This window comes from Schistocerca cancellata, chromosome 6 (assembly GCF_023864275.1).
Source record: "Schistocerca cancellata isolate TAMUIC-IGC-003103 chromosome 6, iqSchCanc2.1, whole genome shotgun sequence".
Lineage (NCBI taxonomy): Eukaryota > Metazoa > Arthropoda > Insecta > Orthoptera > Acrididae > Schistocerca > Schistocerca cancellata.
This window is the reverse complement of record NC_064631.1, coordinates 267545248-267617336: the sequence shown is the minus strand read 5'-3', so window position 1 is coordinate 267617336 and position 72089 is coordinate 267545248. Positions and strand designations below refer to the sequence as shown.

General features: G+C 42.2%; 1 protein-coding gene across 1 annotated transcript; it reads right to left on the bottom strand.

The window, feature by feature from the left end:
• Positions 1 to 22031: 22031 nt before the first annotated feature.
• LOC126191539 (ejaculatory bulb-specific protein 3-like) lies at positions 22032 to 54222 on the bottom strand. The gene is made up of 3 exons (XM_049932444.1): positions 54064 to 54222; positions 39114 to 39249; positions 22032 to 22388 (listed from the first exon to the last, which is right to left on the bottom strand). The coding sequence occupies exons 1-3, from the start codon at positions 54133 to 54135 to the stop codon at positions 22213 to 22215; spliced, it is 384 nt and encodes a 127-aa protein (XP_049788401.1). The 5' UTR covers positions 54136 to 54222; the 3' UTR covers positions 22032 to 22212.
• Between the last annotated feature and the right edge of the window lie 17867 nt (positions 54223 to 72089).

Below are 72089 nucleotides of genomic sequence, written 5' to 3'. Positions count from 1 at the left end.
TCCATGCTGCTGCAAAGGTCGTCGAACTGTTCATGCAGATGATTGATGTCTTGCAACAGTCCCAATCTGTTGACTCAGGGATCGAGACGCGGCTGCACGATCCGTTACAGCCATGCGGATAAGATGCCTGTCATCTCGACTGATAGTGATACGAGGCCGTTGGTATCCAGCACGGCGTTCCGTATTACCCTCTGAACCCATCGACTCCATATTCTGCTAACAGTCATTGGATCTCGACCAACGCGAGCAGCAATGTCGCGATACGATTAACCGCAATCGCGATAGGCTACAATCCGACCTTTATCAAAGTCGGAACGTGATGGTTCGCATTTCTCCTCCTTACACGAGGCATCACAGCATCGTTTCACCAGGCAACGCCGGTCAACTGCTCTTTGTGTATGAGAAGTCAGTTGGAAACTTTCATCATGTCAGCACGTTGTAGGTGTCGCCACCTTCGTCAACCTTTTGTGAATGCTCTGAAAAGCTAATCATTTGCATAGCACAGCATCGTCTTCCTGTCGGTTAAATGTCGCGTCTGTCGCACGTCATCTTCGTGGTGTAGCAATTTTAATGGCCAGTAGTGTATTTTTTGACGTTTGCTTTCTCTGAATCAGTGCTCCCGATGATCATTTCTATTTCCACGTCTTTCCTACAGACTTTTCACCTTGGCTGCCGGGCAATTGCTGTTTGTTTCATTCATATGGGATTCACATTGCTGTATTCCTGTCTTTCCCTGAACATATTTGTACTTTCTTTCTTCGCCGATCATTTTTAGTATCCCACCAGTTATTCTAAGTTCCTTGTACCTGTATTTGCCTGTTCAACATCTGTAATTGCCGTTTTTAGAAAAGTCCACTCGTCTTCTGCCTACTCTAGTTTTCGTTATTGTAGTACCCACATCCTTAATGAACTTTAAACGCATCTCGTCAGTTTTTCGATATTTCAGTATCACACTTCCTTCCACATTGATTCTTTCGGACGATTCTCTTGCAAGTAGACTCTACATCATTACTAAATTGTTATCTGAGTCTATACATGCACTTGGGTACGCCTTACGACCAAATATCTAAATTTGGAATCTCCATCTGAACATGATGTAATCCAGGTGGAATCTCCTGGTGTCTCCCGGCCTTTTCCATGTGTATCTCCTTCATTTATTCGTTATCACCATCCGAAATTTATTGCAGAACTAATTAGCATTTCTCTTCTCTCGTTCCTACTGCCAATCTCGTATTCTCCCACATGCCTCTCTTCTATTCTTCCACCTACAACCGCGTTCCAATCCTCAATGACTGTTAGATTATCATCTTCCTTTAATACTGAATTATCCATTCACTATCCTCATGTACTTTTTCTACCTCTTAATCTCCTGATTATGATGTTGGCCTGCTTCTGATTTGACATGTCGGTGTTGCTTTGCTGTCGAGTCTGTTGAAAACAACCATATTACTGGACTGATCACAGCAGCTCACTCTGTTCTACCTTTCTATTCATAACGATTCCTACCCTTGTTGTACCATTTTCTGCTGTTTTGTAATTTATGATACATGAATTTACTGCACTGCCACTGAAGTGCTCGATTTTACTGCACGACTATTTGCTACCCTTGAGGTCGTAAAATAACTTGCAGTAATTTTCTTCTGTAATATATCGTTACTGGCACACATGTGATCATTTCTGCCTCTGATTCAGGGTTAAGGGTCGAAAAATAGTTGTGCAGTAATAATCTTCTATAGTATATCTTTACTGCACACATATAATCATTTCTGTCTTTGTTTCAGCAGTCAGTGGGGATAGATAAACTGTAGCAGAGATTCTAAAATCAGAGCAATGTTTGAGCCAACCGAAGATCAGATGAACATCAGTTTTTGTGAACAAAGATCATTTATAAAACACCAACTTTATGAGGTTTATGATGCTCCTCGATGATACACTGTTCGTCCAAAACGTTCTCGGACTGATACGGTGTATAAGCGACATTAGCGCAGTAACAACGATGATCGTGGAAAAATTTTCGAGGTTTTAGCCACATTGCTTTGTGGCAATAAGTGTAAGGGTGCTGATGACCTCGCCATTGAGCGCCCAAACGCTCCAAACGCACACACTGAACTAACAACTGTTAACAACAGATGTGCATTCGAGCAGTCAGTTGTGACCAGGCAGCGTGTACTGGGTGTGCAGCCGTAGTGTGCCAGAGTTGATTTGTCACAGACCGCAGTGGAGAAACATCTCTAAATCAAGTGTGCAACACATTCTGCAGAATGTTTCGATGAAGAAAAAAAGTGTGTGCGAAATTTATTCGGCACTCCTTGACTTCTGAACAAAAGCGACCTGTAGACACCTGCCGCGCATTGATTGAAATGCAAAACGAGGACAATTCCAGTCTGGTGAAAATCAGCACGGATGATGAAAGTTGGTGTTACCACTACGAAGCTACCAGAAAACGACCAAGTGCAGAGTGGATCTGTGATGAATCGTCAAGACATAACAAAGTGCGAATGTGAAACACGATTTGAACAACACCCTAAGAAGGACAGTTTCATATGGTTCTGTGAACGCTCTTTTAGTTGTATTGTTATACATTCGGGTGACAAAAGTTGTGGCATAGCGAAACGCTCATATACAGATGGCGCTAGTATCGAGTACGCGAGGTGTAAAAGGACGGTGCAAATGCGGAGCTGTCGTCTGTACTCGGGTAATTCATGTGAAAGGCTTTCCAACGTGATTATGGGCACACGAAAGGATTTAACAGCCTTTTAGGATATTACATTTCGGAAACCGTTAGTGAATTCAATATTCCAAGATCCATTGTGTCAAGAGTGTGTCGAGAATACCAAATTTCAGGCATTACCTCTCACCATAGACAAAGCAGTGACCGACGGCCTTCGCGTAACGAGCGAGAGCAGCGGCGTTTGCGTACAGTTGTCACCACTAACAGAAAAGTATCACTGCGTGACATGGTCGCAGAAATAAACAAGGGATATACGACTGACGTATCCGTTAGGACAGTGCGGTGAATTTGGCGTCAACGGGTTACGGGCAGAAGAGGGCTGGCGCGAGTACCTTTGTTAATAGCGTGATGTCGCCAGCAGTGCCTCTTCTGGGCTCGTAACCAGACCGGTTTGATCTTGGATGGCCGGAACACCATGGCCTGGTTAGAAGAATACCCATTTTAGCTGGCAGGAGCTAATGGTAGGATTCGAGTGTGGTGCAGACCCGGTGAAGCAATGGACCTAAGTTGTCAACAAGGCCATTTTCGAGGTTGTGCATATGTGAGCATACCTGTGTCCTCATCGATAGAAATAAAGAGCATATGACGAGGTAATCCTACAGGTTGGCTAAACAGTAGAGTCAAATATCTGTGGTACAAGCGTAATCTCATATCGTGTGTGAGATGACCGGAATCATCCCCAGAAGACATTTAGCTTTTGGATTGAAGTGGCACATGTCACATTCATTGAAACGGAATGTAAACTATAATGCTGAATTCTAGCAGACGCTGTAAATTCGTATGCAGCTTTTCTTCACACTTAAGTTACGATTCGTAAGTCATATCAAATGTCAGAGAACGGGTTCCGTTTGAGGTCCCGTTGAAAGTAGAGTGGTGTATGGCAACAGTGTTAACATGTGATCCCTAGACGCAGCACCACCATAACATAAACGTGATTTTACGTGATAATACCTGAAGGTTTTTATTCACCTGCAAAGCTAGGCTTTGGAGGATTGTGATAACGACAAAACTATCGCAGGTTCTAGAATCTGTAAGCCCAGTGGCTTCTGGTGTTCGCTTTTGGTACAGATATTTGAGTCGTTTTGTAGGAAGTGCAGTGTTTGGCTCCAGACGCCACGTACAGATATCTATAGGTACCTCCTCTGTACTGTACAAATCGCCTATACCTCATCACAGCTTGTAGTCATCAATCGGTTGCAGCAGACAATCGAGTCTCTACTTATTAAATTGAACCAACTCACAAAATGCCTTAGAATTTTATACTAGGTATGAAGAGAAGGAAAACGTTTTACACTTCATGTGGCACACAGCGCAGAGTTGATTTGTACATAACATAGGTCGCAAACACGTAAAATGAAAACAGTTATTTCACTCACGTAAAGAGATTCATCCAGTACGAAGTTCATCCCAATTTTAGTCGGTAAATATGTATGAAGTCTGAGTGTGGTAGGGAAACTGTAAAATCTGAAAAGTAAAATGCAAAGGTTCAAACTAGATATCAGCGACGTGAAATGTAAAGAAGATAAGAATTTCTGGTCAGATATTAGCAGAAAATGTTAGAACGGAAACAGAATTCGGGACGAACTGGAAGGTATGGCTGAGAATCAGCTACTGTGAATAGTAGAGCGTTATTATCAGAAACCACAGCAAACCAGTTCCAACAATAATACTTCAATACACGTCCCGATGTCGGAACGAGAAGATGAAGTGAAGGTATATGAGGATACTTAACAGGTAATTAATTATGTAAAAGGAAGATGATAATCTAAGAATCATGGGGCACTGAGTTCTGAAAGGCTGTAAACACTGAGATAACGAATATCATAGTAAGAAATTCATTTGAAACCGAGTGAACAACTGAAAAAATGGAAATGACATAAATAGGACAGACAACCACAGTCACAAGGGAGGTAACTGCGAAGGAACCGTGCGTAACAGAAGAAATACTTCAGACGAGTGACAAAAGATGTGTCATAACGTTTTGGGGAAGACAGGAATTCAACAATATACATCACTTAAGAATAAAATAAATAGGAATGTAGGAAAGCCACAATGAAATGGCTGCAGGGTAAATGTGAAGAAAAAGAAGTGGTCCTTGGAAAAACTGCTTTAGCATAAAAGAAAAGTCAGAGCAAAGTTCGGAGAAAGAAGGAAGGGCCTGAGCATTCGGAGTGCAGCTGTTATTTCAACGCTAATGTAGAGGAGAAATCAAACAGGTACAAACAGTAAATTAAATTCCTGTACGAGGCAGTGGACTTGTTTGATTACATGACAGAAGAAGAAACGAGAGTCTATACGGTAGAAATAGAGGATCCTGTAACAGCGCCAGAATTAACAAGGTTTTGGAAGACTAGCCGAGATGTGTAACATTACAGCAACAGTTAACCTGTCGAAGAGATATCGGCCTAATTACTTGGAGGCAAAATGTCGACTGCTTCATTCTCAGGTACTTAGCTGCGATCATTGATGCAATCTCAATATAATGAACTCTGATGTAACGTAAACAGTTTTGGTAGAGAGGACTCTTAATGCTCGTACACCTGGCTGTAGACGGCAGAAGCAGAAGGCCTAGGGAACTATCTCTATACCTAATAGATCAGTTTAGTAATAGTCGAACAGTGTTTTCCCTGTGACGGCATCGTACCAGTACACGGACATGCGCTTGGTTGCTGCAAATTAGTTTTGTGTGAAATTATGAATTGCTGCACCATGGAAACGCATTTAGCGAGGACCTTTATTCGGATGTCTCTGTGAAGAGCTTGCGGAGCAATACTAGAACCCAAAGTGGAACAATACAAGTACTCCTCGGACTATAAGCGAAAAGCAGACATACTGATGCCAACGACATTCCTAACTTGTGACCTTTCTATTCTGAAACGTTACAATACTCTGTGTAACCACTGTATTAAGGAGATTGATAATTAAAGTATATATTAATACGAAACACGCTTTTTGATTTTATACAGAAGTTTTCACGCAAAATGTACGTCGTACACCAGAACTGCACGCATATAGTTTTTTTTTAAAAAGGCTCTCAGTCTCATCATATTCCAGTCTTGAGAAATTTTCTGGAATTTTCAACATATATTTAGAAACAGAATATTGCAACAGTAAATACTGAAGTGCTGGCAACCAGGACTTTCGAAGTTGCAGGTCAGCAGTGTCTAGGCTTGTTGCTTTACAGTTCTCAGATTTTCTTGTCACTATTTCCTGATTTTATATCGTAATATTATCGCGACGATATGGACTGAGTAAACGAGGCCTATATATTTATACATAAGAGTTTCTGATTCTGTCAGTTACATCCCAGCAATACAGCTTCACTCGTCATAGCTCTGCCGAATTCAGTACTTCTGTACTTTCTTACGCTATGCACTGTCTGTCATGAAAGTCATTCTCAGTCCCAGTGACATCTACATCTACATCATACTCCGAAAGCCACCTAATGGTGTGTGACGGAGAGTACTTACGGTACCACTACCTGATTCCTCCGACTCTGTTCCACTCGCAAGTAGTGTTTGGGGAGAACGATTGTCGGTAAGCCTCTGTATTGGCTCTAATTTCTCGAACTTTCTCCTCGGGGTCAATATGCGAGACGTATGTGAGGGGGGAAATAATATGTTGTCCGACTCCTCCTGAAAAGTGATGTGCCAAAATTTCAATAGCAAATATTTCCATGATGCGCAACACCTCTCTTGTAATGTCTGCTAGTGTAGATTGTTTAGCATCTCCGTAACGCCCTTTCGCCAGCTAAACGATACCGTGAAGCAACGTGCCCCTATTCGTGGGATTTTATCTATCTCCTCTATCAGTCCCATATGAAAGGGATCCCAGATAGACTAACAGCTCTCACGAATCGGGCGAACAAGCGCCTTATAACGCACTTCTTTCGTGGATGAGTAACATTTCCTTAAGATTCCTCCGATTAATCTAAGTTTAGTGTCTGCTCTCCCACTATCATTCCACTTAAGGTCGCTCTCGACAGTTTCGCCTAGATATTTTACAACATGCACTGTCTCCGTCTGTTTGTCATCAATAATGTAGCTGTACAGTAGTGGATTTCTTTTCCTATGTATGCGCAATACGTCACATTTATTTACGTTCAGGGTCAACTGCCAGTGCCTGGACGATTCATCAGTTCCCTGCAGATCGTTCTGCAAATTCTTGCTGTCGTCTGGCGTTGTTACTTTGGTATAGGCAACTGCATCATCTGCAAAAAGCCTTAAAAAGCATCCGACGCTTTCTACTAGATCATTTACATACACAACAAAAAAAGTTTTGCATCACCTGGTTCCCAGAACCCCTGAAGATAGACGTTGATTGTGAGTATTGTATCACAGACAGTCCCTTTGACTGTTCAGAGATGTCACTAAACCCACCCAAAGGTGTAAACAACCATGCATGAGCAGCGCCTATTAAACGGTGGGGTTCCGACAGCCGATCAGTTCCAGCCATTCCACCAGGAAGGAGGTACATGGATCGTGTTGTCTACAGTTCAACCATGCCTAGACGGTTAATACCGCCGTTTTATCGCGTGCGCATCGTTACTTTGTGCCAGGAAGGGCTCTCAGTAACGGAAGTGTCCAGGCGTCTCAGAGTGAACCAAAGCGACGTTGTTCGGACATGCAGGATATACAGAGAGAGAGGAACTGTCGACGACATGCCTCACTCAGGCCGCCCAAGGGCTACTGCTACAGTGGATGACCACTACCTACGAATCCTCGGAGGAACCCTGAAAGCAACGTCACCATGTTGAATAATGCTTCTCGTACAGTCACAGGACGTCGTGTTACGGCTCACACTGTGCGCAATAGGCTGCATGATGCGCAACTACACTCCTGACGTCCATGGCGAGGTCCATATTTGCAAGCACGACACCATGCAGCTCGGTACAGATGGGCCTAAAAACATGACGAATGGACCGCTCAGGACTGGCATCACGTTTTCTTCACCGATGAGTGTGGCATATGCCTTCAACCAGACAATCGTCGGAGACGTGTTTGTAGCAACCCGGCCAGGCTCAACGACTTAGACACACTGTTCAGCAAATGCAGCAAGATAGAGGTTCCCTGCTATTTTGTGGTGGCATTATGTGGAGCCGACGTACGCCGCTGGTGGTCATGGAAGGCGCCGTAACGGCTGGACGATACGTGAATGTCATCCTCCGACCGATAGTGTAACCATATCGGCAGCATATTGGCGTCGCATTCGTCTTCATGGACGACAATTCACGTCCAAATCGTGCACATCTTGTGAATGACTTCCTTCAGGATGACGACATCGCTCGACTAGAGTGGCCAGCATGTTCTCCAGACATGAACCCTATCGAACATGCCTGGTATAGGTTGGACGACGTGACTCATCAACCATCTGAGGCATCTACGCCCAATCGCCGTTGAGGAGTGGGACAATCTAGACCAACAGTGCGTTGATGAACTAGCGGATAGTATACCACGACGAACACAGGCATGCATCAATGCAAGAGGGCATGCTACTGGGTATTAGAGGTACCGGTGTGTACAGCAGTCTTCACCACCAACTCTGAAGGTCTTGCTGTATGGTGGTACAACATGCAATGTGTGGTTGCCATGAGCAATAAAAAGGGCGGAAATGATGTTTATGTTGACCTCTATTCCAATTTTCTGTAGAGGTTTCGGAGCTCTCGGAACCGAGATGATGCAAAACTTTTTTTGATGTGTGTATATTGTAAACAGCATCGGTCCTATCACACTTCCCTGTGGCACTCCGGATATTAACTTTTCATCTGTCGATTTTGTTCCCTTAAGAACGACTAATCTCTGCATGCATTCGTCATTGTTTCATTTGTCTTTCTTTTGCAAGGGTCCCTATTATACACGGAGTTATTAAATGTTTTCTTGTTAGCCAATTGTTGAGCATACACTGTCTGTATAAAGTATCGGGCCACCATTTTGTGGAAACTAATGTGGGATGTGTCCATTGTTCGCCTTTGTGACGGCTTGAAATCTGCTAGGCAGAAACTCAGTGAGGTACCTGAATGCCTCTCCATGGATAGCAGCCATTCTTCCTCAAAAACCGAAACCAGAGATTGCAGTAACGTTGCACGCTGAGGTCTGGAGCGAGGTTGACATTCTGACTCATTCTAAAGCTGTTGAATCGGGTCTGAACTCTGGACGGTCCAGTCTATTTTAGGAACGTTATTCTCCACCAACCATTGTCTCAAATATAATACTTTATGGCTGGGTGCATTGGCATTTTGGTACAACCATCGTCTAACTACTCATCTACTCTGCACAACACAATGCTCTAAAATCTGTTCATATCCCCAGGCAATTAGCATTTTCTTAAGTGCAAAAAGGAGATAACCCCCGAATCACGAAAAATACACCCAGACGGTAACACCACATATTTTGCACTTCACTATTCGCTTTACACACGAGAGCACGCAACGTCCTCCAGGCATTCGAGAAATTCCTTCCATCTTCTTACCACAAGGTATGACGTGATTCATTATTCCGAATCACTCATATCTAATCAATCTATATCCACTGGCGTCGCCCTTTACACACTGTCAAGCGTCGATAAGTGAAGCTACAGATATCTGTGACTTACGAGAAGCTGCTCGACCATTGGACTCCAACCGCCCCTACACGCAGTCACCGCACTAGCCGGACTCCTGGTAGCACTCTGAAACTCACGATTCCTCCCGCTGATTTCATGCAATGTTTTATAACCACCTTTCGCAATTCTCGACGCCCCCTGTCCGTTAGTAAATGAAGTCCGCTCGGTATGGTTGTTCCGTCCGATTTCCACTTCACGATCAAATGACCAACAATCGACTTGGAAAGTTTTAGGACGATATATACTACTGGTCATTAAAATTGGTATACCAATAAGAAATGCAGATGATAAACGGGTATTCATTGGACAAATATGTTATACTAGAACTGACATGTGATTACATTTTCACGCAATTTGACTGCATAGATCCTGAGAAATCAGTACCCAGAACAACCACCTGTGGCCGTAATAACGGCCTTGATACGCTTGGGCATTGAGTCAAACAGAGCTTGGATGGCGTGTACAGGTACAGTTGCACATGCAGCTTCAACACGATACCACAGTTCATCAAGAGTAGTGACTGATGTATTGTGGCGAGTCAGTTGCTCGGCCACCATTGACCAGACGTTTTCAATTGGTGAGAGATCTGGAGAATATGCTGGCCAGGGCAGCAGTCGAACATTTTCTGTATCCAGAAAGGCCCGTACAGGACCTGGAACATGCGGACGTGCATTATCCTGCTGAAATGTAGGGTTTCACGGGGATCGAATGAAGGGTACAGCGAAGGGTCGAAACACACCTGAAATGTAATTTCCACTGTTCAAAGTGCCGTCAATGCGAACAAGAGGTGACCGAGACGGGTAACCAATGGCACCCCATACCGTGACGACGGGTGATACGCCAGTACGGCGATGACGAATACACGTTTCCAATGTGCGTTCACCGCGGTGTCACCAAACACGGAAGCGACCATCATGATGCTGTAAACAGAACCTGCATTCATCCGAAAAAATGACGCTTTGCCATTGGTGAAACCAGGTTCGTCGTTGAGTACACCATCGCAGGTATTCCTGTCTGTGATGCAGCGTTAAGGATAACCGCAGCCATGGTCTACGAGCTGATAGTCCATGCTGCTACAAACGTCGTCGAACTGTTCGTGCAGATGGTTGTTGTTTTGCAAACGTCCCCATCTGTTGACTCAGGGATCGAGACGTGGCTGCACGATCCGTTACAGCCATGCGGATAAGATGCCTGTCATCTCGACTGCTAATGATACGAGGCCGTTGGGATCCAGCACGGCCTTCCGTATTACCCTCCTGAAACCACCGATTCCATATTCTGCCAACAGTCATTGGATCTCGACCAACGCGAGCAGCAGTGTCGCGATACGATAAACCGCAATAGCGATAGGCTACAATCCGACCTCTATCAAAGTCGGAAACGTGATGGTACGTATTTCTCCTCCTTACACGAGGCATCACAGCAACGTTTCACCAGGCAACGCCGGTCAACTGCTGTTTGTGTGTGAAAAATCGGTTGGAAACTTTCCTAATGTCAGTACGTTGTAGGTGTCGCCACCGGCGCCAACCAGCATCTTCTTCCTGTCGGTTAAATTTCGCGTCTGTAGCACGTCATCTTCGTGTTGTAGCACCTTTAATGGCCAGTAGTGCATATCCCTGAGAGCCATTTTACTCAGGTGACACCCAATGACCAGCCCACGTTCGAAGTCTCTGAGCATTCCTGATAGATTTATTATGCTGTTAATACTTTCTTACCGACAGACAAATACTCATCGCCTCGTTTTATATTGGTGAGTTCGACTCATGTGAGATTTAGTGGTCAATTCCGCATTACACAGGTGTATCCGAAAACTTTCGATCACATAATGGACATGGCTTGCCTAGTATCTTCACTTTACAGGTTAGAGACCTTCCTGTGTGACAGCTGCTTTTTGTCTGATCGGGTTCGTCAGCGTCGTCCTCTTAACAGTCGGTTAAATTTTACATTTTCTCTAACATTGCAATTATTGTTGCAAGTGGACTGTGAGCTACATTTCTGAAGAGCGCGCCTGTATTCCATATGCTACGGTCGATCATGGAGCCGTAACTGAAATAGGTTAAAAACTAGAACGGATTTTCATTGGAAAACAGTAATATTTTTGGCATATACCGTTCTAAAATTATTCAGAAATTGCAGTAAAGAAAGACGTCGCATAACCTAAAATATTCGAAGCTTATTTATACATACTACCCAGGAAACCACTTTTTACATACTTAGCCTTCATTTATCATAGACTTTATAGCGAAACATTTTTCTATAAACTTTGTAGCAAAGTATGTCCTAAAAATGGTCAAATGGCTCTGAGCACTATGGCACTATGGGACTTAACTGCTGTGGTCATCAGTCCCCTAGAACTTAGAACTACTTAAACCTAACTAACCTAAGGACATCACACACATCCATGCTCGAGGCAGGATTCGAACCTGCGACCGTAGCGGTCGCGCGGTTTCATACTGTAGCGCCTAAAACCGCTCGGCAACCACGGCCGGCCTACGGTATGTCTTAATGAAGATCTTAATAAGCCCGTCGATCAACTTATGTGTTCTATTTGCCTGCTTATCAGCTTTCTGAAAGGTCCCATGCCTGAAAGAGCATTTTGACTTTAATGTGCCACATATCCAATTATAAAATGCATTGCATTTGTTGAAAATTCTTCTTCTTGAAGTGGCTATTCGGTTAGCAGACACGCGTAAATCTTTCTATTTTGATCGCCGACGGAAAAATCATTGGATTAAGTCTACCTTGACAAGTCCCATAAAATGACTTTTATATTGGCGGCTTTATTTTCAAACAAAAAACCTTCCGCTACGCTTGTTGACTCTGCCACGAGCAGGCTCTGTAACGATTTCCTGTGGAATGAAGTAAAGTCGATTTTAAACGTAGATAACCGCTGTGCTGTAACACGGTGGCAGAGGCGAAGGGCCTTGGGAATTAACTCCACACCTAACAACGTGGTTGTGTAACAGGCAACCTGTCCGAGAAATACCGCCGTGATTTCGTTGAAGGCTAAAGGACGACTGCTTTCTTCCCTAGTGATAATCAGCGATCTTATATATACAGTCCATGTAATGAACTGTGACGACAGGAAAATAGTTTATGTAGAGAAAACTCTCATTACAACCCGAACTGTATCTGATTACGACATCAAGCAAACTATGGGCCTCACAAGCACTTATTTCTTCAACTTCTCTGCTTTTAAGTAAATGCATTTGTGCAAGGTTACTACAGTTGATAGATTATCTTCGTCTTTATTTAAGTGTTGCGCGTTTGCTTGTTAACATCTCTTATTTAGCGGCTTTATTGTCTGTTGTCAGTTACTATTTGACTTGTCCACAGCTTTTGTGTTCTGCCTGTTGACTTTCTTTGGCACCGGCCTTGCGCAGTGGATGCACCGGTTCCCGTCAGATCACCGAAGTTAAGGGATGTCGGGCGTGGCCGGCTCTTGGATGGGTACCCATCCGGGCCGCCATGCGCTGTTGCCATTTTTGGGATGCACTCAGCCTCGTGATGCCAATTGAGGAGCTACTCGACCGAATAGTAACGGCTCCGGTCAAAGAAAACCATCATAATGACTGGAGAACACGTCCCTCCTATCTGCATCCTTAGTTGAGGATAACACGGCATCCGATGGGCCACTTGTGGCCTGAAGATGAAGTGCTGTATTGACATTTTCCGTATTGATCGGCAATTCATTATTATTATGAGAATTATGTTTTTATTCATTGTTGTGTCATGACTTCTCTATTTATTTTTGAAGTTTCGATCTGTTCATTTATGCTTATAAGTCCTAAGTCTTGTCTCAATGTTGTATTCGTTTTCAGAGAGTGTACAGCCAGCTGCTCTTCTTAGAATCATCTTTTCCGCAGGTTTTATTCTTTGTTCATTTCAGGCAGTTAATGTTCAAGTCTCACTGTCATTAAGTAGTCTCTAACATATAAAAAACGAAGTAGCTTACCCGAATGGGGCGTAAATCGGTAGATGTAATGTACGTGTCCTGGCCCTTATGCTAGCAGTTATTCGGCTTGGCATTGACTGACAGAGATGTTGCGTCTCCTCCTGACGGATATCCTCCTCCTGACGGATATCGTACCAAATTCTGTCCTAATGGCGCGTTATATCGGCAAAATACCAAGCTGGTTGGAGGGTCCTACCCATAATGCTTCAAAAGTTTTCAATTGGGGAAACGTCTGGCGAACCTTGCTGGCCAATGTCGGAGATGGCAAACATGAAGACAAGCAGCACAAACTCTCTCCGTGTACTGTCGCGCATTATCTTGCTGAAATGTAAGCTCAGGTTGGCTCGTCATGAAGAGCAACAAGACGGAGCGTAGTTTATCGCTGGCGTACCACTGTGCTGCAGCTCACGACCAAATGGGATATAAAACGGCATTCCAGACCATCTTTGTGGTTGTCGGGCTGTGCGGCGGGAAACAGTAAGGTTGGTACCCCACCACTGACCAGAGAGTCTCCAGACACGCCTTCATGGGTGATCAGGGCTTGTTTAGAAGCGGGACTCATCATGAAGACAATTCTATTCCAGGCAATGAGATTCCAGGCCAGTGACATGTCTGGAGATTCCCTGGACAGCGGTGGGCCAACACCCTAAAGTGTTGCTATGAGGAGCCATTTCATTCCACAGCAGGACACATTTGGTCGTCATCCGTGGCACCCTTACAGCACAATGGCAGGTCGACAATAGTTTGCTCTCGGTTTTGATGCCCTTCATGGGAAGCCGTTATCTGCTTTCTTTTCAGCAAGATAATGCCCACCCACATACCGCGAGAGTTTCTACCGCTGGTCTTCGTGCTTGCCAAACCCTGTCATGTCCAGCAAGGTCGCCATATCTCCCCCCAGTTGAGAACGTTTAGAGTATTACCGGCTGGGCCCTTCAGCCAGGACGGGATTTTGACGATCTAACACGCCGGACAGAATTTGGCCCAGTATCCCTCAGGAGTTCATCCAACAGTTCTATCAGTTGATGCCAGGTAGCATAACTACTTTTAATAGGGCCAGTTGTAGACCAACGCTTTGTTAACTTACTCAGTTTACGAACTCCTTCTCTTGAATAAACCATCCAGTTTTTCTGAAATTGTAACCATTTATGTGTTTGAATATGTACATCATATCTAACGATTTCCGTCCAATTCGGATAATTCCTTCGTGGTGGGTCATTTTTTCGTCTTAAACTGTATATAATTGTCAGCGGTACTGTTTTCTAGAACTTTATTAGAGTTTGGTTCCTCACCCTTTTACTCTGTGCAATATGTTCCCATTAGCAGACTTGAATCATTGAATTTCCTCCGCTATATCTTTTCCGTTTGTGAAAGTGATCGTATTTCCAAGAACGTGAATCCATTCACTCTCTCTCTTATACGCTCCTTTATTATAATTTTGATAGGTAGCGGGTCTTGGCTTTTAAAAGCTATTACCTTTGTTTTTCGAGTAGAGACTATTAATAGGTTAACGTCTTGGCTATTGTGTGTCATTTATAAATGGCTTTTCGGAGACTGTTCTCACTGTCAGCTGTTAGAATTTGGTCATTAGCAAAGAATGTTGTCTTTAGGTAATTTCGTCGTTTCTTCCTGCAGCTTGTCTCTGATATCTTTTAATGTCTACGTTGGTAGTACAGACAATGCCACGAAGAATTGGACCCATAACTAACAATCTTGAAGGTAAAAATACATATCAACTGCTGTTGTAGTTCTCCCCGCACTCAGAAAACACATTTCTTATTATTTGATGTTGGGTCAAATGTCGAGCAAAGGATAGCTATTTCACCAATTTTTATATCTGATCCAATGGTTTCTGTACCGTCGAACCACCTACGTGGGCGGATGATTACGGGCTTCATCACCTGTTTCGACTAATGTTCAATTTCTGGGGTTGACAGGCTAATCTACATCTCAGCCACAGAAACTATTCGCTACATAAAACAGTTGGAATCGTTCTAAATGGTCAAAAATTAGCCGATAAAACCAATCATTTATTTTTTAAATTTTGGTCTGTGTTCAACAACTGCTGCATCAATTTGCACTAATATTCCTAATATTTAAGTAACGATTTGAAAGACACAAATCTTATGGCCTGATTGTCTTTGTTGTCTGCTGGTTTGCACACATATAATCATCGCCATATTGTAATGGATGCCAAATACATCATCTTCAAGACAAGTGCGGATGAATTTCAGTATGCTGTCACGCATTTCTTATCCATTAAAAAGGTAGGACCCTCTGAAACTTTCTTTGAATTCGCATTCTGTATGATCCATCCACAGAATTCCTGGCAGAATGACGACATGTGTTGTTGTACTGGAATATTAATGTGGAATTGCCCGACCGAAGGGCATCAAATGCTGGTCTAAAATCCCCATGATGTTGCGGTTACCACACAGCTGGCCATCAGTACGTGATTGTGGCACCTTACTGTGGTCACAAGGCAGCTTCTAGCATTTATGTACCAATTGCTGTAGGTGCAAAATCTGTCCAGAAAGCACCGTAATCCACCTTGTCATGAGATAGCATTGATATGGTGTTACATGTCTTATGAAATCAGGAACAGATGAAGCCGAATTACAGATAAAAAAGAAATATTCGGATTTACTGGGAATTTTTACTGGAATCTGTCAGTAAAGGCAATGATGAGGACTTAATCCTAGACGAAGTGGTTGCACATGCAGTGAAAACAATGGACACAGTTTAATTTTTTTTTTGGAAATACAGTTGATGCTCCGACAATACAGGAGACTCAACGTGTAACTTCCGGATAGCAATAGCTATTTAATATTCAGCCTGCTTCAACAGCAGTCCATCGTGTTTTCCGATACTTCACCATAGATCTATGCCGAAGAATGTGGCGTTTTCCTGTCGGTTCCGATTTCCAGTTTTCGACTGTACAGTTTATTAATATTTGTTTACCTAAGTCACTTCTTCACAATTTGTGTCTGGTGTTAGGTTATTAAAAACTTCTGGGGTAAATTAATGGAATTAACTGAAGCAAACTTTGTTCCTTTTTTAATTTTGTCAACAAATCACGTGCGTTTAATCATAAATACATTTTTTTCTGGGACTTGTTATTGTTACCGAATGGAATCCATCAACTAAAAGATTTCATCTGGCGGAATTTTTACTTTGTCTGAGGTTGTCTTGGCATGTTACGCGACATTTTTGTTGTTGTGATGCGTTTCAATAGAGGGACATTATTTTCGAAAAATTGGAAGTACGCAGAGAATGTAGAGGGCCTGAAACAAATCATGTGTGGAAAATAAAGAACAAATCACTACCACATAATTAATTTTCATTACACACAGCAAATTCCAGGATTTCTTACAACATGCAAAGACGTGTGGAAGATACCGGGATATAAAAACATATGAAGAGAAACCTATATCTGCAGACGAACTGCTTCAGTGATACTAGATTGAAGATGTACTGTAATTTATTGTGAGTCTGCTAATTACATCACTTGAACTGAGTAATATGGTAACGCCGGCCGGAGTGGCCGTGCGGTTCTAGATGCTACAGTCTGGAGCCGAGCGACCGCTACGGTCGCAGGTTCGAATCCTGCCTCTGGCATGGCTGTGTGTGATGTCCTTAGATTAGTTAGGTTTAATTAGTTCTATGTTCTAGGCAACTGATGACCTCAGAAGTTAAGTCGCATAGTGATCAGAGCCATTTGAACCATTTAATATGGTAACAATTATCATCTCATGAAACAAAGGTGAGTACAACATACAAAGCAAGTTCCTCGAAATCTGTCAGTAAAAGACAATGAGCTCTGTGTTTCACAGTTTTCTAGAAGGGTTCCTTGCAGACGTGACGGATCTCCACTGCTCTAAATGCTTCTTCCTCTTCGAGGATAACATTCAACACTTTGTTTCACAATAATTTTTTACAGTCGCAGCAATCAGATAAAGCTCTTTGCTGCACCATTCCCTATAGGCAGCACCTCGATACAGCTGGAACTCTGAATATTCATTACTGTGAATAGAGCGTATGAGGGACAGTCAAATGATAACGAGACAGATGGAAAAATGTAAGTAAACTGTTTATCGTTTCAGAAGTTTTTGCCATGAACACGAGTGTATCCTTCAATGTTTTGCCTGATTACATCTGTCAGTGGCGGCTGTGAACTTTGCTTCTTCACGAAAACTGTTGTACACAGCTATTACTGTAAAAAATTGTTTTACCACTATGGTAGGCTCAAAAGAGCAAATTACTCTTGTTATGGTGTAACTTTCCAGCCGTTAATGCCTGCTTATGCTCGATAATGATCATTTGCCCGAAACTAGTAGCTAAGCGAACTGTGCAGAATAAAGTACAGCTGAAGGTTTACCATGAATTTTTAAATTATTTGGCGGCTAAATGTCCCCACCTGCAAATATACATAAATATTAATACATTTATCCCACTGTTAGATAAGACAGTCAGTGCCTTCATGGAAAAATATTTCCAGTTGCCTATCGAAATATGATTGTATCCAGGCGTGCACATCTTCGTGCGAGGCAAGTCGACGGCCACTAATATCTTCTTCAGGGCTTCAAAAATATGGAAATCTAATGGTGAGAGAGCAGGACTCTATGGTGGAAGTGCAAGAGCTTCCCAGCGAAACCGGCAGCGTATTCAAAACGACATTGGCAACTTCCGTACGAGTTGCAGATGTAACAGAGATTGTAGATATAACAGAAAATTTAAGGTAATGTACTGAAATTGTAACATAAATCCTATGGATTTATTGTGATAAGGAAGCTGCAAAATACTAGATGTATTTTGCTAATAAATTTGCAAAATACTACTTGTAGATGTATTATGACAACCTAACGAAAAAGTCAATAACATATTGAGATACGTATCTCATGTTTTACTTGTAATCTATACCTCTCATGAGAGAACGAATGCTCGAAGTAGCGTGGGAGACAGAATATTCCATCTGTATCAAACATGTGCCAAATTCTCTACACTCTGTCACGAGATAGCTTCCGTGAAATGACTTACTTGGAAAGGGAGTGAACGTTTAAGGACATGGATTAGAGTCAGATGCAAACTATGTGTCTGGAAGACAGTTCATTCAGACATTAACCTATTTCCACCGCCACAGACCGAGAACGACATCACAAACCGCCCATCCTTGTCTTAGAAAGATCCGTGATTAGCTGTTTCTATTTTTGTATCCTGTTTCCAAGAAATTGAACAGAAAAGTGGGGAAGAGAATGGAGGGAAACGTTTAAATGGGGTGGGAGTGGAGGGATAATGGGAAGGGATGGGATGTTGGGAGGGGGAGAAGATGGGGATTGGGAAGCTCAAGTTCATATTATATCCAAAGCTATTGCTCTCCTCCCATGATCCAGATCCCTGTTTACTTCCTACTAATTGTTTTCAGGACAGTAAGGATCATAGAAAATTTTTGTCACTTGGTGTTGAAACTACAATATTTCCGTCACTTAAACACAGGGAAGACTGACTTCTAGACTTCTACTTTGAAAGAACCAAACAAGAAGTGACAACAGAAAACTGGGAGAAAACTGGGTAGAAAGTAACTCCGTTGTGCTACACAAAAATTATCCTACTTGCTTATGCCCTGAGATAAGCATGCTGTAGCAACTCACAAGCAGATCGAAAGAACTATCAATAAATATATGAAGCGTAAAATCTGAGTAGCTACTTTATTTCCAATGCTGTCTACATGCAGTGTAACAGTTGCCACTTTTGTTACTTATTTAAAGCAATTTACGTTGCTTTCCTAAACCGTTTTGGGTGAATAATGGGCCGGCTCCACCTAACAGGCCACCACGAATTTCCTCCTCCATCCGTATTGACGACGATCATTAATTAATCTAGAAAGAATAGTTTCTGGATACTTGACAGAATGAAATAGCTTTACGCTTAATGTTACTGCTTTTCTTTTTATTTTGATGTTTAGTTTTGGGACTATGTTTGTTTTGTACCAACTATTTCTGGCTATCTGCTTTATGACGTGTAGTTCTTTTTGGTGGTTCTCTTTGTTGAAAACGAGCGGCGCTTCGACACATGGTCCCAAGACTTCATGCCACTCAACAAAAAATTACCAAAAAGAAGTTGACATCATAAAGCAGATAGTCACAAACAATAGATACAACACAAATATAGACACAAAGCAAAATATGAAATTAAAAGAATAACAATAATATTAAACACAAAACCACATACAGCAGCACAACATAACCCGACACACTTAGTACCTTAGCAACAGATAATAATCAAGAAAATATATAAGACGACACAAAATAGCAGGCAAAGACATGCAAATACAAACTCACACAAAATCACCAACAATTTCAAAAGACGAGGCAAGAAGCGTAGCATACATAGCAGACAATTCTATCAAAAAATACACTCCAATAGTGACAAGAGCCGTAAACTTATATTGCACAGCAAACATATATCAATTACAAAATAGCTCTTGCGATGGTTGACATGTTGGGAATCAGAAAGTTCAGTGTCACATACGACGAACTGATGAGAGCCTGGAAGTATGGGACAAACAACTTCACTTTTGCAAAGCATCTCAGAGAACATCATCGTAAGGCTACTTCTAGAGAAGAAGAGACGCAAATTATGAGAATAATCAATAAAAGACAACTTGTAACCTTCCAAAGAAGTTAGATGCACAATGAACCAAAGTTATGATGAAAACCATTTTAAATGACCAAGTGTACAAACAACTCACAATTTACGTCAATAAAACAAATAGTAGAATGGCACCACAATATATGATTATCAGAACAATGCTACATAAATACTTTCCCCTCACTCTTCCATGGCCCTCTCCCACTAACTTTTAAACTAAAAATCCAATCTCCTGAACACCTAACACTGTCTACCCACTATATTATTACATCCACATAGAACTTTCGGAATCTCCGTCCCACCTTTCCAGATGTCTTAACAAAATATCAACAGAAGAAAACCATTTTCGTGGACATATAGAAACAAAGACATACACACACATATACAAACATATAAACATAGAGAAAGAGAAGGAGAAAGTGATCAGAAGTGAACAGTCTAAGGTCTGCACTTCGTTACACTTGAAGCACTTACGCTAGTAACTAAAAAAATAAACATCGAGTGAACACAGATTTGCGACAGATATTACAGTGCTCTTAAGAAAAACTGAAGTTAGTGCCAGACTGGTAGTTGTGTTCCACAGCAGTTAGCGTGCAAAATGTTAGTACACTGGACTCGTATTCGAAAGAACGACAGTTCAAATCTACGTCCGGCCATTAAGATTTAGGTTTTCCGTGATTTCCCCAAATCGCTCCAGGAAAATGCAGAGATGGCTCCATTGTAAGGGCACAGCCGGTTTCATTCTCCATCTCTGACACAATCCAACTTTTGTTCCGTCTCTAATGGCCTCTATGTAGACGGGACGTTAAACTCCATCTTCCTGCTTACAAATATGAAAACTACATAACAAAAATATCATGAAGTTACAATACATCGAAGATTATTAAGTGAAGTAACAGAGCAACATATAACTTACAAGCTTAGAGGAAATGCAGATTTCGCCGGACAAATGAATAACTGTAAATGGTAATTTTTTCTACAAAAATTAGAACGCCAATCGTTCCTTAATCTACAAATATCTCATATAAATGAAAACTGTATGATTCCAGGCTAAATTCACTGAATACATCTTAATGTAAAAGACGAAATGCGTATAGAGCAAACAGAACGCATTGCTGGAACAAAGATTTTAAATTTATGAAAGGAAAGTACTTGTGTTTTTTTTTTTGTAATTTCTAGGTTTTCATTCGAAGGTATAACAGTTGAAACATGAATGAAACAAATTCGGTGTCATGAAAAATAACGGGTTGAAATCTGAATGTTTTAGATCAGTTAACATGTTACGATTTATAACTTGGTTTAAGCTAATAACGAACATCTTCATCCGTCACTCAGTAGAATCATTGTGTTTCAATCCTTCTAGCCCTATGAATATGTTTTCCTCGTTACATTGTTACATTTCTCATCTTCTTTTGGGACAGTTGTTTGGTTGTTGAATAATTTGTATCATTATTTCTGTTCTAATTGTCACTATAGTCAATATTAGAGCTCTATCAGAGTTTATCTTTATCATATGCTCGAGGAGAGTATTTTGTTACTTTCTGAAAGAACCTTGTTTCCCCTCCTCTGAGGTATTGTTAAGGTCTATACTTGACTACACACGTTGTTCCTAATTCTATACTTGTCTGCTCTTTTAATATGAAAGATGATGGTCTTCTGGATCCTAAACCTTTAGATTCAGTTGGCTCTTTGGGGCAGTATGAGGGCACCCGGAGATATGGCTTATGTTACTCTAGCATGTTCCATCAATTATTTTTTTCCTGAAATCCACTTCTTATTATTACCGAGTGGAATCCCGTGACATTAGATATGTTTGTACAGCAGAAAACAGAGATGTGCGGTATGATCCTATTTTAATCTGGATTTCAATATGAAACGATGTTAGCAACAAACTGAACACAGTCAAAGGTCTGCATCATGTACTGCCTTACATTGGAAGCACTTACGCTAGCAAATAAGAAAAGAAACATCGAGTGAACACACATTTATGACTGAAGCCGTCAGACTAGTAGCGAATCAATCTGAACGGAACATCACAGTTCTGAAGTTGTGATGTATAAAATTTCCTGGCACTTGGCTAAAATTGAAAACCATTACACATGAGATGCACGTAGTTTATATTGTCATACAGAACTTCAGTTATAAAGTATACACTTACTAAAAGACAGGTTTTTGAGTGTATGACAGTAAAATTCTTTCAGAAATAAGCAGGTTGTTATTAACACATGAATACGTCTTCCCAGAGATGAAAGCAGGCATGTTGCAGAACTGTAGGTGCGTGTCAGGCTGCGATTCTAATCTTGTCCAGTTGTTCGCCAGCGGGGTCGTACTTGTCGAGGAACTGCTTGAAGAGTTCGGGGTGTTTGCGCGAGACATGTCCAAAGTACTTAGTCATCGAATGCTTCTGTTTCTCGCTGCACTTGGCGCATCCCGTGGCGAGCATTTCGGGCAGCAGCTCTGTCAAGTACAAACAAAAACAGAGCCAGTTCAGTACAACAAGTAAAAGTGAAGCGGGGAACAGGGTGTAAGCGAGGAGAGTACTTGCACAGGGTAAACTCTAACTGTACCAGAAAAATTTAGGAGGTTGTTCAGGGGTATTTTCTGAGTGGCTTGGTATTCCATACACAGTTATTATTCCGTTTCATTTAGTACCTACATTTCTCTCTATATCTGTACTCTATTAATAGTAGCTTTATAAGAGTTCAGTGTAGGTGGTATGTGCCGTGTGTCTCGCTTGCAAATTTGTCCGCTCATGTTACTCGCTGTTTAGAACAGTAGTTCCCACTTTACTCTTTGCCCATATGCTTACATTAATTTCACACAGCTATGTAAGTTCAGGAGTGTGGAAAGTAAGTGGTGTTCTTTATTAATTTGGTAGCCTTGTACACGACAATGATGCCAGAATTTTTCCATCACACTCAGTTTTCTTTGCACAGATACCCCTCCTGCCAACCTACTGCGGGCTATTTACAATTTAAAAGACTTGTAATACTACTGAAGGCTGTTGTAGTCTGTCCTAAGTAAGCACAGTAGTTTTTCAAGTAGCTTTGATCAGTTACGGCGGTCCCCACGTTATCTGTACGTTACGTGTATTGCGTACCTATCGAGCGTAGGCTCATAACGACCGCTTTCTTTGCGTATGCGATCTGTGTCTAACTAGATCCCCCTAAAAATCGGTTGTGATGAATTGTCTAGAAATGGAGGGAGGATTTACAATCGGCCGAGTAATCCAAGGAAATTTTTTTTTTTAGTAGTTATCCTAATGACTGTTACTTGAAAGTAAAGAGTATTTCTAGCAAAACTGAAATAGCCATTTTCTAACTCAGCTTTCATCCGAAAACTGTTGATTTGTAACGTGAAACAATGAGGATGTTGTAGTAAAAATAAAGAAAACAATATCTACTAATCATATACAGCGCTAGAAAACCCGATTTCCTCAACAAAAATGTAAAAAAAACCGGAAAACAAAAATACATCAAACATTTCTTCAATACTTCGTTGAACTTACATAAAATATGTTTCTATTATTAGCAAACAGCTTTTACATTTATCAATAATAACAGGAAACTTTTGTCTTCGATCTGATGAAGAACGTTGTATTGAGTACAAAAAAAAACAATAATTAAATATATTTTTATGCTTGTGCATCTAAATTGTGCTTGCATCATATGTAATCTCTATGGTTAGACAAAGGGGCAGAAGTCAAGCGATTAACTAATTTCATTACTTATAAAATGTGATTTATATTCTGTAAGGATATTAAATCCACAGTCAATTAATACTGAATGGTTTGCAGCAAAACTAACAATCAAAGATACAAAGCGAAGTCGTCGGCTCACAGTTCTCTGTTACCCACTCATTTATGTTTCTTTTCCTACCATTGCTACCAATGCTACCAGTTAACTTCTTATTTACCACGTCATTTCATTTATGTAGTGTACCAGAACTACTGAAACGTAGTTCCCTTAACGCAACTGTACTGTTATCTGTCAGCTGCGGAATCTGTGTGATGTAGTGAAATTTATATAAATGTAGCAAGATTGTTTATTTGTTGGATACCGAAGTAGAGGGGGAGAATTAACTTAGAAGCTGACGTTTCCTTATGGTAGCAGAAATATAGAGTTGTGTGAATACCAGAGCAAGAAGAAGGTGCTTACGCGCGTTGCTGTGAGTGGTGCTATTTCATCGAAGCTGTGTTCAAAATGACAGGAAAGCAGTGGGTGAATGGCCCAGATATATTTTGTTATACATGCGGAACTTATGTTGTAGGTAAAATACACAGACAAATAACAGAAATCGTGCGGAAGTCATAGTTTGATTACTTTCGCATGAAGCTCAGGGGTCAGAACAAGTCATTTAGTCAATACATTGTGTGTCGTAATTGCGTGAAACAGTTAAGTGTGCAGTGATGGTAAATTGAAATGTTTGAACGTCGCTGTTCCTATGGTACGGCGCGAACAAAAGAATCACGTAGATGACTGGTACTTCTGTATGATGAAAGTATTGGGATACAACAAAGGAAACATGAACAACAGAGTCTTATCTCTGAACTTAGATTCGGCGATTAGATCTTTCCCTCATGGTCTAGGGCTGCTGATCCACTCCCCACCGACGTCACTGGATACATTTGAATTCTTTGAACCGGAAGTAAGTTGCGAAAGTAGTGAACCTGAATACTTCGAAAGTGGTACCAATTTTGTAACCCAAAACCTCTTACACAAACAGAACTTAATAATTTCGTGAAAGACGTGGGACGGTCAAAAGACTCAGTACAATTTCGAATCCTGCCTCGGGCATGGATGTGTGTGATGTCCTTAGGTTAGTTAGGTTTAAGTAGTTCTAAGTTCTAGGGGACTGATGACCATAGATGTTAAGTCCCATAGTGCTCAGAGGCATTTGAACCATTTTGAACTCAGTACAACTTGTGCAAATAATTTACTCGCCCACCTTGCATCATATCCAGTGCTCAGAATTCGTGATACAGGCTTTAGGAAATTATTTGTTGAAGATGGTTTAAGATGTTCTCAAAAACATCGACGGATTAATGGTGAAAGAAGTAGCTGAAAAGCATGAGGGTAAGCAATGAAGTTTATTTATAGATCCGTCGAAGCGAAGTTTGAAAGCAGTATTCGTAAATCTGGAAATAAGCTAGCATTCCAACTGCGTGTTCATACACTTAAAAAAGACATACAGTGACTCGAATGTACTCATTCAAAATGAAAAACACCAGTGTCTTATATGAGGCGATTTTGAAGTTACTCGCATTCTCCTCGTCCAGCAAACAGGGTACAACAACATGCATTGCCATATATATGAATGGGACAGTAGGACACCTCATAAGCCTGAGAGAATGGCCTAAGAGAAAAGGTTTGATAACGGGATCGATGAGAACTGTGAATTTAGGTAATTAGGGTAATTAGGGTAATCCAGATAACATTTTACTGTCTCCACTGCAAATTAAATCAGGACTGATGAAGCAGTATGTGATAGCACTGGACAAAACGGGAAACTGTTTACAATACGTGCTTAGCAAATTCCCAAATCTATAGGTTGTAAAGTAGAAAAAATGGATGTTTGTTGGACTAGACATATGTAGATTGCTGATGAATACCTTTACATGCCAATGATGGGAACAGAGCAGCAAGCTTGGAGAAGATTAAAAAATTTTATGAATCGTTTTCATGGCAAGAATAAGCAGACTGATTACAAGGACTTATTGGAAGGTTATACCACAGTTGTTCAAACAGTGAGGATACAAAGTCTCCCTACAACTACTTTTTTCTAGTGTCATTCCTAGACAGCCTTCAACACAGTTTGGCTGCTGCATCAGAGAAACAAGGTGAACGGTTCAATCAAGAATTTAATACTCTGGAACATCGTTATCAAAGTCCAGGGAAATAAACATGATGGCTGACAACTGCTGGTGTATCACACGTGAAGGGAAAGTGTTACACAAAAGGAAGGACATAAAGGGTTCATACACAGGCAAACATAAACGAAAGTTATGCCGCCAGCTATTAAGTGTCCAGATCACCAAATTTGTTTCTTCTAGTTCATACGCTACTTTTTACCATTTTATGAGACCATTTCACCTCCATCTTTCTGTAATTGCCTCGTGATTTCATTAGGTACAGACACTGATGATGTTAATTGTAGTGGACTGACAAGACAGCCAGTCCACAGTGACGGGTAACCGAAAGGCACGCGTACACACACGCCGACTGGAGTGAATTCTGGAACAGGAAACGTAATTAATGCTATAAGAAAAGTACATAGCTGATGTGATACTTAACTTTTATTTCCATCATTGTGGTACATCGCTATTGACGATACAAATTAGACTCGTTCCGGATAGGGTTAATGGCGCCTTGCTAGGTCGTAGCCATGGACTTAGCTGAAGGCTATTCTAACTGTCTCTCGGCAAATGAGAGAAAGGCTTCGTCAGTGTAGTCGCTAGCAAAGTCGTCGTACAACTGGGGCGAGTGCTAGTCCGTCTTTCTAGACCTGCCATGTGGTGGCGCTAGGTCTGCAAGTACTGACAGTGGCGACACGCGGGTGCGACATGTACTAATGGACCGCGGCCGATTTAAAGCTACCACCTAGCAAGTGTGGTGTCTGGCGGTGACAGCACATTAATGATGACTGTGAAAAAACCTGACATGTTTTAGAGAAAGAGGCTCCAGCTAAATGCAATAGATTTAGTCAGAAATTCATGCTTTCATTCAAAGCCCGGATCAAAAGTCAAAATTCGTCAGACTATGGTAATGACGGATTCTGTCTAGGGTTTGTTTTCCGGTAGTATTCGTCGTTTGTAATGATTGACAGCGGTTTGGACAAGTTTATTGATGAAGAGTTGACCGACATACAGCTCGTGTTCTAATTAACTGAATGCTATGGAAGAGAGTCACAACGAACTATGCTGAGCTGTGGCCACTGCAGTGGCAACAGCTTCACAACACTGTAGCGTCAGAGTCCTCTGCCCCTTGTATTGTACATTTTGAGGACTGAATATCACAGGCTTGATGGGCTTTATGGCCTCTGGCTGCAGATGACCGACGTGAATGCCTTTGCTAACAGCACATCAGCTGCATCGCCTCTCCTGGGCTCATTACCATATAGGTTGGACCCTGGATGACTGGAGAACCGTTGTCTGGGAAGATGATTCCCGAGTTCAGTTGGTAACAGGTAATGGTAAGGTTCGAGAGTGGCGCAGACTCCACGAAACCATGGATTCAAGCTATAAACAAGGCACTGTGCAAGCTGCTGTTGGCTTGATAATGGTGTGGGCTGTTCGAGTAAGTCCTCTGGTCTAACAGAAACGATCATTGACTGAAAATGGTTATACTCGTTTACTTGGAGCCCAAGTTTCCAAACAAAGATGGAATTCTTATGGATGGTAATGCTCCGTGTCAGCAGGCTGCAGTTGTTCGAGATTGGTTTGAAGAACATTCTGGACAGTTCGAGCGAATGATTTGGCCTCCGATATCGTGCTCTGAAAACACTTGCGCAATTATAGACGGCTACAGAGGCTGCATAGCTCATTATTTCTGCAGGGGACTTCCAACGACTTGTTATGACTTTTGTCACCTAAGTTTATATTAAACGAGTGTGTAATCTCATCTGGTATACAATGCGTTTTTAGAAATATGGCTATTACATTGAAGCTCCAAAGAAACTGGTATAGGCATGCGTAATCAAATGCAAAGATATGTAAACGGACAGAATACGGCATTGCGGTCGGCAACGCCTATATAATACAGCAAGTGTCCGGAGCAGTTGTTAGATCGGCTACTGCTGCTACAATGGCAGTTGCAGGACCTTGACCATGATGCTCCAAACGTTCTCAATTGGAGGGAGAACCGCTGGCCAAGGTAGGGTTTGGCAAGCACGAAGACAAACAATAGAAAGTCTCGCCATGTACAGGAGGGCCAACAAAACGGAACGTAGAACATCATCACGTACCGCTGTGCAGCGGATGACAACCCAAGGCGTCCTCCTGCTTGTCTGCCAGTATGGTGGTCGAGACTCGGATTGGTATCCTACTGCTGTCTCGGACCTCACCAGAGACGACTTCGTTGGTCATCAGGGCTCAGTTCAAAGCGGGACTCATCAATAAAGACAGTACTACTTCAATCAATGAGACTCCATGCCGAGTGTGTCCAACAGAACTCCAAACATGCTTGACGGTATGCAGAGGTCAATGGTAGTCCGCGAAAGTGGCGCCGTCAACTCAGTCCCCTTTCGGTGAGCTGCTTATTAATGATCCTCGTGGTCAACGAAGCACCAGTTGCACGTCGGATCGACGATAATGATGCATTAGGTACTCTGAGTACCTATCTGTCGTCTCTCGAGGTCGACCGCTTCCTCGTTGACGCTGTCTTTGGCCATGGTCTACCAATTACTGCCAACATCGTCTAATAGTGGCATCGCTCCTATTCAAACGTCGAGCGATTCGCCAATTACTCCAGCTGGCTTCTTTGAGCCGAACCACACCTCTGCTCTCAAATGTATTGTTCAGTCCTCTGTGTGCGAGTCACAGTTACTGTCCAACTGAGTACATGGAATGAAATTCTTAGAGACTTTATGCCTTGGTATCCACATGCCCTCTGTTTACTATCCTTGGCAGCTGTCCGGTGAAATTGCTCTAGAGTTTCACACATTCATCCAGTGGGCATTACAATTTTGCGCTTTCCGTCGATGCCTGTAGGAATATCCATTTGTCACCAATTAGCATAACTCCTTCGAGGTGGGCCGTTTCTTTTGTCTTAGAGTGTACATGGAAATAAAAACTCACATTCGTCCCAAAGGTAGCTACAACAAAGACCGATAACAAAAACACAAACCTAAGTAGTCTGAAGAATTGAGTCGTAACTTATGTACAGAAATTGTTTTGAGACAGATGAATGTTTCGTACAGAAATGCTTCTATTTAAAAGAAATGTACATCAGTGTCATGACATTCAGAATCATCACGAATATAGCATATAAAGCAGTGAATATAAATTATACAAGAGTTGGCAGTGTATCCTCTAAAGTCAGATGATCGTTGCGAATACAAAATTGGTGTACTGATCTAAATTATGAGACGAATAAACGTAAATTACTATCAAGCTATGACTTGTAATCGTACAGCCTCCAAAATTAAGAGTGAGGTTATATATCAGGTAAGTTTCAGTAAACTTATGTATCAAATGTAGCTTCTTTGGGAATAACTGAGGAACCAGATTTTCTTCATTTGAAGTTGAAGTACATGCATAATTAAATGCTGTGTGTCCTTGACCCGTTTAAGCCCTAGATAAATGGCAATTAATAAATAGTAAATGTATGATTAAATAAAATAATTCAACAAATAAGCAAAAGAGTATTAGCAGTTAAACGACTTTGTAATGAAAAGAAATACCAGGAAATTAAAGATACTGAAAATGAAAGCAAGTTTAATCACGTACAGAGCTCCCAAAAAGAATGTATGATGTGCAGAAACTAAATTCATGAGACAATCACTGTCGTTATGAATTACTGACCATTATCAACCTGCTATCAAAACGAGAGAGGAAGCCTTCATCTTAGTTACGGGTTGGGCTCTAATCGTCAAACTGTGTATTAGAAAACATGGACACAAGCATGACATTTGGTAGCTACGTCGCAAGAGGAGGATGATACGTATGAAAAAAGAAAGGGCAGTGCCGTTTGATGATGTAGATTTGATCGCTTCTTTGAAATAGGAACGATGGAACTGAGGCGCCGGTACAAAGAACCCCGGCTGCACAAGCCTGTGCGAACTGCGTAGTAGTATCTCAGAAGTGACTTTGCAGCGTGAGGGTGTTTCTTATCCGAAAACACTATATTTCACTGGAGACTAACTACACTGACCGGAAAAAGAAACGCAAAGCCAAAAAGAGTTGTGCGACATAAACGAAAACTGTTACGCTTGTTACTGTGTTACTATCAGCTGAAAGATAATGTCTATTAAAATTAGCGCCAGTCGCATAAGAATGGTGTCAGTAACGCCACTATGAGTTTCGAATCAAGTTTTCTATACATACGCTGTAACTGTCGTGTGTTAGTCAAGAATGACTTTAAGGCGGCAAAGAAACCATTATCAGTACCTCATTGAGTTTGAACGAGGTCTTGTAATAGGGTTATAAGAAGCTGGATGTTCCATCTGGGCTATTTGAAAAAGACTTAGCATGAATGTATCCGCTGAACATAATTGCTGGCGAAAATAAACACGAGAATGTACAGTCGCAAGAGGACAGGGCTCTGGGCGGCCACGTGCCATTCATTACCTTGAGGGAAGATCATCGTACTCTGGCGCGTCGTACTGCACCTGCAGCAGCAGTTTGAGCAACATTTGGCACCACAGTGACTCAAAGAACTGTTACAAATCGGCTACTTCAAGGACAGCTACGATTCAGACTCCCGGTAGGGTGCATTCCACTGATCCCAAACCACCGCCATTTGTGACTTCATTAGCGCCAAGCGAGAGCTCATTGGAGGGCGGAGTGAAGGTCTGTTGTGTTTTCTGATGACACCTGGCTCTCTCTCGGTGCCAGTCATAGCCGTGTGTTGGTTAGAAGGAGGCCAGCTGAGGGTCTGCAACCAACCAGTCTGCGTGTTAAAAACACTGCACCTGCACCTTGTAATGGTACTTGCATTACGTAACCATTACGGCAGCTCACCTGAACCTCTCGAAACCAGCAATATTCTACTGTGTTTCTGTAAAGTAGTTAACATATTTCTGAGACAACATTCAGATTTGATTTCATTAATGTAGAGGTACTTTGATACATCGATATGTTTATGTTGCAATGATATTATTCTTACGTGTATTCTTTCTTTTGTCACTATGACCTTTGACGTACTTGTAACTCTGATTTTTGGGCGCGTAAGCGATTATTAGTTAGTTAGAGAGTCGGACCTTAAGAGGGTCAAGTTGAAAAGACGCAATTTGTAGCCAGCTCATAAAATATGAACAGTGAGGAAGTTGTTTTCAAGTATGTTTTGTATTGTGAAGTGATGTTTTGTGATTTACGTGATACTGCAACAAAAGTAATAAAAGAAGTGTAACTTAAATTCGGAGTGCTGATTATTTTTTTTTTTTTACATCAGCATTGTGCTAAATTTCGAAGGTTTAATCTTCAAGAATGGTTTGTGAAACACATCTATAAAACTTTTGAATATAGCAGAATAAAACCTAGGCCTCTTTGCATCCGAGCTTGGAATCATAACCACCTAGATTTTCGACGATTGAGCCATGATTATACAACGAGACCAGCGTGGGAAACACGAAAAGATGAGTGCCTAGTTTATTCATTATTACATGAAATGACTTTATTAACTGTGCTCTAATGACACCTGCCAATTAATAACTTTGTTGCTGCCCGAAAATGCAGTATTTAGCAGCGTGAGCAACACCATAATCATTATTAAATTCTGACCTTTGTTGTGGTAGGTTTGTTAGAACCTGGAGTTTCGGTCTAGGGTGCAATTTCGTATGACAGCAGGAGAACTCTTGTAGTTACCCCACGCACCCTGATTACAAAACTATACGTCACTCTGCTTATTCGGCCTGTTGTGGTGGCATCCCGTATTCCATTGGATGTTTTCCAATAGGATAATGCTCACATACCGCTGTTGTAACCCAACATGCTGTACGGGAGTGTCGACATACTGCCTTGTCCTGCTCGATCACCTGATCTGCCTCCAATCGAGCACATATAGAGCATCATCGGACAACAACTCCACCGTAATCTACAAAGAGTATTAACCGTTCCTGTATTGGCTGGCCAAGTGCAAAAAAAATGTTAAAATGTGTGTGAAATCTTATGGGACTTAACTGTTAAGGTCATCAGTCCCTAAGCTTACACATTACTTAACCTAAAGCACACACACCCATGCCCGAGCTTGGACTCGAACCTCCGCCGGAACCGGCCGCACAGTCTATGATTGCAGCGCCATAGACCGCTCGGCTAATCCCGCGCGGCGACCAAGTGCAACAGGCACGGAACTTCATCCAACAAACTGACATCCGGTGTCTGTACAACACAATACACGAACGTTAGTATGCTAGCATTCAATATTACGGTCACGGCGGTTAATAATGTACCACCATTTTACATTTGCAATGCCTTATCCAGAGCTTACATTAACATGTGATCTTTCAATATTAATCACTTACATATATTACCTACACAAATATATTCCCAACGTTTCATTACACGACATTAATTATTTTTTTGTCGTTGCAATTTTCCTCCGTCAGTGTAATTTGATCCCTTCTGTATTATCAAGTAACACCACAAACAAAAAATTAGGTTAAATGATTCCGTTTTTCAGCATGGCATGATCCACACAGCACTGTAATGGCGTAATGTCGAACATTCGGAGATGTGAGCAGCGCTGTCTGAAATGAGAAATGTCCTATCACGATACACGTACATTAAAATAAACACACTTGACAAAAATTGAATCACCTACAGGAGACATCGGGGTAATACCGTGCAACGTCGCTTATAACCTTGGCAGTAATTCGGTGGGGAAGAGGGGCGACAGGTTTCTTCACATATGCCATATCAACAGTCATATCTATCTAAAGACACTCATTGATGATTAAATTCCGTAGATGTACCGGATTGTCGTAATGTTTACTGCATCTACATCTACATCTACATCTACATGATTACTCTGCAATTCACATTTAAGAGCTTGGCAGAGGGTTCATCGAACCACAATCATACTATCTCTCTACCATTCCACTCCACAACAGCGCGCGGGAAAAACGAACACCTAAACCTTTCTGTTCGAGCTCTGATTTCTCTTATTTTATTTTGATGATCATTCCTACCTATGCAGGTTGGGCTCAACAAAATATTTTCGCATTCGGAAGAGAAAGTTGGTGACTGAAATTTCGTAAATAGATCTCGCCGCGATGAAAAACGTCTTTGCTTTAATGACTTCCATCCCAACTCGCGTATCATATCTGCCACACTCTCTCCCCTATTACGTGATAATACAAAACGAGCTGCCCTTTTTTGCACCCTTTCGATGTCCTCCGTCAATCCCACCTGGTAAGGATCCAACACAGCGCAGCAATATTCTAACAGAGGACGAACGAGTGTAGTATAAGCTGTCTCTTTAGTGGACTTGTTGCATCTTCTAAGTGTCCTGCCAATGAAACGCAACCTTTGGCTGGCCACAATATTGTCCATGTGGTCTTTCCAACTGAAGTTTCTTGTAACGGCAAACACTTACTCTGTGATTAAGATTGGCTGGTTTGTGGGATCATGGACGTGCGACAGAGGACCCGATTGTTTATCAGACCGGTATTCGTGCAGCCATGTTAATGCGAGTGTTGTCATCTTGGGAAGCGAAAGTATTCACAGCATAACTGTGACATAAATGGACTGTTACAGGTAGTTACACGATTTTTATACCTTCTGAAAATATCGGACTCCGCCATATTATGCTTCAACAGTATGAAGACTTTTCATATTCTTGGAGCTCTAGCAGCCACTCCATCCAGTTATGGTTTACCCAGTGAGCTTCGAGATAGCAACCAGTGTGCCAGCTTTTAGTCAGCTGAGGAAACACAGAAGGTGCTATTCAAGAATTTTAGCAGTTACTGCCCTGCGAACTGTGCTGGAAAGAAAAGTCCTGGGTTGTCAGGTTGGTAATCATGATAGACGGCTGCCTCGAGGACGTTGTGTTCTGGAATCAGTAATTAAGGTGGCAGAGAGGGTGGAGAAAGGCGCGTGGGTCCTCGAAAACCGATTTCAGAGACGTTGGCCTGCAGCCTCTGATTAAGTCTCCTTTTATCTCTGAGCAACTCGCAACTTGCGTGCCCTTTAAATCACAACTAGTGTTGCGTTTTTATTAATTAGAAGTTTGTATTTAGTGTTGAACAGTTTTCTTTAGTTGCATTTGTGATATGCTCAGACATATTGGAGTGTCACCTGCACGTCCGCTAGTAGTCTTCCTTATTACTGCTTTCAATTGCTTGTAAACAGCTGGGCTATAATATGGTCTGACAAATCGACCTTCTTTGTGAAGAGTGTTTTTAGTAACTAGCTTAATGGTGTTGCACAAGTTTAACCCTCTTTTGGCATTTTTGTGGATAGTTCACATCCCAAGATATTTAGTTTCAAGTTACTTTATTCTTATTCTACCTTTCTTATAATAAATTCTATTTTTTAATATTATTGACAGATTATATTGCACACTCTACATCAACTAAATAAACTGGATTAGTTAAAAGTGTTGCATTTAACTTATTTCTTTCAAGTTCATGAATTTAAACAAACGACCGTTCATTATTGGAAATTTGATGAAGATGTTCAGTCACAGTGGCCCGTTTTAATCAGTGTCTTCATTGTGCCAGCAATACTTTGCAGTATAGGCGTCCCCACTGAGAGTAATTTTCAGTGGAGAGATCTCAATGTTCTAATATGTATGTATAAATAATTTTTGAAGACGTGAAACTGTTGGGCAAGTTTTCCTTTTGTTTTTCTGAGTTCATGAATGTGGGGCTCAGGCTGTAGGAACGTCAATGAACTCCAGAATCTCTCATAGAAAAACAAAACTAATATAAATATAGATAAATCTAGAAGAAGATAACATTTCATGATCAATATGAAGATCTAGACGATATGGGAACCCAGAATCACCGACGATGTTGAAGTAAACATCATGGTGTATGCTTTTGGTAACCTGAATAACTGGGCCAAAAAACTGAATGAAAAACACCGCCATAACAGAACCACCTCCGGTCTGAATGACATCCACCATATGCTGCGGCCTAATCGTCTAATTGCACCGTCGGTGTACACGGCGTCTTCCACGATCTGAAAACAAGCAAAATTCAGTCAGATACTGTCCAGCTACTGTAGTGTTTGGACCACTGGCGACACACAGCAAAATGTTCGGCTGAGCGGAAAGGCGTCTTGCAATGTAGGAGACTACAAATGTCCATTGTTAGCAGATCCCCCGCAATATTCTCTCTCGGAAACTGAGATGGAAGTGCGTTCATTGACAACTGCAGTTTCTGTCGGGTTTAAAACAGATAGTCACTAGTAAGATGTTACACTTATTTCTGGTCACCGTCAGTTAACATTTTTTACTGTCACTGTTTTCACCAAGGGCTACTTCATTTCTTGTAGACACGTAGGACAGTCCGTTATGATACACCAGTGTATCGCACAACTTCATTCGAAGTGTGATCATGGGCACTTGCAAGCACAATAGCTCCTTTCTGTCCTTCGGTCATGCGTGGACGTCAGCCCACGACGCTGTGCTGATACCGTGCAACATGCTGTCACATACGCAGCACTCTGCTTCCCGACGTGTGTCGGAGGTCGATGTCCTCTGGCAGCCTCTGTTACTACATCTTCACCATCTACAGCTCTCCAAAGCGGTCAGAGGGCTCTTTTAAGAGGGTCGGGAGACCGCGAAATCAAATAGCGTTAACATCAACGGGCGCAGATAAAGAATATTTTTGGCAAGGCATAATACGCGGTTGTGGTCATGACTTTTTGTATTCATGATATTTCATTTTAAGACTTTGACCACGTCGTGCATGTGTGCGTGTGTGTGTGTTTTAATTATTAGGTTGCTGCATACGCTCGTAGAGTTTTTTGTTTTGCATGTTGGTATTCCGGTTAATATGGGCTCATTTATCAACTGACATTTTTATTTATTGCTATTTCAGTTAACATGTTGCCATTTTGTTATTTGGAGAGATAGTGAGCGGAGCTGTAGACACTAGAAAATTGTGTGCCAAGTGGAGAAATCTGTTTTGAGTTCGGTAGAGGGGCGACAGCAGCGCAGGGAGGCAGAAACATTTGTGCCGTGTATGGGGATAATGACACTGGACGGAGCACGGTAGGAAAATGGTTTTTTCGTTTTAAGGAAGACAGTTTTCTCATTAGTGATTCTCCATGTGCAGGAAGATCAGTGGGGTTTGATGAAGTTCGTTTAAACCCTTAACCCACAATGATCCACGTCAATGTGATGAAGTGTGATTATCCACCATCGTGCGACATTTGCACACAATGTGGATGGTTAAAAAATCGGTTGTACTGGTACCACATACTCTGTCCTGTATCGTTACTGGTGACCAGGAATTGTGTCTTTATGCTAACACAAGAAAAATAAAGGAATGGCTGAGCCAAAACAAACCAGCAACTGCCCGTACAGACACCTTCGCACATTCACAAAAGATCATGTTGCGCGTCAGCTCGAGCAGCGATAGTGTGGTGAGCTACTAATTGCTTCCTCGAGGTGCAACCATCACTGCTGACATTTGTTGTCAACAACTGAGACGGCTTGCAGGCGCAATCCAAGAACAACGGGCAGGAGGCTGCGTAACTGATGCTAATTCACGCTAACGCCAGTTACACGACAAAAAACACTATACAGGAGCGGGGTTGGGAAGTTATTCCACCCACATTATTCACCTGTTCTTCCGCCCTCAGATTTTCCCCTTTTCCGCTTTCTATCGAACAACCTTCAGGGAACTCCCTTTCCGGATGAAAATGCTCTCCGAATTTGGCTCAACGTGCTCTTCGCCTCAAAACCACGCGAGTTCTACAGCAGCAAAATCGAAAATTACCCTAACGTTAAGAGACTGTTGTAAACAGTGAAGGAGAATTTAATTATTATTGTTCATTGAAGCCTCTGTTATGTCAATCTTTTGGGTTTATTAACTTATGGAAAAACGCTACGAACCTACGCACCGAATTTTCCTGTCGGCACCCCTTTATTTCTTGGGAAGACATATGTGTACCCCAGCTGTCTACGTGTACTGTTAGTGACGTGAAAGAGGACGAAAGTTCTCTAAATGTTTGCTGATCGTGTAACTGATGTGGTAGTTGGGTACCAACTGGTATTCTCCTAATGCTGTGTGGAAACTGCGTAAAAAAGACATCCAGGCTGGCCGGTGCGCCGACCATCCCGGCGGGTTCGATGCGGGGCCGGTGCACCTCCCCGTCACGCAAGTGGCGCTTTAACACCTGTGCCTATCTTGGCAGCTGGAATACGGGATATCATTATATGCTAATCTTTCGGCATTACTGCGTGGATCGTAACATGCTACCACATGGAAGTACATAACCGATGTTTTATCTGGTGTTGCGGAATTATCTAGCCGTTGCAAATGAAACATATCAACTAGGTAAATGACCCGCACCATTGCTACGTATTTTGTATAATTCGGACCACACATGTCAAGTACTATAGGGTGACTCAAAAGAAGAAATCTTGGAACGTGTTGTGGTAACACTACGACGTAGGTGACACTGAACGGCATATAGAATGCTGCTTGCATTGTCTTCCCATTAAATAAACTGTGAATATGGAACAATGTAACGTTGTGCAGCGTGCCTTTGCGGTACACGCCTATTACAGGAATGGAAGGGTAGACGCCGCACGTCGAGAATTTCGGCTTCATTTCAACATCGGACGGCGTGGTCGTGTTGCCTCAGCGCACACAATCAACAGTTGGGTTCGCAGTTTTGAAGCAATTGGTTCTGCCCTCAAGACGAAATTTGCACGGAGGTCCAGAACCAGTCGTACGGGAGACAACATCAAGGTTCTGTGAACTGCTTTCGCCAGAAGCTCACAACTCTTTGTTCGAAGTCAACATTTGCATCCTTCACGTGTTGAACTAATATCGAAAGTGGATTCAAAGTTCCATCCGTACGATCGATTAGCAAATTCAACATAACGATCTGATGATGCGTAGACAAGACGCATGTTAGCAAAAATGCACGACGACGATGCGTATTGTCTACGCATTATCAGATCGTTATGTTGAATTTGCTAATCGATCTGCAGCTCGTACGGATGGAACTTTGAATCCCCTTTCGATATTAGTTCAACACGTGAAGGATGCAAATGTTGACTTCGAACAAAGAGTTGTGGGCTTCTGGCGAAAGCAGTTCACAGAACCTTGATGTTGTCTCCTGTACTACTGGTTCTGGATCTCCGTGCAATTAACAACTCGTAGGTGTCGAACGCAGCTCACTTTCGCCTCGGCAGCTACGTGAGTAGACAAAATTTTCGCTATTGGTCCAACCAAAATCTACGTCATCGTCATGAGCGTCCATTCCACAGCAGCGATGTTAGTGTATGGTGTGCCATGTCGTAGAGTGGCTTTATAAGTCGCAACTTTTTTTAAGATGATGATGGTTGCGACTGTTCGATGCGTCGCCATGATGGTAAGTTCTGTAGCGCATTAACTGCTCCATTTTGCTACCAACAGTCGGTTTCAAGATAATGGGGCAACGGAAAATGCGGCACGGGTATCGATGGGAGCTGGTGACATTTCAAATCACGGTGACATAGCACGGCCCCAAGACCGCCTGGCCTAAGAGCGCGTGAATTTTTCTTGTGGAAGGATTACCGTTCTCGACTTTCTACCACCGAAGAACTGAAAGCAACAATACGAGAGGAAATCTCCGGGATTTGTATTTAAATGTTAGGTCGAGCCATACATAACGTTCCTATCAGGCTACAGGAATGTGATATTCAAGAAATGAAAATCCTTGTGTAGACTGTGGTATTCCAGAAATAAAAGTGCTTGTGACATTCAATAATGGCACAGTCTGTACAACAATTTCACATACATAAATATGTGTCAAGTAACTGTGCTCATCCATTAACCTCCATTCCAAAATTTCCCGTTCTTTGCAGTGACCCAGCATTTCACAAATGAGGCTTTTTTTATTTATCTGGCGACATCAGTTTCCTCACGTCACTGGGCACCGATCGACCCAAGTTTTCCTTGCAAGAATCTTCCGCATGATCGGCACGGAAATCTTATTGGATTATAATGATGCATCTATGAACACCCAGATGTAAATTTTCTATGGCGTCTGTGAATCATTCTCCTCAAATGCTGGGATTTTTTAAATTTTTCACAGCCAGTTTCCTTCGCAACTGGCGTACAGGTCCAGCTGGCGCTTTGATCGATCACCTCACTAACGGAATGTCGATCTGTTACTTTCTTTAGTACTGGACGTGTCTGTCAGCTGCCAAGCGACCAGATGTATGTTCTCAGCAGCCCTGGCGTAGGAGGTGGAGATATTTTTGAATCATAAAATGTCCACTACAGCTATAAGAGATTTGATGCTACAGAATGTAAGGTAAAGACGATTACATATCGTCCTTGCTATGGGTTTGTCCTCACCTTTGACATGCTTGTTTGCGGGGTCACATACGTCGTCAGTAGCGCTCACCAGGCATTTCATTATGGACTGGACCAAGGTGTCATCCTGGATGATGGTGTCTACGTCCACGTTGTCGTAGGCTGTCTGGTACACGTCCTGCAGAACAGAATAATACTTTAGAATAAACAGTTATAAATCTAATTAGCGGCTTGTGTACACCACTTTGCGTCTAGCAACTCGTTATTACTGCATGAAACACTGAGTATAGCGCACAGAATCCAAATACAGTCACAGAGTGGTATTCGGAACCAGGAAAGCCAATAGATTATTTTCAAATATCTTAAAAGTATATGAACAAAAGGGAATGTCCTCATTGTTTAGAGAGCGTATACAGAATCTCTCGGAAAACTTAACAAGTGCCTACATTTTAAATAAACGTTAAGTGAATTCGGAGATACGACTGGAAGACAAAGAAGACCACTTAAGACTTAAGGCGAATTAAATTCTACATTGACATTTTATGTCGGGAAAAAGGAAGTTGTGGACAAGGACAGGGTGGTTCAAATTCAAGTGGCATGGACTAGTGGATACGATTGGACATAAACGTATGCAGATAACCACCTCCAGTAGGAGGAACAGACCTACGCCTGACAGATAGATAGCGGAGGTGAGTCTGGTCGCGGCCCTAGCTGGCCATCCAAGTCACCTGATCCGTCAGTGTGCGATTACTTTGGATGAGGAGCCCTCAAGTTTAATATGTATCGGAACAGCCCTCACATCTACAAGAACTGCAGCAGAACATTTCCAGGAGACTGCAGGAATTTCTATCTGCCTTCTTCAAAATGATGATCAGGGCCAAAAAGTGCCAAGAGATGAATGGCGGACTCTTTCAACATCTGAATTATTCAGCTTAGCACTGTATTTACTTTCCTCTGATGTGTTTCTTCCTACCCTGGAACTTTGTTCTCCAGACCACTTTTAATTGTCCCACCCCGTATGATGCTGACAGTTTGTCCTTCCTTAAGACACCAGGCCTAATAAAAGTATTTCCTATATTGAAATTTTATACATTTTGTTGTCTATGTTCCAGCAACCGTACGTAATTAATTACAAGACGTATATACAGCCACTTCGGTTGCGCAACATTTTGTCGATTGACCACGGTTTCGATTGCACTAAGGCAATCTTCATCGGAATAAAAAGTTACATGGAATACATGTAACCACATCATGGTTTTAAACGTCTGAGCATGTAACTTTTTATTCTGATAGAGACTGTCCTAGTGCAATCGAAACCGTGATCAGCTGACAAAATTTTGTGCAACCGAAGTGGCTGTATGTATGCCTTGTAATTATTTCCTATGTGCAGAGGTAAATGTTCGATATTTTGCAGTAGAAGACGTCAGAGCAGCAGGTGAAGCTCGACAAGTATCGTTGGATGATTAATTTTTTCAACCACACTCTTACTGTCGCCGCCTCAACTAACAACGCTAAAAGACTGCATTTTTTGGTGACAAAACAAAACTTCTTGCCACTGAAGGGTTATCGAACCGGTAAAAAGGTTTGCAATTTCGCTAGCAGACGTGAGAAAGTTTCAACAGTGTTACACGAGGATTCTGAGATTTGCGCATAGACGCTAAAAAGAGAACATCACAAGGTAAGAGTGACATCAGGTCGCAGAGAGACAATGTTGTGACAGTTGTAATGGACAAGAATGATTAGAACAACACCAAGTACCTACTTAGCGAATTCACATATATGGAACTCAGTTGAGATCCGACGTCAAGGAAGATGAGAATGTAGCATCCATAATGGTATACCAGACCAACGACACTGGACGTCTGAAGTTGAATATGCAAAATTATCATCATCTTTCAAAGCCAATGCCGACGTCTTAAGAGTACGTAGCATACTGGCGACGCAAAAGTAAAAATATACCTGGGCGTATGTGTCAAATGTTGTCCACCGAGAGAGCATACAGCAGATCTATTGAAGAAGAAAAACAGACATTTGCTCAGCTTGAAGATGGATGCTGGCATCTCAAGTTCTAATTAGATAGCAACTTACCTTCAAGAGAGAAGGTAGAATGTCTTGTTGGGTCTATAAAGCTGGAAATTTTGGACGTTAGCTATGAAATATTTGGTTATGCAGACAAAAGGGTTTTCTACCACTCGTCATGTGTTTGTTGATTAATTTGCGGTCAATTTCGGAGTAACTACTGCTTCATATTCGAGCTCTTTAGCTCCGTTATCTTTGTGATACAATGCCGCAAGTATATCCTGTTAATTTACCCTTGCATTCTATACGCGGTAACTCATGCTTGGTTTGAAATGATTGATACAGAACCTCACTGTCTTGGTTTTCAGCATAAGGTAGCCGACAGCGTTTGCGTAGCACCCCCATTGAGGCATAACGTAAAAGTAATCGACTATGCAACACAATGCCATATGATGTCTCAGCAGCCAAGGGACATACTCTTGACAATGACTCAATGGGAACAATAAAACAAAATATCTATAAGTAGTGCTGTCACAGAATCTCATTTTTAACATTGCACTGTATTAGGATATCAAGCCACGGTCGAAAAAAATCACGAAAATTTTAGTGAAGAAGTTGGACATCCACCCAAGAATACCCGTACCTATGTAGAAGTTAGCAGATGTGCTTGTAAAGTTCACGGAACCATAATGGTATAACAGGATGACATACGACTCTTCACTAAAGATTAGTGTCAGTATCCTCGCGAAAAATTCGTGGTGAGGCTGTCATTGTTTCTTCAGGCTGAGACGTTCGATGTTTCTCGATAATGGAAGCCTATGTGACACAGGTCCACCAGTCCAGCTTTCAACAGAGCAAGACGTCGACGATTTGAGGCAAGACAAGTCGTCGACGATTTGAATCCTTGCGGTCCTGAGAACAACTTGATTTGTTTACACTGCCTGGAACACTATTCCCTAGGTGCTATGTACCACTCCTCTTATGTCGGCTGGTTCCTCAAATGCTAAATCATTTACCCGGAAACTGATCAGTCAGATCCTTGGAGACTTACTCCACAGGTAATGTTTACAGTCACGCCAGAAATGTCGCTGCAGATCTTTAGTATATTAATCATTGCTTTTAGCAAAATGTCTACGCTTGTTCACAGTTAATAATTATTGAGATAATCATTTCTCTCTGTTGTAATAATTTGCACAAGATTTAGTGTATTTTTTGCCAAAAAAAGAGCAGACTACTAGTTAGGAATCAGCGTTCAAAATGCCTCTGACTACTTTTAGTTATGGACTGAAGAAATATATCTCGGCGATAGGTTCCGCGAATAATGATATCACAATTCTGTGTTACACAATAATCTAGTACTCAGCTTGATGATGCCTGGAATATTAGTTTCCAACTATGTTACGAAAGGTTCCAAATACAACCAGAAAATAAATCGTTCGGTCGTCATTTCAAGGAAATACCCCTGTACAGCATATACACTTTCATGTTGCTAGCAGACCACTTCTCTCCCGAGACTGTCAAACTGAATCACCATAGTTAGACGTTCAGCTACTTTCTTGCAGTGATAAATATTGCGAAGTGCTTAAAGGCATAGCCAAAGTTCTGCAACAACGCATATTTCGTAGAATACGCATTAATTTCAGCTCCTCTTCGTCCGTCATGCTTCGTTTTTGATCTGGTCTCATGGGACTGAACATATGAATTGAAAGCACACTATCAAACTCACCTCTGAAGTGGAAAGAGGAATTACCAATTTTAAACGTTTTGCTTGAAACTAAGTCAGATAGGCTGTTTACCGGAAACCACCAAATACTGACCTATACTTCATCCAGGCCAAATGAGAGCTATTTTAAACACGCTGATACATAGAGCTAAAACTCTAACTGAGAAGGTCCACCTGGGATCCTAGATCAGATATCTGAAAAAGGCGTTGCAGGAAAGCGGCTACATAAAGTAAGCAACGTCTAGTGATAAACCTATCGCACTCCTTTCATTCGACAGAGTTACGACAGTTAAAACTGGTTGTCCCTGGCAGACAATGCATTCAGTTCAGTTTTGGACCACGCAAGAAAATTAAAGAGACTCTTCGTCTCAGTGCTTCTGGACAAATTGTGAATGCCGTAGTAGTTTCATTGATCAGATCTTGCGAACGATTTCAGAACGGTGCCCAGAAATACGAAGCCACATTAAATTTCCACAACTCTGCTGTTGTTGAGCACAGAACCATATACAAACACTGTTATGTTACGATTGATGAAATAAAAATTTCATCCCATGCAACTGTCTACTGGAATTCTGTCATCAAAGAAGCCGTTGCGATTACAACGTAGAATAACAACTTTAGCTGGGACAACAATTATACCCTTAGTGGTGCAATAATGGGTACTAAGTGCTGACGGTTACAAGATATAGGCTGAGTTATCCGCCACCTAACGAAATCACCATAGTTGCTAGTGTCCTCCATCATAGACACCGACATTATCTTTGGTAGCATATAGAAGTTTTGTCACTTCATGACGTGTCGATATAGAACTCGACCAAATACGAAGGGTGTTCAATTAGTAATGCAGCACATTTTTTCTCGGGCAATTTCGGTTGAAAAAAATGCAGAATTTGTTGTGGAACGTCATGGAAAATTCCCGCTTCAGCCTCTATAGTTTCGTGGAGTCCCGACAACTATCTACACTATACGCAGCCTTCAAGATGGCGTCTGTAACGAAGGTGCGTTCCAAGCAGAGAGCTGGCATTCAGTTTCTTGCAGCAGAAAACCAGAGCATCTCAGGTATTCATAGGCGTTTGCAATGTCGACGGAGACCCGTTAGTGAACAAATGCGCGGTGAATCGTCGGGCGAGACGTCTGTCATCGCAACAACGTCTCGCAAATATGTCCCATCTCCCGAGTGCCGGCCGACTGCGCACTGATGTGACTCCTGCAATATGTTCGTCGCCATAATCTTTATTTTGTCATCACTCGTGTTACTGCTTTGATGCAGCGTCCCACAATTTCCTCTCCTCTGCCGACCTCTTCATCTCACGTCATCATTTATTTGCTGGACGTATTTTAGTCTCTGTCTTCCTTTAAGTTTTTACCCTCTACAGCTCCCTCTAGTACAATGGAAGTTATTCCCTGATGATTAACAGCTTTCCTACCATTCTGTCCCTTCTTCTTGTCAGCGTTTTCCACATATTCCTTTCCTCTCCGATTCTGCGCAGAACCTCCTCATTCCTTACTTAATCAACTTTCGTTTCTAGCACCACATCTCAAATGCTTCGATTCTCTTATGTTCCAGTTTTACCAAAGTCCATGTTTCACGACCATATAACGCTGTGCTCCAAACGTACATTTCCAGAAATTTCTTACTCAAATAAAGGACTATGTTTGGTACTATATTGTGTTCATCATAAGAATAAACTTGATGTAAACATTACACATGTATTCTTCCGCGTTTGCACAAATCCCATTTGATTTCACTTCACTTGGACAGAAGCCAAGTGTGCCCAGTACAGCAAAGTACGATCATAAGGATACTTTTATGCTGTGTTATACGCACAAAGACTGAGCAATAAAGTTGGACAACAGCTTTACCGACACGTTTAACTTCGACAGCACTGACCAGCCAGCTGGACTAACTATACTGCAATGAGTGTGCAGCTCCTGTTCAAATGCAAAAAGAGACGAGCGGAGAAACAATATAGCTTTGAACACAATTCAATTTTTAAAGAGAATGAAATAATATTCGGCAAAACTCCAGCACTACCGCACACCTCTTAGGTGAGCAGATGGAATGCCATAAAATGCTCTCTTTCTCATCTAACACAGTATTCTAATTACAAAAAAAGAGTGATGAAAGTTCCTAACGTAAATACACAGTAATTTTTCTGAGCGAGCTATGTGCTATGCAAAAGCATACTGTAAGGATTTCTGCGTATTGTTGAACACTGAAGCCACTGAAGGTATTAATTACCGTCAGTCGTCTGGTAATCTCTTAGCTCCTTCCTTATCCGAAACCTAGGAATATATTTAAGTTATGGAACTGCCATCATGTTCCTATGTCACTTATCACTCTGGTTCGTGTGATACTAGACCTGTGTTATAAAACAATAGACATAGCCCAAATAAAGATCAGTTAGTTTTTCATTTTAGCCCTAAAAAATAAATTGTTTTGTTTTGTTAACTTAAGCAGCCTTTGTTAACCATCTCTCATAAAATATCGATAATTAAGAATTTATATGTGAAATGAAGACAGGAACTTCTCGTGCAATATGTAGTTAGAAACAAGAAGACGTGCATTACTAACAAAAAATGACGATGAATTTTACAGTTACGAGATGTAGGTATTTAAAGTTGAACGAAGAAAAAGATGACCAAAGCAAGACTTGAACCCGTGGTCTACAAAATCGCAATAGATTATTTATTTATCACGCTACAGATTCCACCGTACATCCAATGTGTACTTTTATTATAACTGTATTAAGTACAGTCCCTCGGAAAGCTTCAAGGCCATTTTTTCTGCAAATTTAGGAAAATCTAGTTCTCTGCACTTTTTAACAGTGTTCCACAGGCGTGGTTCATTACGGAGCAGGAAGCAGCCTCAGCCATTTTCTACTGCACACTAACAGCGCGACAGTCGGAGCACAACAATACAGAGACTGTGACTGATGATTTTTGAAATAAAAACTACGTAGCTAAAGCGTGATTAAGAAATCGTTAATGGCTGTTAATACATTAGAATATCTTAAAGTTTCATTTGACCTAACTTAGTAATAATATATCTAATACATAAGTATGACCTACTTCCAAGAGCGCAACACCTGTATACGTGTGCTACGGCTTCTGATCAATCAATGCGTTTGTGTTTGTTTATATCAGGTTTATCTTATGATGAACATTGTATAGCAGATTTCTCTCGCCCATGAATGCCCTATTTGTCTGTGCTAGTCTGCTTTTTATGTTCTCTGTAGTATCACGTCGGGAGAACTTGATATTTCATTGTACTCTCTGTCTTACGACGCCTGTGCGGAAGTGGTGAAAGTGTCAATATGATGGAAATGATTTTTAATTTGTTAAAAGCTGGTAGTGGCCAAATGTTTACTTCGCATATGTTTTGAAATGTAATGCATAATTTTTGTACCTCCAATCTGGACTGACTAAGAAAGCTATAAATTGTTTCATATATTGAAAACCATGACGGTAATATTGACACTCAAAGATATAGCAGCAGCGAGTGGCAGCAGCGATGCTAAAGAGAGACTGTTGTACATTGTATCTCTGGCTTTGTTAGCCGACTTAGATGTTGAAACGTCCCCTTTGAACAATTTTACAAGACAATGCTTAAACTGACACACAATATTTTCTTAGCGCAACGCAATCTGACTTTCAATAATCCCTACAAAAGAATGGCCCTGACTAACATTAACCTATACCTTTCACAAATCACTTACCTCACAAAAATCTTCGTTACTCGAACTACTGCAATACAGCGAGCGCCACTACTGCCAGATAAATAAAAGATTCAAACTACTGAAGGCAATAACTACTGATAGGCATAGTTAGCAAATGAAAGATTTTGATAGAGAACAAACAATGTATTTACCTCAATAGTGTTCAAAAGTCATAATGTATATAGCGGTTCATGATATCCAGTATTACAAATTTCAAAACTCCGCCATCTCTCTCCCCACATCCACCACTGCTGGCGGCTCACCTCCAACTGCGCAACGCTACGCGCTGTTCACATCCAGCTGCCCAACACTACAATGGTAGACAACAATGCAAACTAGCCACAGACTGCACACAGCACAGCCAGTAATTTTCATACAGAGCGCTACGTGGCGTTACCAATAAGAAAACCTAAACAGCCTACTTACATAGCCCCCATGCTCCCCACAAAAAATTTTACAAATTGTTTTGGGCACTGGCCAATACAGATTTGAAAAAATTTTTCATAATTACAGTAATAAAGATATCAAATGCACACACTTATTAATACAATGTTGGTCAAAAGCTAAAATTTTCTCACAGTCCTTCAAGACAGTCCTGATCACTCATCACAGTAAAACTGCCGTTTCTTTTCTCAAAGTCTGAGCAGTAAAAGTCAATGCACACGGAAGTAGCGGAATTCCACATCCACCACTGCTGGCGGCTCACCTCCAACTGCGCAACGCTACGCGCTGTTAACATCCAGCTGCCCAACACTACAATGGCAGACAACAATGCAAACTAGCCACAGACTGCACACAGCACAGCCAGTAATTTTCATACAGAGCGCTACGTGGCGTTACCAATAAGAAAACCTAAACAGCCTACTTACAATGTCATTTCTTATTTTTTTGTTTTGTTTTGTGTTGTCTTCCTAGCAGAAGAAAAGAGATGTATATACTGTTGTACGAAAGAGATAGTCCGCCATTACAATCAAAATTGTGAATTTAATGTTGGGTCTCTATATAGAAAAGGTGGAAGGATTAAAAATCATTGGAACTCATATTGTTGTATGAAAGAGATAGTCCGCCATTGCAATCAAAATTGTGAATTTAATGCTGGGTCTCTATAAAGAAAAGATGGAAGGATTAAAAATCATTGGACCTCATCAAGACCTCATCTTGATGAATAAACGGCTGGAAAAAGGTAATTCATTCTTTTGAAAACCCGGCACTTCATATTGGACATTATATATGTTTAAGTTTTACCAGCGAGATTTACATCTTGTGGCGACAATAATTTCAAGAGCCTACATCGAATTTATAATGACACGTATCAAAACCAGCGACGAGCGAGGTTGTCGTCTTTTCCCAAAAGTAACATTCAGTAGCCCGGACGTGGATTTATTCTCACTACACGATTAAGGATCTGCTGCCTTTTTCTTTACCCTCCTGTTTCTTTGAGATTGTGCAGAACCATCAATACTAAATCGCCGATCGCCGCAGCTGTGGAGTCCTGGGATCGACATCGCCGAGACACAGAAGAAGAATTCTTCTTTCAGCTGACCTCTATTGTTTGAGATGAAATAATAATAATAATAATAATAATAATAATATTTTCAGAGAATCTTCAAGATTTTTGTAAGGAAAAGTTCTGCAATTAACTTCACAAACATTCATAATATTCTTGTTTTCTTTTAATTTTTTTTATCTGCACAGTCGCCCAGTACAGGATACATTCACTCCAAGAGAGAATTAGTACATTATTGCAGTTAACTTTGGGAGGCGATAGTATACATCCTTGTTCCGTCCATCATTGGTTATTTTGTTGCCTAGGTAGTAGAATTCTTTAATTTCATCTATTTCGTCATCATCAGTCCTGATTTAAGTTTCTCGCTGTACTCGTTTCTGGCACTTCTCATTACTCTTTCTGCGATTTACTCTCAATCCATACGCAGCAGACCATGTAATTCTTCTTCACTTTCAGCCAGGATAGCAATGTCGTCAGCGAATCGTATCAGTAATATCCTTTTCACCTTGAATTGTGATTCCATTCCTGAACCTTTCTTTTATTTCCGTCATTCCTTCTTCGATGTACAAATTGAACAGTAGGGGCAAAAGACTACATCCCTGAATTACACCCTGTTTAATACGAGCACTTTGATCTTGGTCATCCAATTTTAGTATTTCCCCCTTGGCTGTTGAAAATTTGGTATATTACCCGTCTCTCTCTATAGCTTCCCCCTATTTTCCTCAGAATTTGCACCGTTTGACATTGTCTAACGCTTTTTCCAGGTCGAAAAAACCTATGAATGTTTCTTCCATTATGAAACTCAACTTGAGAATTGCCTCTCTGCCCTTTTCTAAGGCCGATCTGATAGTCATCTAACACATTCTCAGTTTTCTTCTCCATTCTTCTGTATGTTATTCTTGTCAGCAGTTTGGATGAGTGAACTGTTAAGCTGACTGTGAGATAATTCTCGCTCTTGTCGGTCTTGGACTCATGACAACTGTGTTGATGACATTTTTATGTGGATGATATTTTTCCGAAAGTCAGACTCATATTCTACACACCAATGTGAATAGTCGTTATGTTGCACTCCCTCACAGATTTTAGAAATTCTGATGGCGTGTTGTCCATCCCTTCTACCTTGTTTGACCATAAGTCTAGCCAAGCTCTATTACGAGTAAATTCTGATTCTAATACTGGATCCTCTACTTCTTATAAATCGACTCCAGTTCCTTCTTCTATCACATCAGATAAATATTCCCCCTAATAGAGGCCTTCAACGTGCTGTTTCCACCTATCTGCTCTCTCCTCTGCATTCAACAGTGGAACTACCGTTGCAGTCTTAATGTTACCACCCTCGCGTTTAATTTCATTGAAGGCTGCTTTGACTTTATTATACGCTGAATCAGTCCTTCCGACAATCATTTCTCTTTCGATTTCTTCACGTTTTTAATGCAGCCATTTTGTCTTAGTTCCCCTGCACGTCCTATTTATTTCAGACCTTAGCGACTTATATTTCTTTATTCCTGAATTTCCCTCAATATTTTTATAAATTCCTTCTTTCATTGATTAACTGAAGTGTTGCTTCTGTTACCCATGTTTCTAGGCAGATACTTTCTTTGTACTTACGCTTTTCTTTACAACGTGTGTGACTACTATTTTTAGAGATGTTCATTCCTCTTCAGTATACTGCCTACTGAGCTATTTCGTGTAATAGTGTCTACAGTCGTGTAATAGTGTCAAGCGTATATCTTCATACCTTAGTACTTAGTTTCTCACTTCTTTGCCTACTGAGTCTTACTGACTGGTCTCTTTAACTTCAACCTACTCTTCATCACTGGTTTATTGTGATTTGCACTATATCTCCTCCTGTGTACGCCTTACAATCAAGTATCTGATTTCGGAATATCTGTCTGACTGTGATGCAATCTAACTGAAATCTTCCCTACCTCCTGGTCTTTTCTAAGTACACTTCCTCCTATTGTGATTCTCGAACAGAATATTTATATTACCAGCTGAAATTGAATACAGAACTCAATTAGTCTTTCTCCTGTCTCGTTCCTAGTACCAAGCGCATATCCCTCCGTAACCGTTTCTTCTACTCATTCCCGTACAAGCACATCCCAGGCCACTAAAGTCAATAGGCATTTGTCTCCCTTTATGCTCTGCATTATCTGTTCAATATCCTCATATATTTCCTCTGTCTCTTCATCTCCGGTTTGCGATGTTGCCATGTATATAAGAACTGTCCTTGTCCGTGATGGTTTGCTATCAATCTGATGGGGAGAACCCTATCACTGAACTGTTCACAGTAACGCACTCTCTGCCCTATCTTCCTGTTCAGAACGAGCCATACTCCCGTCATGCCATTTTCTGCTGCTGCTAATATTACGACCAGAAATCTATTTCTACTTACCATTTCACTTTACTGATCCCCTCTATATCTACAATGATCCTTTTCAGATTTTCTAGCTTTCCTTCCACGTTCAAGCTTCTAACATTTCACGCTCTGACTCGTAGAATATTATTCTTTCGTCGGGTATTTACCCTTTTTCCCATGGTCAGCTCCCCCTTGGCAGTCGCATCTCTGAAATCCGAATGAGGGACAATTCCGCAGTATTTTACCAATGGAGAGATCATCATGACACTTTTTCAATTATAGCCACATGTCCCGTGGATACACTTTATGTGTCTTTAATACAGTGGTTTCCATTGCCTTGATCTTCCTCATGGCGTTGATCATTGCTGATTTTTCCGCCTTTAGGGGCAGTTTTTCCACTCCGAGTGTAAGAGAGTATCCTGAACCTCTGTCCGCTCCTCCGCCCTCTTTGACAATGCCATTGGCACAATGAGAGTGACTTCTTATGCTGGCCAGTGCTTATTATTATTCAAAAAGTAAGCGGTGGTGGGGATCGAACAAGGAAGTAACGACGTTTTTTGTTTATTAATCAAAGACGCTACCCATAGACAACGTGTACACCGACAATTGAAACTCAATTTACCTTCCCCACGCAATGCAAGGCATCACACAAGCCTGTGCGCCACAAATTCATTGAACTGTTCTTATTCATTCACTCTACAGCCCTGATCTCGCATCTTCTGACTCCCACCCATTTAGCCCAATGGAGGATGCACTTCGCGGTTAGCATTACGTGGATTTTGTGGAGGTTATTGATGCCTCAAGGCGTTGCTCCGACGTCGACCAGTAGAATGGTATCATGCGTTCATTGAGGCCTTTCCACAAGCGTGGCGTCGTCGCATTGAATGAAGTGAGGATGAAAAAGGTGTTTCGTAGCCAGAAAAGTGTTGAGTAATGTGGTGTATTGGAATGTCGAATAAACCCATCCTGCTCTCACAAAAAAAAAAAAAAAAAAAAATGTATTGCGTTACTTTTGGAATCCCCTCGTAAATAAAGCACCGCACGGCTGACAAATAAACTAATAACTGCTGATGATGAAGACAAGGAAAGTCGATGAAACCTGGCCTATTCATAAAAAGCAGAGGTGGCATGAAATCCGTGAAACATTTATTCACGAAATACCCCTGTATTCATATGAAGTTAATGGGAGAAACTACGAATAACCAGTATTTAATTTGTCAGAGGGGAAACTTAGGCCCATCATCGGCAATTACACAAGGTTTTCCTTTTGTCGACTCATCCTTACTACTGTACGGTTTACGAGGACATACAACATCGAAATGACAAATTTTTCAGTGACGAAAAATGTAGGTAACTTGGGGTAAGTGACACCATTTTCGTATTATTACTAATCTATAAAACAACCGAAATAAATTTTCACTTGTTACTATTATCTTTTGATATCGAGGATCAGAAAATATTTTCAGCTAGGAGCTAAAACACTTTATCGAACCGTCAGTAAGTTTGCCTGAGACCACTGCCCAAGGGAAATTCCATTCTTAAAGAATACATTTGTTCAAATTATGAGCCGTGATAAAGACTCATAACGTGGCGCACCAAAGAGACACACGAAATTTGTTGTTTATTCATCTGTGGAAAGAAGTACTAAAAATTTTGCAGAAGTAGTAGTAATTCTGGTAGACTTCATCAAGTACGAGTTAAAATAATACGTGTGAATCAAGCAAACGAATTACAATAATTAAACCTATAGGTTCAGTAGTTATGTATGTGGCATAAGGAGAATAAATGTACTGTCTTATCCATAGATGAAGTAATTGGAAGTAATTCCGTTACAACCGTGAAAACTACATGTCATATCTTGTTCAGAAGCTATAAGAATTGCAACTGTTTGATTCAAGCCCACCCCAAGCTGTTGTTACGTCTCTAGCGACCAGTAACTGCTGCCGACTGCCAGAAGAACTCTGTGACGTATTATCTTAAGGTACCTGGGTGGATTAGTCAGTTGATACGCGTTTAAACACTTTAATTATCCTTGCACTTGTGACGTAGAACTTTGATTCAGGTAGTGGCCGACAGCTATATTTGCGGCGGTCTAACAGCACTTTTTCTTGTGTACAAAATACGACATTGTGTCGACCAAAGCTTTGAAATACTTTACACCATCACAAGATAGTAATAGAAAATGAGCGACTTCGGTTACAACTACCGTTCTCAGATTTCATTGCCACACTATCGGTTTGTATGTAGGCTTGTCGAACCCTTTTCACATTTTCCTTTCGACAACGAGGGCGCTTAGAAGATCCAAGTCTTCACTCATGTGCGGTGGAGGTAATTATATTTCACAACTCGCGCCCTGAATCGGTGACTATGTTATTTTTCTCTGCCTCGTGATGACTGGGTGTTGTGTGTTGTCCTTAGGTTAGTTAGGTTTAAGTAGTCCTAATCTAGGGGACTGATGACCATAGATGTTAGGTCCCATAGTGCTCAGAACCATTTGAACCATATTATTTTTAGTTGTGATACGCCAAATAGACAGTCAACAAACATCGTGTAAGTTATTAAAAATTTTCATTTCATATTGTAATAACCTATAATCTAGCTCGAACGATGGATTTCCTCCGGAATGTTGGACAGAATAAACTGTCTTCTTCTACTGGAACGCCTTCTGGCTTCATAAACGAAGAACAATGTCGAGGTATCAGGATTTTTAATATTATGTATCATTGTTTCCTTTTCTCGAAACCACCTCTATTTGGTTCTGAGGATATCAGGGGATAATCATCCCGGAGAGAAAGAGGACATTTCCGGCACTGTCCTGACTACTAACTCAATTATTGGTGTACTTTTGCACATAAAAACATATTGAGTTACTGATCCGAATTCTGGGCAAGGAACTCTCACAACATTACTGAACCCCGATGGTATGAAAACATTTTGTACTAGAAAGTGTTATTGAACGTCAGCAGAGAAACGGTCCGTTTTAGAATATTTATAGGAAATTTAAATTGAAATTCCAGTTGTTTCTGATGCCCTTACTCATGTGTGATATCGCTTATGATAAGACTTACATACTGTATCTTTTAGCCAGAGCACAGCGTACTTCAGTTTCGCTACTGAAACTGACATCTCTGTAGTCTCCAATAAAGAAAAGTTGTTAAAGTGGTTAAAGGACGAATTATTTTTAGGTAAACGAAGAAATGACGAAGAAGAAGAACAAGAAGAAGAAGGAAATCAATAAATAGAACTGACGCAACCAGTTCAAGTTTTTTGCGCCATCCACATGTAGCATTCGACATAACGGTCACTTCAAATCTGATTCTTGTTGCATTAAAATAACATGAGGAGACATAGATTAACAAAGAAGCCAATAACTGCTCTCTTCTTTAACAAAACTCTGAACTTACTTGTAGGTTAATTCAGAAGATTATGTAGTTTCTGCCACGAACGATGATGGTACTAGTCTTTAATTACTACTCGTAAATGCGAATCTCTTTGGCTAGTAAAGGCTTTGTGCGATTATTCTTACGTAACCCGCAGTCAAGACGCGAGAATAAAACTAAATGCAAAATAAATAACAAGAGCGTTTTCAAATTTTAGTATTATCAAAGCACTATAACTTTCTGGGTATCATAGAAACGAAATCCATATATCTGGTAGCAACTCACCTGTGCCGACGCAGGTGCTATGGCGGCAACGAGGAAGCTGAGGAACACCAGAAAGGGTACTGCAGACGACATATCGGACGTGTGGTAGCGCAAAGAGGCCGCGTTCTGTCTTTATATTGGTCGCGGTAGCTAGAACCTTTGTTGATGGAGTCTGTGCGTCACACTCTTCGTGACACTGGGCAATTTTCATACGTTTCTGCCTCTCGGTGCACGAGGTGTGTCATTTAGAAACAGACTCTCCCTTCGGCACAGTGTTTTTCTCACGGTACACGCGAGTCACTTAACAAACTGATGTTAATAGTTTCGGCCCTGAATGTCGTTTGTAAGAAAAAAAGTCTTTCTAGAGACATTCTGCCGAGTCAGTTTGCTAACGCTGAATACGAAACGAGCGGAAGAGTGGTTCACTTACGCTCAGTCTTGCATTCCGTGTGTATTATGTATATAGGGATACCTACACACCAACCAGTTTCTTCAGACTACATCGTTGTTCCCCTTCTTCCTGACGTTGGTTTCCTATACATTAGTTCATTCGTTTTGAAAGTAAAGAATAAGAAAGGATAGGGTGTGACGTCCTTTGGAAGACGGCAGATGAACTTCAATATCTGGGCTGTGGTCTTTCCAAAGGTATCATCCCGGAATTTTGGCTGTACGCATTTTCGGAAAAATGGCATAAAATCTATATATGGCTGGCTAGATGGAGATTTGAATCTCAAATACCAGTTTCGAGGTACCATCCTATGTTGCAACACTACCAGAAGATCGCGATGACTAAGTGACCAAAGGAGTAGAAATATGGTTCCTTTCTATAGTACGGACGTCCCATTACGAAATTCAATAATTTGATATCGATACCAATACCTAAAATTATGTTGATACTTGGATTTATCTCCCAACATATGTGCTGCAGGGACAGTTTCTGAAGATTTTTTTGTATTTACAAGGGTGAATCAATAAATAAGTCACAAATGCCAGAATATCGCAGAATTGCGCACCTCAACGTAATTAGAAACTCGCAGTAGGTAACAAATTACGTGGAATGTAGTGATTAAGCAAAATTCCACGGCTAATGGTTAATGATCTGCAATCTAACATGGTAGGTGTTCTATGAATTTGTGCCCGACTATAACAACGCGACTTCTGTGACCCGAGGGACTGTCCACATGATCGCCCTTAGCGAAATTCGTTCCGTATACGGTTAGAAATTTTATGGAAATTTGTTTTCATTTGGATGCAGGAATTCCGCAAAGGACAGGGAAAACTATCGAAGAAGGAGCGTCCTGGCCCCACTGGTTATCCAGTGACTTCACTTTGTTACACCGTCAAAGGGTACTTCGCTACCCCCAGGACACATCAGTCTTGTCGACTGTAGTTGTTCAAAGAACCGAATAAAGTTGTCTGATCCCGATAGGTCATTCGTTAGATACGAAAACTGTCACAAGAATTTTATACTGCAGTATTTAGCGCCTTGTTGAAGGATGGGATAAGTATTTAAATTTAACAGCGGAGTAAACGCAAGCACCCGTGGTGCCGGCCACTGTGGCCGAGCGGTTCTAGGAGCTTCAGTCTGGAACCGCACGACCACTACGGTCACAGGTTCGAATCCTGCCTCGCGCATGGATGTGTGTAATGTCCTCACGTTTGTTAAGTTTAAATAGTTCTAAGTTCTAGGGGACTGACGACCTCAGATGTTAAGTCCCATAGTGCACAGAGCCATTTGAACCATTTGAGCAGCGGTGGTCTAGAGGTAGCGTCATTCATAAACGTCTCGATCCCAGGCTCGAAACCTGCCACCGCTTAAATACTAATTAATAATCAGAATTGGTGGCCGAAGACTTCCGGCATAAGAGGTCACCCTCATTCTGCCAGCGGCCTCGTCAAAAGAGGGTGGATGATGATCTGTCCATTGGCAAAAGACTCTGAAATAGATCCCATTCGGATCTCCGGCAGGGCACTGCCAAGAGGGAGGTGACCGTGAGAAAAAATATGAATAGCAAAGAAAGAAACTTGAAGCTGGTAGGGAAGTTGAAAAATCTGAAAAGGGGAATTCAAATGATCGATCTATATGTAGTAGAGGTCAGTGAAGTAAAATGGAAAAAAGAAAGAGATTTCTGGTCAGATAAGTATAGGCTAATATCAACATCAGCAGAAAATGGTATAACGGGAGAAGGATTTGTTCTCAACAGGTAGGAAGGGCAGAGACTGTGTTACTGTGAAAATGCAGTGATAGAGATGTTCTTATCTGAATCTACAGCAAACCAACTCCGAAAACGATAGTTAAGGTATGCATGCCAACGTCACAAGCTGGAGATGAAGAGATAGAGTATATGAGGATATTGAAGCATAATACTGTACGTAAAGGGAGATGAAAATCTAATAGTAATGGGGGAATGGAATGAGGTTGTAGGGGGAGTAGTAGAAGAAAAGGTTACAGGGGAATATAGGCTTGGGACAAGGAATGAGAGAGTTCCGTAACAAATTTCAGTTCATAATAGAGATAACTCTGTTCAAGAATCACAAGAAGAAGAGGTATACGTGGAAAAGGCCGTGCGATACAGGAAGATTTCAGTTAGATTACTTCATGATCAGACAGAGATTTCGAAATCAGATTCTGGGTTGTAAGGCGTACCCAGGAGCAGATATACTCATATCGCAATGTAGTGGTGATGAAGAGCAGGCTGAATTTGAAGAGATTAGTCAGGAAGGATCAATACGCAAAGAAGTAGGTTGTGGAAGTATTAAAGAATGACGAGATACACTTCAAGTTCTCTAAGAATAGCCTAGTACGCAGTATGGTTGGAATGGATATCACTAAAAAGGCACTAACAGAAGTTGGAAAGAAAAACACAGTCACAAAGAAGGTAACTGCAAAGAAGCCTTAGGTAAAAGAAGAAGTACTTCAGTTGATCGATGACAGAAGAAAGTACAAAAATGTTCCGGGAAATTCATGAATATAGCAATAAAAGTCACTGAGGAATGAAATAAATAGGAAGTGCAGTGAAGCTAGGACGAAATGGCTGCATGAAAAATGTGAAGAAGCTGAAAAGGACATTATTGACGGAAGGACTGACTCGGCATATGGGAATGTGAAAACAGCCTTCGGTGAGATAAGTGTTGTAAAGGTAAGAGTGCAACGGGAATTCCGCTGTTAAGTACAGAGGAGAGAGTGGATAGGTGTAAAGAGTGCATTGAAGACCTCTGTGTGGGGGAAGATTTAACTAATGTGATAGAAGAAGAAACAGGAGTCGATTTAGAACAGATGGAGGATCCAGTATTACTCGTAGAAGCAAAATTTGAAAGAGCTTTGGAGGACTTAGGATCAAAAAAGGCAGAAGGGATCGATAACATTCCATCATAATTTCTAAAATCATTAGGGGAAGTAGCAACAAAACGACTATTCATGTTGGTGTGTATAATGTATGAGTCTGGTAAGATGCCGTCAGACTTCCGGAAATTCCTCACAATTCAGAAGACAGGAGAGGAATTCGTGGCGGCCTGAATCAAATCACTCAGAAGACTGACTGCTCAAAAAACCAAAAGTTGAGAAGGAAAACAAATTTCAGGCTTGTACAAGTCGCTCTGATGTCTCTGCCGCAGATTGCGACTTACAAGGGGACCCTCCATACTATAAATCACGGATTTTGATGTTGAGGCACTTATCCTTAGTACCTGCCTGGTTTTTTAGGGAAGGACCTTGGTTTTTGAAAAAAATCGATTTTGAAGTTCATTGCGCGCTTTGTACATCCGTAACATTACATACGTTCCAAGCAAGTCAGCGTAGCGTAGCAGCAAAGGTCCATGGTCACTGCGCTGCAGGTACCGTGTTCGAATCCTGCTCGTGCACTTTTTTATTGAAAATCGACCAAATTTTTCAATTTTATTTCCAAGAATATCAACAAACAATGTAAGGTGTGTGAATTTATAACGATATATTCAGTTATTAATAACTCTCCATGCTACTCTATCCTATGCAAGATTTTTCATCTCCCAGTACCCAGAAATAGCGATTGTTGTACCAAAAATAGTCATGTGAAAGATATACAGTGTGAGTCACTAACTATTGCCACCTAGAATAACTCCGAAATTATGATAGGAGCTGAAAAGTTTGTGGGACAAATGTTGGATGGGAGAACGGGGCCCATAGTATGACATTGGTTTTTTGTTGCTAGATGGGGTCGCGTCAGAGATATGAAGGCCAACTTTGTTTCCTTAAATGGGATACTATAGTTTGGTACTTATTTTCTGATAGCGGCTATCGAGATGAATGCAATGATGTGTCGGGAAGTCGTTTCTGAAATTATTTGAATGGAGTGTACCCTTGTATGGAAGTGAAAGGTGGACGATAAATAGTTTAGACAAGAAGAGAATAGAAGCTTTCGAAAGGTGATGTTACAGAAGAATGCTGAAGATTAGATGGGTAGATCACATAACTAATGAGGAGGTACTGAATAGAATTGGAGAGAAGAGGAGTTTGTGGCACAACTTGACTAGACGAAGGGATCGGTTGGTAGGGACATGTTCTTAGGCATCAAGGGATCACCAATTTTGTATTGGAGGGAAGCGTGGATGCTAAAAATCTTAGAGGGAGATCAAGAGATGAATACACTAAACAGATTCAGAAGGATGTAGGTTGCAGTAGGTACTGGGAGATGAAAAATCTTGCACAGGATAGAGTAACATGGAGAGCTGCATCAAACCAGTCTCTGGATTGAAGACCACAACAACAACATGCTGTTTGTACTATATTTTAAGATTATTCACAATCTCAGTGGAATTTATTACCTCTGAATGGGTTCTGGGGCACGAATATACAATTATTATCGCCATAACTGTCCATCAAGATTTATGTTTGTTTAAAAATTCAATTTAAAACTGCTGCTATTATTTTTTACTAAGATGGTGGCTAAGGTAAGGCAATCACTCATCGAATCTGGTTCAGGCATTGTTTTACTATTAACAAAAAATAAATATTAAATTTTTTCTGTACCTTTACTATATGCATTAACATTTAAAAGTATTCCTCAATGTTAATCAGTTATTATTTATTCAGCATTGTACCAATAACCCGCGCTATAGCTCAACAGCGCTAATGGCTGCGCTCCATTGTAGCTGAACAGAAAACTTAACATTTATATAACACGAAAATCATATTAAAATAAAACTTCAAAAACACGTATTGATATCAATGACACAGAAACTCTATTTTTCAAATATTACTGAATAATATAAAACAGTTTTTACATACCTCAGTGCTACATGGCATCATGCACATCCTATCACTACAAGAGTTCGAACAAGAAGAAGGAATTATTTTACAAGAAACATAATAACAAAAGATGGAGACCTTTATTATCTTTTCCCATAGGTACTGTCTGAGATACATGTTTTTACAGAATATTAAATATGTTACTGACAATAATTATTTATTATATTAGTAACGATGAAGTCCTTTTTTATTAATATCACGAGAATGTTCATTCAGATTCCACACATAAAGAAGTCTTAAATATTTTGTCTGAATAAAATATATGCGCGGATATTCCATCGCTCATTGGGCTGACCAAAAAGCATTTTATATATATATATATATATATATATATATATATATATATATATATATATATATATACACATATACATTCCTGGAAACTGAAATAAGAACACCGTGAATTCATTGTCCCAGGAAGGGGAAACTTTATTGACACATTCCTGGGGTCAGATACATCACATGATCACACTGACAGAACCACAGGCACATAGACACAGACAACAGAGCATGCACAATGTCGGCACTAGTACAGTGTATATCCACCTTTCGCAGCAATGCAGGCTGCTATTCTCCCATGGAGACGATCGTAGAGATGCTGGATGTAGTCCTGTGGAACGGCTTGCCATGCCATTTCCACCTGGCGCCTCAGTTGGACCAGCGTTCGTGCTGGACGTGCAGACCGCGTGACACGACGCTTCATCCAGTCCCAAACATGCTCAATGGGGGACAGATCCGGAGATCTTGCTGGCCAGGGTAGTTGACTTACACCTTCTAGAGCACGTTGGGTGGCACGGGATACATGCGGACGTGCATTGTCCTGTTGGAACAGCAAGTTCCCTTGCCGGTCTAGGAATGGTAGAACGATGGGTTCGATGACGGTTTGGATGTACCGTGCACTATTCAGTGTCCCCTCGACGATCACCAGTGGTGTACGGCCAGTGTAGGAGATCGCTCCCCACACCATGATGCCGGGTGTTGGCCCTGTGTGCCTCGGTCGTATGCAGTCCTGATTGTGGCGCTCACCTGCACGGCGCCAAACACGCATACGACCATCATTGGCACCAAGGCAGAAGCGACTCTCATCGCTGAAGACGACACGTCTCCATTCGTCCCTCCATTCACGCCTGTCGCGACACCACTGGAGGCGGGCTGCACGATGTTGGGGCGTGAGCGGAAGACGGCCTAACGGTGTGCGGGACCGTAGCCCAGCTTCATGGAGACGGATGCGAATGGTCCTCGCCGATACCCCAGGAGCAACAGTGTCCCTAATTTGCTGGGAAGTGGCGGTGCGGTCCCCTACGGCACTGTGTAGGATCCTACGGTCTTGGCGTGCATCCGTGCGTCGCTGCGGTCCGGTCCCAGGTCGACGGGCACGTGCACCTTCCGCCGACCACTGGCGACAACATCGATGTACTGTGGAGACCTCACGCCCCACGTGTGGAGCAATTCGGCGGTACGTCCACCCGGCCTCCCGCATGCCCACTATACGCCCTCGCTCAAAGTCCGTCAACTGCACATACGGTTCACGTCCACGCTGTCGCGGCATGCTACCAGTGTTAAAGACTGCGATGGAGCTCCGTATGCCACGGCAAACTGGCTGACACTGACGGCGGCGGTGCACAAATGCTGCGCAGCTAGCGCCATTCGACGGCCAACACATATTATTTTACACTCCTGGAAATTGAAAAAAGAACACATTGGCACCGGTGTGTCAGACCCACCATACTTGCTCCGGACACTGCGAGAGGGCTGTACAAGCAATGATCACACGCACGGCACAGTGGACACACCAGGAACCGCGGTGTTGGCCGTCGAATGGCGCTAGCTGCGCAGCATTTGTGCACCGCCGCCGTCAGTGTCAGCCAGTTTGCCGTGGCATACGGAGCTCCATCGCAGTCTTTAACCCTGGTAGCATGCCGCGACAGCGTGGACGTGAACCGTATGTGCAGCTGACGGACTTTGAGCGAGGGCGTATAGTGGGCATGCGGGAGGCCGGGTGGACGTACCGCCGAATTGCTCCACACGTGGGGCGTGAGGTCTCCACAGTACATCGATGTTGTCGCCAGTGGTCGGCGGAAGGTGCACGTGCCCGTCGACCTGGGACCGGACCGCAGCGACGCACGGATGCACGCCAAGACCGTAGGATCCTACACAGTGCCGTAGGGGACCGCACCGCCACTTCCCAGCAAATTAGGGACACTGTTGCTCCTGGGGTATCGGCGAGGACCATTCGCATCCGTCTCCATGAAGCTGGGCTACGGTCCCGCACACCGTTAGGCCGTCTTCCGCTCACGCCCCAACATCGTGCAGCCCGCCTCCAGTGGTGTCGCGACAGGCGTGAATGGAGGGACGAATGGAGACGTGTCGTCTTCAGCGATGAGAGTCGCTTCTGCCTTGGTGCCAATGATGGTCGTATGCGTGTTTGGCGCCGTGCAGGTGAGCGCCACAATCAGGACTGCATACGACCGAGGCACACAGGGCCAACACCCGGCATCATGGTGTGGGGAGCGATCTCCTACACTGGCTGTACACCACTGCTGATCGTCGAGGGGACACTGAATAGTGCACGGTACATCCAAACCGTCATCGAACCCATCGTTCTACCATTCCTAGACCGGCAAGGGAACTTGCTGTTCCAACAGCACAATGCACGTCCGCATGTATCCCGTGCCACCCAACGTGCTCTAGAAGGTGTAAGTCAACTACCCTGGCCAGCAAGATCTCCGGATCTGTCCCCCATTGAGCATGTTTGGGACTGGATGAAGCGTCGTGTCACGCGGTCTGCACGTCCAGCACGAACGCTGGTCCAACTGAGGCGCCAGGTGGAAATGGCATTGCAAGCCGTTCCACAGGACTACATCCAGCATCTCTACGATCGTCTCCATGGGAGAATAGCAGCCTGCATTGCTGCGAAAGGTGGATATACACTGTACTAGTGCCGACATTGTGCATGCTCTGTTGCCTGTGTCTATGTGCCTGTGGTTCTGTCAGTGTGATCATGTGATGTATCTGACCCCAGGAATGTGTCAATAAAGTTTCCCCTTCCTGGGACAATGAATTCGCGGTGTTCTTATTTCAATTTCCAGGAGTGTATATTATTATTTTAATTGGTGTTTTGGCCTTAAAGAGCGATTTTGGACTAAACTACATGGCCAGTTCCTTTTGCTGCCTTCCTTGCTGCCCAAACTTCCTTTATTCGCTCACTGTGTTTCTGTTTCCGGTCCTCTGTCCCTGCTTCTTGTCGGCTTTGTGTCTTCGGCTTCATCTTGATGCCTTTTTGGTTGCCCATATTTCTTTCATCTTCTGGCTGTGATCTTGCTTGCGTTCTTCGGTCCATTTTATGCCTGTTCGTTTGTCACATTGTATCTCATTTAGTTTACTTTTCTTAATGATGTTTCTGAATTTTATTCTGTCGTTTATTGTGTCTGCTGTTTTGTTGAGTTGGTTCAGGTCGTTTTCTACCTCTGCCACCCATTTGTTGTTTCTAGTGGTTACCCAGTCAAAGATCTGTTTGGTCAGCCTGTGTGATGGCATTCTGTATAGGTGTCCATAGAATTGTAGTCTGCGTTTTCTAATCTTTTCTGTGATTGTCTCCTTATATTTGTACAGTTCCTCTGTAGGTTTCTTGATCCATATTCCATTGTCGATAGTTGCGCCAAATATTTTCCTAAGTATTTTCCGTTCTACTTTTTCTAATTGTCTGATACGTGTATGCCCTAGGATTAGTGTGGTCTCTGCTGCATGTAGTGTCTCGGGGAGCACCACCGTGTCGTAATGGCGTAATTTGGCTTTTTGTGAGATAGACTTCATGTTGTAATGATTCCACACTACTTTGTAAGCCTTGTCCAGTTTAGTCTTTCTTTCTTCGTTTGAGTCTCTGTTATGTCCACTCATTTGTAGTGTTTCACCGAGGTATTTGAAGTTTGCCGTTTTGTAAATCGTGCCATACATTGTGTTCAGAGATGAGAGTTTCTTTGTGCTCATAAACTGTGTCTTTTCGTAAGAGATCTGTAGTCCAGTTTTGGAAGCGATTTCGTGCAGTTTTTCAATAGCGTCTTTTGTTTCCTTTATACCTTTCGTGACAATCGCCAAATCGTCTGCATAAGCCAGGCATTTAATCTGTAGGTTTCCTAAGGCTATCCCCTGTTGTGATATTTCCCATTCTTTTATGACCTTATCTAACACCAAATTGAAAAGGAGAGGTGAGAGGCCATCGCCTTGTCGGACACCTGTGCGAATTTCAAAGGGCTCTGATAGTTCCCCACAGAACTTTACTTTGGAGGTCGTGTTGGTTAAAGTTTGCTCTATGATAGCCCGTGTTTTGTTGTCTACTTTGTATTCTGCTAGAATTTTGAAGAGAGTTTTCCGGTCGATAGAGTCGTACGCCTTTTTGAAGTCAACAAAGGTAATGAGCAGGTTGTGTTTGTGTTGGAAAATCATTTTCAGGTTCCAAATTTGTTCCGCACAAGACCGCCCTTTACGGAAGCCTGCTTGGTATTCCCCAATCAAGTGGTCGGTCTGGCATTCTAGTCTGTTCAGTAAAGCTTTATAGAGAATCTTGTATGTGACCGGTAGTAGGGATATTCCTCTGTAGTTGTTCGGGTCAGTCTTGTCACCTTTTTTGTGTTGTGGGTGTATCAGGGCAGTTTTCCAGTCGTCAGGAATTTTCATGGTCTTCCAGATGTCTTCCAAGATCCTGTGGATGTCTTTGGTGAGTTCTGGGTCATGTAACTTCCAGATTTCCGCGATGATGCCATCTTCTCCTGGTGTTCTACGATTCTTGGGTGACTTGATTATTTCTTTAACTTCTTCTAGAGTTGGAGGTTCACTATCTGGATTGTATGTGCTCGTTTCTGTAATCATTTCTTCCATAGGGGGGTCCGTGTTGAGCAGTTTTTCAAAGTACTTTGCCAGAATGTCACAATTGTTTTTGGTATTGGTTTCTAGGGTTCCATCCGGTCTTCTGAAGCACAAGTTGGGTGGTTGATATCCAGTCATATTTTCTCTGAACGTTCTGTAGAAGTTTCTTGTATTGTTCTTCATGAAGTGCGATTCGGTCTCTGTCAGTCGCCGTTTGTCATACTGTCGTTTTTCACTGCGAATGATTTTGCTTGATTGCTTCTGTGTTTTCAAGAAGTTCATCCAATTCTCTTGGGATTTATGCCTACTAAATTTTTTCCATGCACTGATTCGTTGGTCAATAGCTTGGTCACATGTGTGGTTCCACCAACGGTGTTTCCGTGTGCGTGGTGCTTGTGCTAGTTTCATGGCCTCTCGGATTCTTCGTGAAAGTTGTGTCCAGTCTGTCGTTTTGTCCATTTTAATTTTGTGTAATATTTCTGTCTGGTTTAAAGTAACGTATTCTGGATCTGGTCTAACAATTTTGTTCTTCTGGAGCTTTTTCTTGGGCAAAAGACGAATCCTGATCTGTAGTAGGTGGTGGTCTGAGTCGAAATATCGTTTACGGGTGCCTATGTTCAAAATTTCTTTTTGTGAGTCTTTCTGGACTATTACGTGGTCGATTTGTAGTTCTTGCTTTCCGCTGGGGAATTTCCATGTGGGAAGTTTTCGTGTTGGTTTCTTGAATTTTGTTGACATAATGGCGAGGTCGTGGCTTTTGCAAAAGTCTATCAGATGTTTTCCGTTTTTGTTGGTGTCCTTGTGTGGAGTATGTTTTCCTGTGATACGTCTGTATATCTTTTCTTTTCCGAGTTTAGCGTTGAAGTCTCCCAGCATTATTTTGACTCTATGTGCAGGAATTTTTCTGATAGTTTCTTCCATTGTCGTCCAGAAGTCATCAATTTCGTCCGGGTTTTTCCTGTTGTAGTCATTAGTCGGTGCATGTGCGTTGATTATTGTATAGGATTTATTGGCTGATTTCACTGTGATGGTGCTGATTCTTTCGTTTGGTGACGAAAAGTCGATTATGCTGTCCGTGTTGGACCTGTGTACTGCAAATCCTGTGCCAAAAAGCCTTAGGTTTTTCAGTTGTCTCGATGGTTTTCCTCTATATATTCTGAAATTCTCCGTGTTGAAATGGTCTTCGTCTGTGAATCGTGTTTCTTGCAGTGCACATATTTTGATTTGAAATTTTTCGAGAGTGTCTGTCAGTTGTTTCATCTTTCCTGTCTTCATCAGTGTGTTCACGTTGAGTGTGCCGATGTAGTGTTTGCTTTCGGTCTTGAGGGAGTTTGACAAGCTCCGATTCTTCTCATGATGTCCGTGAGCCCCCGGAATCCGATGCTCACGACGATCCCAGTCTATTGACTAGGGCCCGGGGTAATGAGATTTTACTCGTTGTACCATCATGATGTTTAGTAGTTGGATGTATGGCATGCTGCCGACTACAACCTGACTTTCCAGATCAGGAGGTTGGTTGAGGCCGCCACTGACATGTGGAGCAGACGCCTTTTGTACCCGCCCACTGTGGGAACAGACGCTACTAGTAGTTTTGGTCCGCCCCGAGTATTTCATTTCCTCGGTACCATCTATATCTAGGAGGCCTTCCCCTATCCGCCAACTGGGGAGGCGCTCGGTTGCGGGTCTACTAACTGCCCCGATATATATATATTCATTGACACACTGTTCTCATCATGCAAATGTTCAGATTATATATATATATATATATATATATATATATATATATATATATATACACTCCTGGAAATGGAAAAAAGAACACATTGACACCGGTGTGTCAGACCCACCATACTTGCTCCGGACCCTGCGAGAGGGCTGTACAAGCAATGATCACACGCACGGCACAGCGGACACACCAGGAACCGCGGTGTTGGCCGTCGAATGGCGCTAGCTGCGCAGCATTTGTGCACCGCCGCCGTCAGTGTCAGCCAGTTTGCCGTGGCATACGGAGCTCCATCGCAGTCTTTAACACTGGTAGCATGCCGCGACAGCGTGGACGTGAACCGTATGTGCAGCTGACGGACTTTGAGCGAGGGCGTATAGTGGGCATGCGGGAGGCCGGGTGGACGTACCGCCGAATTGCTCAACACGTGGGGCGTGAGGTCTCCACAGTACATCGATGTTGTCGCCAGTGGTCGGCGGAAGGTGCACGTGCCCGTCGACCTGGGACCGGACCGCAGCGACGCACGGATGCACGCCAAGACCGTAGGATCCTACGCAGTGCCGTAGGGGACCGCACCGCCACTTCCCAGCAAATTAGGGACACTGTTGCTCCTGGGGTATCGGCGAGGACCATTCGCAACCGTCTCCATGAAGCTGGGCTACGGTCCCGCACACCGTTAGGCCGTCTTCCGCTCACGCCCCAACATCGTGCAGCCCGCCTCCAGTGGTGTCGCGACAGGCGTGAATGGAGGGACGAATGGAGACGTGTCGTCTTCAGCGATGAGAGTCGCTTCTGCCTTGGTACCAATGATGGTCGTATGCGTGTTTGGCGCCGTGCAGGTGAGCGCCACAATCAGGACTGCATACGACCGAGGCACACAGGGCCAACACCCGGCATCATGGTGTGGGGAGCGATCTCCTACACTGGCCGTACACCACTGGTGATCGTCGAGGGGACACTGAATAGTGCACGGTACGTCCAAACCGTCATCGAACCCATCGTTCTACCATTCCTAGACCGGCAAGGGAACTTGCTGTTCCAACAGGACAATGCACGTCCGCATGTATCCCGTGCCACCCAACGTGCTCTAGAAGGTGTAAGTCAACTACCCTGGCCAGCAAGATCTCCGGATCTGTCCCCCATTGAGCATGTTTGGGACTGGATGAAGCGTCGTCTCACGCGGTCTGCACGTCCAGCACGAACGCTGGTCCAACTGAGGCGCCAGGTGGAAATGGCATTGCAAGCCGTTCCACAGGACTACATCCAGCATCTCTACGATCGTCTCCATGGGAGAATAGCAGCCTGCATTGCTGCGAAAGGTGGATATACACTGTACTAGTGCCGACATTGTGCATGCTCTGTTGCCTGTGTCTATGTGCCTGTGGTTCTGTCAGTGTGATCATGTGATGTATCTAACCCCAGAAATGTGTCAATAAAGTTTCCCCTTCCTGGGACAATGAATTCACGGTGTTCTTATTTCAATTTCCAGGAGTGTATATATATATCATCTGGACATTTGCATGATGAGAACAGTGTGTCAATGAAGTGAAAGGAAACAATGAACAAGGTGGATATGACGGATATATATATATATATATATATATATATATATATATATATATATATATATATATCAGTCCGTCATATCCACCTTGTTCATTGTTTTCTTTCACTTCATTGACAGACTGTTCTCATCATGCAAATGTTCAGATATACAATGAATAACTGATGATGCAATTATTGTTGACGTAATTGTGTAAGTGACTTTAGTAACTGTAAAATCTTGGAAAATGCAGCAGAGCCATCCCGGATTCACTTATCCCCCCTCCCATCTGGGTTCATTGTTTCCTAAAAGCCGAGAACAGAACCGTTCAAGGGGCCTCAAGAAAATACAGTTACCTACTCTTATGTGTCAAGCTTGACATGATTATAACTGATAATACTTTGAAAACGCGTATTTATATTTGTATTAATCCTATCAGAGGTCAAGAGTCTCCATGAAGCTGGGCTACGGTCCCGCACACCGTTAGGCCGTCTTCCGCTCACGCCCCAACATCGTGCAGCCCGCCTCCAGTGGTGTCGCGACAGGCGTGAATGGAGGGACGAATGGAGACATGTCGTCTTCAGCGATGAGAGTTGCTTCTGCCTTGGTGCCAATGATGGTCGTATGCGTGTTTGGCACCGTGCACGCCTAACGGTGTGCGGGACCGTAGCCCAGCTTCATGGAGACGGTTGCGAATGGTCCTCGCCGGTACCCCAGGAGCAACAGTGTCCCTAATTTGCTGGGAAGTGGCGGTGCGGTCCCCTACGGCACTGCGTAGGATCTTACGGTCTTGGCGTGCATCCGTGCGTCGCTGCGGTCCGGTCCCAGGTCGACGGGCACATGCACCTTCCGCCGACCACTGGCGACAACATCGATGTACTGTGGAGACCTCACGCCCCACGTGTTGAGCAATTCGGCGGTACGTCCACCCGGCCTCCCGCATGCCCACTATACGCCCTCGCTCAAAGTCCGTCAACTGCACATACGGTTCACGTCCACGCTGTCGCGGCGTGCTACCAGTGTTAAAGACTGCGATGGAGCTCCGTATGCCACGGCAAACTGGCTGACACTGACGGCGGCGGTGCACAAATGCTGCGCAGCTAGCGCCATTCGACGGCCAACACCGCGGTTCCTGGTGTGTCCGCTGTGCCGTGCGTGTGATCATTGCTTGTACAGCCCTCTCGCAGTGTCCGGAGCAAGTATGGTGGGTCTGACACACCGGTGTCAATGTGTTCTTTTTTCCATTTCCAGGAGTGTATTTCCGCGAGGTGCTGCATTGCCAGCGTTGCATTATATTGTTACCGCTCGGCTGGCTCGTAACATTTGGCACGCGAAGATGACTTATAACACCTTTATTTGAGGTCTACAGTTTTATATCAATATTAGTATTGACAACAGTTTTCCAACGTCCATGTCGTTGCTGCTAATATTAACATTCAATGAGCGTCCATATGTTCTATAATCACAGCTGTAATCGGTGTTAAACATTTTCCTAAAAGGAAACACAGTTTCTCACGCGTCCACTAGACCTTCATATTTCTTGTGAGACGCGCTTCACTCTTTTGATTGCTGCTAGTATTTCAAAAACCACGCAACAGTCAGAGGAGGAGGAGGAGATTAGTGTTTAACGTCCCGTCGACAACGAGGTCATTAGAGACGGAGCGCTAGTTCGGGTGAGGAAAGGATGGGGAAGGAAATCGGCCGAGCCCTTTCAAAGGAACCATCCCGGCATTTGCCTGAAGCGATTTAGGGAAATCACGGAAAACCTAAATCAGGATGGCCGGAGACGGGATTGAACCGTCGTCCTCCCGAATGCGAGTCCAGTGTGTTAACCACAGCGCCACCTCGTTCGGTACGCAACAGTCAGTCTTCTACATCAGTCTTCTACACTATTGGCACTTTACAAAATATGGATTTTTTGTTCATGTGCACATTTTTCCATATTTTAATAACATGATAACATAGATCATATATGGTCAAAGAAAAAATGAGACAAGATGACTGTTACAATCTTCTGCATTGTTCTGACCATTGAATCATCATTGAAGTGTGTAGATAACAGTACGTTTCCATATTTGATGACATATATTTTATTTCTGTTGATTTATACTCATTCATTTATATTTTTGTTAGAATTATTACCAGATTATGGAACAGATGACCATGTTCGGTTCACCTAACAAGAGAAAAGCTCATAAGAACAAACGGCAAATATAAGCGCGTAAAGAAAAACGTACCCAAAACGGTACGCAACAGGAAAACGTTCCAGGAATAGTGAATGCGGATACAGACAGACACGCAACTCACACCCAATTAACATTCGTTAGGTGTGTGCGTTTACATAGGCGAGGTTCATGCAAACATTCATGATTCATTTACCCTCGTACATGAATAAACACAGTAGGAGTTTCTAACTTGTACCTCTGCAGAATAATTAAAATTATTATCATAAAATAATTATTCTCCCCCTTTGGGATTTATACTTCGTGGATACTATAGTGTAACTACTGACGTGTGAGCTTACAGACTAGTACATATAAATTCATGAAATTACTTACGATAATATTTTCACCATAAGTAGTACTTAAATATCTACATTTGTGCTATCACGCATTAGCACTGGACATATTATTTTCTTTACATAGGCAGAAAAATGGTTTCCTACTGCAAATGTTTCTTAATGTCTCTATGAAAATACAGTCCTTTTGGTTCTTTGTACTGACACCTTCAAGTACCTAACATCTGTCATGTGGAATTTAGATTATTTTAAATGGCCCTTCGTATAATTCGCCATTTTCTATTCTTCCTTCTTCTTAGCGATGCCTTGGGTGCTTTCTTAGCAATATCAATTCATCGACACAGTATTACTGTTTGTTATTAAGTTCTTTTATCAAATTTTACTTTGCGGAGCTCTGCTTGGCGACTTATATTCTGTAATGCCACATCCAGTTTATCTTGATGTGTTATTTTTTCTTCTTTGATCTTTGGTATGGGATTAGCCCATTCATATGCTTCTCCTTCTTTTCATTCATTAGTTCACACGGCGTAAAACCGGTTGATATGTGCGGCAAATTATTGAAGGTTTTCATAAAACTATTTAGGTATTCTACCCACTTAGTGTGCTTACTGTGTGCGTAAGTTCGGATGAACCGGTTTACCTCTCTAAAAGTTCTCTCGACGGGATTTCTGCTGGGAGAAAACCATAAGATCCTTCCACCTCTCCAGTGAAATATGTAGCATAATCAGTTATCACAGTAGATGGGCATCCGACAAACTTGATACAATTATTTGTTAACCTTTTCCCTATACTGCTGGCAGTTGACGTCCGGACTGGATACATTTTTATATATTTAGTAAACAAATCATACCCTGCTGGGATATATTTCAATGCCCGTCTAGCAGTTGGTAGGGGTCCTGCAATGTCGATAGCTGCGATCGGTCACGGTCATCGTGCAATAATGGGATGTACTTCAGTATCCCTGCATACATTGCTCGCTTTCACTTTCTGGCATATCTTACATGTTCATATAAGTTCTTGTATTTTTCTTTTTAAATTCGGATAGTAACAATACTGATTAATCTTCACTGTACATTTGATAATGCCGATATGCCACCATGCTCGATGTGTTAACCAAATTAGGTCTTCCAACTGGTCTGATGGAATACACACTCGTCAATTACTGTTAGGAATGTCTGATTTGTAAAACAGAATATTGTTGTTTAACTGATAATACTGGCGGAAAGCACTGTAACTTTGATGACGCAATATGTTTCTGATGTCCTTCCACATCGGATCTCTTTCTTGGCATTGCTTCAGGGTTTATCAGCAAGATCTTATATTCTGAGGAGTTTTCAACTAGGCCTAAAAGTCTGGTAAACCTTGCTGTAGCCTGGATAATGCGTCGGCAGGTCCATGAACCTGATTTCGAAATCATATTCTTGTAGAGCTAGAATCCACCGAGGTAAACGTCCATGCAGTAACTTGCAAGGTAACATAAAGATCAACGCCTGAAGATCACACAGGACGTTAACATGCTTCCCATATACATACCACCGGAATTTTTTAGAAGCAAGTACTACAGCGAATACCTCAAGTTCGTCACTGTAGAAGCGATCATATTTAGTTAGTATTCTACTGGCAAATCCGATCATTTTGACTTCCAGTATATCATTTATCTATTCAGTTTGAAACAGGCATACCCCGATTCCATAATTTGAGGCATCAGATGCAAGGAAGAAATCCGTTGCCATATCCGGTTGATGCAGAATCAGAGCATTAATGAGTGCCTCCTTGATGTTGTCAAAGTCTCCCCTGCACTGCGATGTCCAGCACCATTGTGCATTTTCCTTTAACAGACTCAGTTTCGCTTCGCTGTTAAGCTGCAGATTCGCCAGAAATTTTCGAAAAAGGATGCTAACCCAATGAAACTTTTGAGTTTGTTTTTCGTCCGTGGGTACGGAAAATTCGCAATTGCCTCCATTTTGCTTGGGTCTGTTCATATTCCTTGAGGCGATATTTTGTGAACTTAGAATTTTATTTCTTGTCGAGTAAACTTGCTTTTTTTTTGCAATTTAAAGTCATCCCTCTTGCTAGAAACTTGTCTAGCGCATTCTGTACTAATTCATGGTGTTCT

Excerpts from the sequence above, each read along its gene's own strand:
- LOC126191539 (XM_049932444.1), bottom strand. The coding sequence starts at position 54,135 with ATGTCGTCTGCAGTACCCTTTCTGGTGTTCCTCAGCTTCCTCGTTGCC. Across the intron at positions 39,250-54,063 it reads TAGCACCTGCGTCGGCACAG|GACGTGTACCAGACAGCCTA; the intron begins GTGAGTTGCTAC and ends TCTGTTCTGCAG. Across the intron at positions 22,389-39,113 it reads CGCAAACAAGCATGTCAAAG|AGCTGCTGCCCGAAATGCTC; the intron begins GTGAGGACAAAC and ends TGTACTTGACAG.